Source organism: Hoplias malabaricus, chromosome 14 (assembly GCF_029633855.1).
Source record: "Hoplias malabaricus isolate fHopMal1 chromosome 14, fHopMal1.hap1, whole genome shotgun sequence".
Classification (NCBI taxonomy): domain Eukaryota; kingdom Metazoa; phylum Chordata; class Actinopteri; order Characiformes; family Erythrinidae; genus Hoplias; species Hoplias malabaricus.
The window spans coordinates 10,186,206-10,249,083 of NC_089813.1; the positions used below are offsets into that span (position 1 = coordinate 10,186,206).

Below are 62,878 nucleotides of genomic sequence, written 5' to 3' on the forward strand. Positions count from 1 at the left end.
AGCGAAAACGAAATTTGCATTTCATAAAATGAAACTGGAAAAAAAATCAAAGTGACAGTTTAAGAATCTGTTTTCAGCTCTGTAGGTGTTTTCACTCACTAGTCGAAAATGAAAACAAAAAATGGCACTTTTTTTTTGAGCTGGGTTCAAGTAAAGGTTTAAAAATTATGTCTTTGAAATTAATAATCATAAATAACAAAAAAGAAAAAAAAAACTTGGTTAAAACATGAATCACATGCCACTGTCACTGCAATTTTAGGAACTGAACAGAACATATTTTAAATGACTATTCAGGACTTTCCATACATTACATGACACGTAAAGTTTAAATAATTAAAAATAGACTGGGTACCACAAATGTGTTAGGCAGTTGCCCCCATGCATGGTGTGTACGAAAACTCTTACTGTCGTTTCTGAAATAATTTTCATTCAAGATTCTTAGAACCTTGATGCTAACATCCTGGATTTGCACCAGTATTGACTGGAAGAATGTCTCACTTCACAAAGCTGATGTCTGTTTTAGGACAGCACCAAAACTAGTGTGAATGAGCAGGGCTGCCATGCTACAGCGAAGCCGAGGCCGAATCCCAAATGTCTTCCTACACCCTCCATAGCACCAGTCAGTCATAAAATAATGGTTTGTACACTCACGTAGTGCGTTGTATGTAAAAAATAAAATATAGCTAGTGAACCATAAGGTTCATGTTCCCCGTTTAATTACTGTCTGTACTATTACTATTATTATTATTATTATTATTTTTAATTATTATTTGTGATTTGCATTGTGTAGTGAGTGGTGCTGCTTTGCGACACAACCTGAGATGAGCTCCTCTACTCATTGACAGACGAACAGAGCTGTGCTTAAAAAGTAACGTGGATAAATGAGTCATGGATACATTCCTATATTTCTTTTATTTTAACAGCAAAATGAGGATTCAATTGTTCACAGAAAATATAAAACAATTTAAATGTTTTTATTTGAGTTTAGGTCCCCAATATGTCGGCCAGTTGCAACCCATGAATATTTCCTCCCACATCATTAACACTAACAGTCTTGGTCTGTGTGCCCACAGTATTTAACCACACAACTCAGGTTGTTGCTGTGAGTGGATTATGGTCATCGTGTTCTGTTAGTACCTGCAGGTAATTTTGGTTTATGTCTTTTCTGGAAAGCTTTTTTGGTATGAGGGCCATTAGATAACGCCCTGACTCTAGGGGTAACTCATGAGTATGTTGCATAGTTGTCTTAAATTGAAATCATGAACAATGTAGAAAGAGGATATATTCATGTATATATTCAAATGTAGAGTGCTGTAATAATTTTGGGATGTTTCCTTGATTTCACTTGGCAATCACTGCCCATCCCTCTTAATTTTGTGTAGGTCAGAATCAAACCTTCAGCTCAGTCACACCATGTTTTTAAAGCTGTCATTACTCAGCTGTGAATTACTTTCATAAATGAAATGTTGTGGGATTTTTGTTTGTTTTTCGGCAATGTTATGTATGTCAAAATAAAACCAAGACCATTTCTGATTTTAATAAGGTTAGGTAGCATTTTCAAGTTAAATCTTCTCACTTTTTTTTTAAGAGTTTATACACTTGGAGACTAAATTATGTCTCAGTGAGAATTTCAGTTTAATGGGTTTAGTTTAAAATAAATTAGCAATGTCAGGAAGAATGATCAAATTATTGCTACATAAAAACTCCAAGATTTCACCTGCTAAGATATCCCCATCCTTCCGCTGTGTGGAGAAATTTTATTGGACTAGATGTAATAGGTCAGTATTGCCTAATAATCATGCCTCTGGAGGGTATTTTAAGTTCATATTTAGGGTGTTTTGGAGGTAACACTTTTTTAAGTTTCTTTTTTTAATTTTTTAAGTCTTTACAGTGGTGATAGCAACTCTGGGCTGGATCTCTTAGAACTCTGTAGAACTTGGCATGTAGTACATTTTAAACTCATCATCATGTGCATGAAGATCTTTAGTTTTAATTTCATAAATGTTTATCACTACAGAAAATTAAACCATTTGTTATGGTGATGTCCAGCACCTCAGATGTGGCAAGCTGAAATGTTTGAAATCCTCTACTTGTGCAGAGTAACTATTATACAGATGTAGACATTTAAACAATCCCCCCCACACACAAGTACACACATTTATGTTGAAATCTTATTCTCAGGTATAGATTCCACCAGTTGTTCTTCGGGCTGGCCGTCAAGTCAGGTCTCCAACACAAAAAGCTTTGCAGCCAGCTCCCTACCTGTGGTTAAAAATAAGTGAATTTCCCCAACTTAATTAGAGGCAAAGTTATAATCCTTGAACATTTACTGATTTCTTGCACATTTCATACTTTTGTTTTGTGTGTTTACATCTGTGAAGGAAAAACCAACTGCATGGTCCCAGCCACCAACAGTGTATTCTCTAACCCCTGTGTGAGCACCTATAAATATCTGACTATTGTCTGTTCCTGCAGTTGATCTTGCAATAAAAACATTCCTGGACCATTGTCTGTTCTGTGACATTGTTTGAAGTTTATTTGTATTTGAGTTAAATGTCAAAGTACTAATCTATAAAATATATATTTTTGCTGCTGAAATGAACAGACTTCATTTCATGCAGATATTTCACTTAACCTACTTTTGTAGCAAGAGTTATGATCGACAAATCCTGTTGAATTCAGCCATATCTAAAATCATATTGAATGTGAACTGCACATGAATGGTTAAACTGCAATCTAAAACAGGTCAAAAAGCTTTGAGTCCCAAAATGCTCGTAAATCTGTCTGCCATATCGGTAAATGAAACCTGTTAAAAAAGGAGGGGCACTGATAACTTCCAAAGGGGTTTTTATGTTCTGATAGCATGTTTTGTTCCACTCAACGATTGTAAATTTCCGCAGCTTAATTGCTGTAATGACCAGCGTGATATGAAAGATACAGTTGTGCTGGTGTGGTTTGTTCTAGACTGCTTTGTCAGGACCAAGACCAAAACAAATCATTTTACTCTAAATATAAATCTCAAGATGAAGATTTCTCTTGCTCAGACACTTGGAATTCAGCCATAAACCTCACCAGAATTAGCCATCATGGAGCTTACCGTTTGAAAGGAGTGCAGGAAGCACGTAATTGCACATTTAGGTGGAATACCTGCATTATTGTTGTAGTTAGAGAAGGGATTAAATTATACCTTTACAGTGTTAATGTAACACTGATATTGTGGTATCCCTCATGAAAAGTTAGTGGTACAGAGTTTGTAACTGAAAAGTATGAATTGGGCACAGATGTCACAGATTCCATGATGCACTGGTGACGAGTTAAGGTCTGAAGATTTTTTTTTTTTTTTTAGTTGTTCCTTGTAATTCCTTGTAGTATGTTATATCTGTTCTTTTGCTTGTGTTTGCACCTGTTTCCCCACTTCGGTGGTATATACCTTCATGTTCACCCTTCTCAGAATGCAGCTGGAGAGTTCACTCTGGATCAATATTTGTCAAGTGTTTTTCAGATTTGCAAGCGTCGGATAAACCTTTAAAGAACGAGTGCAATAGAATACATGCTGCCCCCCTAAGTGTCTTTGAAAATGCCAGAAGATATAATCATAAATTATGAAAACCAAAGTCTAAACAAAAGAAGTCACCAGGGTACAGTTAGGATAAAGGCTAAGAAAACTAAGCCTGCAAAGGACATACACACTGCATGAGGTGACCTTATTAATCAGCAAGAGGAGTCAGGGCCAGTTTTGAAATGGAATGAGGATTAAGAAAGGTTTACTCAAATCTTGGGCCAAAAGTCCATAGTCAAGCAGCTAGTTTATAAATTCATCAGATAACAAATTTGATAAGAAGCTCCAAACTTTGGGCACATGCCAGTTACTTGCAGCCCTCATTCTGGATGATGGCTTGGAAGTGGGCACGACAGCTTTTACAGCCACCAAACTAAAGTCACATGGACTTTAGGGAAATTACAGGTCAGTGGAGCATCACAATGATTTTGAAGCTGTCATTTTAAGTAAAATATTACATTGTGTTTCTTTAATACAGCAACCTCTAACACATTTGTATTTGAACTGAAATAATACCATGGACAAAATCTGCAAGGATATAAAAAAATCCCCATAGATTGACGCACTTCTTGTGCAAACATTGCAGAAGGTTTTTCTTGTGAGTGTTTCCGTGTTTCAGGTCACTTGCCAATGCTCTTTATGCATCATGTTCTTCCTGAAGATTTTTCTACTTAGCAGTGAGTTTCTTCCTTGCTTTTGAATATGAAATGCTTTATCTTTTAAGATACATTCCAAATGAAGTCATGTAAATTGAAAACATCTTGAGTGTAGTTGATATTTTATTTCAGATTTGTGATTGTTGTAAGAATATTATAAATATTCAATTATAAATATGCTATTCACTTGTTTTATATATCAGTGTAAATGTATGTAAAAATATCAGCTGAAAGCATGTAGTTAAGGGGTGGTGTGTTTTATCTTACAGTGCTGATAGCAGCTCTGGGCTGGGTCTCTGCTACAGGTAAATAATAATAATAAAAAAGTATGCTCAGACACTAGAAATAAAATATGTAAAACTGAGCATACAGTGTCCTAAGTCCAAACAACAGCATGTGGCTGAGTGGCTTGAGATATGAAAATAGTTATTTCTAAATCACTGTATATTATTTCAGAGAATGTTATCACTTGCTTCGGCAGAGTTCAGAGGCTCAGTTGTGGTAAGCTGAAATGTTTTACTGTCTCCAACAATATCAAATCTCTGCTACTTGTTCTGAGATATTACACTATAAAGAACTAGAAATCATTTAGTTTCTAAATAACAAATATTCTACTTGTTTTGAGGGTGTTATATGAATTATTAAACATGCCAATATTTAAAGCTGCACTGTGTAACGTTTTGGTTGAAATGTGTAATTACATATCTGATGACTGTATATGACTCTGATGATTATGAGGAAGATGGAGGGAGTTAACTATACATTTTTAGTGATTGGTGTAATATAGTCATCATATTTAATAAGTATAATGATGAATTTGCATTTGAGACAATGTCAAATTGTGTGACTGTGTGTTATATTCACATTCATGTATTTCAGACACTGGATTTATAAGTGTGCAGTCTGCTATTTACGGTCGTACAGACAGCACTGTGTGCAGTGCTGGTCGCCCACATTTAGAGACCCAGAACACCCAGTGCAGCAGCAGTGTTCCCCTCATCTCTCAGAGGTAGATATGAATCATATTTAACCCTAATTATCAGAGATTTTGTTTATTAATTATATGGACATTATAACAAGCTTTGCAAGTGCAGCGTTAATCTAGTGTCTGAAAAGACTTTATACATATAACCAAATACATAACATTTCACATTTACATTATTATTCTTATATACTTAAAAGTTTATCCTGTAGCCTTAGGGGTCTTGCCCAAGTAGCGACTTATACAAGTGTACGTAGCATGGATGCCTGATTGAGGAACTGAACATCCATCTACCACATGAAGAGAAGTGGTGTATTCCGCCTACTTTATAACAACATATCCAGCTAAATCTTCTGTTCTTTGTCCTGAGCAGGTGTAATGGCCAGAGTGCATGTGAGTTTAAGACTGATGATCTTGGGAGTTCTGACCCATGTGTGGGAACTTTCAAATACTACAACACCACATATAACTGCATTCAAGCTCGTAAGTAGACTATCAAGTGACTGGCATGTATTTTTGAAGGCCACAAAATAGCAGTCTTTGAAAACTAATATCTAAAATGTACGAATTTGAAGTGTTAACTGGCTATAAATCAATGTTATTTCAAAAAATAATTGAGTAATTAACTTTTTGTCAAAACACATCATGTCAACAGGCCTTGACTTTCTTTCCTCATTCAGTGGAAAAGTGTTATTAAAGTAATTGCCATTATAGAAGTGGCTTATGGTGGCATTAATAGTGATCTTTAGGTTGTTGAGAGCAGTATGTTTGGTTTTGAACAAAAAGTTCTCATTGTTCTTTCAGGATTTTTTGTGCATACTTTTATCACATTTGTAAACAGTTCATAAGGTCAAAAAATGCTCACTTATCTCCTTCCTGCAGGGCTCAGCATGACATGTGAGGGTGGTTACAGCACATTGGATTGCGGTGAGAAGTTCCTCATTCTTTATTTATGTTCACACTTATGGCCTTTTGCTTATCACATATTCCTTATTCGTGTAATAGAAGCAGGTCAGCGTAATCTTAGGAGTCACACCCAAAAGACTCTTATTAGATGGGATTATTTGGCTTGGGGTTCAAACCCAAGTTGGCCATGTGGAGAGCATTGGAGTTATCCACTACTCTTACCGGTCCACTACTCATACTAATCATCTTTTGTACCTTGAGTACCATTCGTTTTCATTCATTTCATTACGGGCAACTGTGGCCTAATGTTTAGAGAGGCTTGGGACTGGAGGGTTGCAAGTCCGACCCCAGCAACAGGCCGGAACATACACAGCTGAAGTGCAATTGAGCAAGGCAACCAACCACCAGTAAGAGGATGGCTGCCTGCTGTTTTGGGTGTGTGTGTGTTCACTTACCCTAATCACTAGTTTGGTGTTTTGCCCAAGGGCTCTTACTGCATGAAGGGCTTAAGTAGGTCAGGAATCAAAGTCCAGTCTGTTATGTGATGGAACAGTTGTGTTATATGTTGCCTAGCTTCACCAACCAATCTCCTGACTTCTCTTTGTGTCATTACATCTTATTTTGTTCAGTTGGACTCCAGTTGAATTTAGTTTATTTGTGTCTCTCTGTAGGAAACAATGTGATTCAGATCACCAGTGCTAACTATGGCCGCACTGATAGGACAATTTGCTCAGAAGGACTGCCCAGCAGATTAACAGAGGACACCTTCTGTTTTGCTCCTGACACACTTACTAGTGTGGTTTCAAGGTAATGTTGAATGGCTTTTAATGGTAGCTGATTTTCAAATGGCGTAGCTACTTTAATAAACGTTTTTATTTTACTTTTCTAAAGGTGCAATTACAAGAGAAGTTGTGTTTTGGAGGCTACAAATGCCATCTTCACTGATCCTTGTGTTGGCACTTACAAATACCTTGCAGTTTCTTATTTCTGCCGTCCTGCAGGTGAGAGCTCTCTTTTTCCTGCCACTCCTTTTTCCTTTATCTCTCTTCCTTCTTCCTGTTAAATGCTTTTGGAATTTAATCCAAGTACAATGGCCTTTCTCAAAGATCAGTGACCTCTAAATTAGATTGATTTTTTATTATAATACATCTAGAGCAAATGGCTGCAGACACACATGTTTAAAAGCTTTAACAAGAATTAGATGCTAAGTCATCATTAGCAAACAGAGTTCAAACCTCACACCTCAGGATAATTTAAGGGAAACAGAGTATTTACTCAACTTCTGAGACTTGTGCAGTTTTGGGAAATGGCTTCTTAAAAAGAATATATTACTGTGTAGAAGTCTTAGGCACGTAAGATAATTAAATATATTTTTAAACTAATGCCCTCTCAGTAAGTGTGGTGCTTGTGTAACGTTATATATAATCATAGTAAATATAAACAAATAATAATATAAAACAAATAAGAATTATAAAGTAGTAGGTGAGAGTGAGTTTGAAGAACAACGTTTTGTTCAGATTCTCTGTGATTGCATTCATTAGTTAAATCAACAACACACATTATTTAATGTCATTATTTATTAAACAGTAAAACAAGGTGATAATCTCAAATAATATGGACTCCATGAGGAGAGATTTGGAAAGATTTAAACCAACACATTCACACACAAAATATCACACTGGAATAACATTATTTGGTTTTAATCTTATGTTGAACGTTATTTGTTGTTTGTTTGTTTGTTTTAGCAAATAAATCTTACTGCTCAGATAAATAGCTTTTTAAATCTCAATCTCTGGTGCCTAAAACTTTTGCACAGTAGAGAGTGAGAGATCTTACTGGAACAGAAAAATATGTCATTATAAACTACATTTCCTAATGAATGATCTTATGAAATGTTATTAAGCAATGATTGTTTCCTGCAGTGACCAGTGTGACCTGTGAAGGAAAATCGGCGACACTCACATGTGGTTTGTGTTCACTTCTTTTTTACATGTGCCTTCGTTTAATTTTAATTTAATATTTCATCAAAAACTCTACCCCCAACAATCTAACAACTATAATTTTATGCAGATTGTGGTTGGGTCTGTTCATGTTTTGTTGATTTGCTATAGTGTATCCTCACAGAACAAATGTCTAATTTAATCAGCAATTACTATTTTAACCTTTAACATTTGGGAATAAATAAAACGTGTCCTATATGTGGTTTTATGAGGAGATATAATTTTGAAACAAGATTTAGTTATTTTCTTTCAGTCATTTCCATCAGTTAAAATAACGGTTAGATCTTTCATGATTACCAGGGATGCCGACTTTAATGAAGGACACTGTATAATATGCAAAGTATAAATTATAGCATAATTTTCTATATATTACCCTATAAATATTTACAGATTTACAAATGTCTTAAATTAGTTTTTTTTTTACGGTAGGGGGCATTTAGAAAAATAACTAAATATGTTGCTTTGGTAAATGACTAAATTGATGAAAGGCATTTGGTAAATGCATGTGAATGGAACAATACATTCTGATATTCATTTATTTAATGCCTTCACTGTGACAGACCATTAAAGCACCAGTGGCACCCCTCTGATGAGATGAGTCACAGTGCAAACACCGTTAGTTATAGCATTAAGGTTGGCTATTTCATCATGGCTGCCTACACTCCATTGTTCAGATGGCCCTGCCATTGATGTAATAAACAGAATGCCCCTTCTGAACAAAGGCCTCTGATCCTTTCATAGGACATCTCCCTTTTCTTGAATGCTCTCTTGCAGCCCCTGGAAAGCATAGGTTTACAGAACCTTACCTTTCCATTTAAAGGGCACTGCTGCTTGCTCTGGCCTCTGCAACACTGGGGAGGGAGTTACGCGCCTTCTCGGTGTATCCTGCTTGCTTGCACTTTTTTTTATAACATAAAGGCTTTTATACTATAACAAGACATTTGTTCCTCACACCACAAGTGTATGCATACAATATAGAAGCTTATTGAATTGTATTTTCTGTACAACTGTTTAATATTCTACCTTTCCTTGTTCTAAATTTACATTTTCAGAAAGTGGGATTCTACAAATCCTGAGTGCTAACTATGGCCGAACTGACTCCACAACGTGTTCTGCTGGACGTCCAGTCGGTCAGATCAAAAAAACAGATTGCTATGCAACCAACACACAAACTGAAATGACTAAAAGGTGAGTTATGAACATTTATTTCAAACTTTGTCATTATATTTCTGATTTCTTACACACATTTTTCTTTTTTTACAGATGTGAAGGCAAGACGAGCTGCGTGGTCCCAGCCACAAACAGTGTGTTCTCCGACCCCTGTGTGGGCACCTATAAATATCTGACTGCTGTTTACAGCTGTGTGCTTAATGAAGGGTTTGCCTTTAATCGCTTGGCCAGTGACAGTGCAGTAAAAAATAACAGGGAAAAGTAAGAACACTACGACCTCTTGTGTTTAATGTTGGAATTGAGTTGTGAGAAATAGTGTTTTTTAAGGCATTTGTGTGTATTACTTATTTACTTAAGAGCAAGACCTTAACTGGTCTTCAGCACCTGGGGCTCCCGACTCTTTTGTTGCCATGATGCACATGATTATTAATCCTGTTTAGACCAACCAACCAATCATCATTGCTCACTAAACCCACTATTTTCATGTGTATATATTATAGCAAAATGCAGATATTCAAAGCGAAACTAAACTGAATGTACATTTTTAACAGTTCGCATTAATAGCCATCTCATTAAGGAAGCTGGGGTTTGTAAAATGTTTGTTACATGAAAAAATGAGTCACACTGAGGAGGTTAACCCTTGCCTTAAAATTTAATTAAATGCTGAGTTTGCAGTGACATTTATGAAAAAAATATATTTCTGGATCCTTGTCAGGTTTCAATCATACATAAACACTGTGGGATATTTTTTAATTAAGGGTAGCTAAATGATACTCATTATTATTTCCTGCACAACTCTTTCATTGAACTTTCATTTCACACACTTTTCACCGAGTAATCATGTGCAATTATAAGTTGTAACAAAGGAGCTAATTATTCAAACATTTGAGTAGGAAATGATGTCCTCAGGATGGTTTCTTGTAGTATCCAGGTACATGTTTTGATTTTAAATGTGTAAGAACAATTTGGTGAGGACAAAGGAAAATTCTAGGGTGAAACTGCCTTCAGAAATGTGCATTCTTTTCAATGATTGGCCACATTTTCTCCAATAATTTTCGAGCAAGGTAATGATGGTGACATTAAGAAAGACATGATCAGTTAAAAATTGTGACCATCCTCAGCCAATTACAATTTAGTAGGTGTTTGACAGGTCTGTAGAGGCGCTCTATGAATTTTTTTTATAACAATAGGCCTCTGGGAAATCCACTGATTTTTAACCCATCTGTTGCTGCAATTCAGCTAGCAGAAACTAACTCTTCTTACTTATGTTTAGACAAACCACTCAGAAGCAGTGAGTAAATGTCAACCATGATCAAAAATACCATACAAAATAAGCATGAATTTAAGGAATACGTATAAAGACATTAAGCAAGACTCTCATTTTTTTCCCTTTTACATTTAGTGAGACAGACAGGTATTGAGAGAGACAGTTTTATCCATACAGGGGTTTATATCATTAGTAAGTACATTTTCACTTCCTAAAGAAATGGTTTGTGGCAGTATTTAATACAAATACAAAACATACTTATTTTGGAAATGTCTGATGTATGACTACACACATTAGATATACTATTTTATTAACCTTTACATATTATCTCCCAACACAAAGCTTGAAAGGTAGTGGTAGAGTGTTCTAAACTGTGATATTGATCAACTACTAATATAACTAATAAAACTAATATAACTTTATAATTATCCAGGTACCACTTCTGAGGAACTCTACTTACTTTATTACGGCAAAACTTACATTTCATCTGTTTGACCACGGGCTTGCTGGGGTCCAGCCAGTGCTGTGTAACAAAGGACAAAAGAGAACAGAGACGGAGTGAAATCCTGAGCATGTGTCATTTCATACACTACTGAAACTCAAACTTGTGTCTTTTTGTAGTGAGCTGTCAGATACAATACTACTGCTCCCATTCCCTCTAATGCATATGCGCATTAATATTACAACATAAATGGACGTAAATTATTCAGCACACCACTGAGAGATTTTCTGCTCGACTGAGAAAACACTGTCGTACAAACAGGGACCATCAGAGATTGACTGGATCATATTTGTTAGTGAACCAAGACTACAAGAACAAGGCCATTTATTTGATATCCCTTCATGCAGTAACTGTTGTATCTAAACTAATAAGTGTTGTCCTTTAGTTCCAGCTTCATTCTGCTGACGTAGAAGGCTGTTCCCACTTCAGGGCCCAGAGTTACTTTACTCAGTTGTGCATGAGCTGATGGTCAATGTGCCCCTCAGTACTGTGTTGTGGAGAGATGGAGAACCATCCATTACCATTAGGATGAGTAGGAGTGTTTATACCTGTCCTCACTAATGCTTTTGTGGATTCATCAAATTCTCACTACAGTGTTGTGAGTGTACAGCATCCCCAGAAGAATACACACTCTCAGTGCTGTTAGGGACAGACAAAGTTCCTAATATCTATGATTTTAGATGAATGATGAGCAGTTTCAATATATTTTAGTGACATAGACTAGATACAGATTAGCAAGCCAAAAAAAAGTGGTTTCCAGCTGTGTATGTACAGCAGCGTCATGTCAGTGTGATGAAATCCTGTTGAAGTTAAAGCGGCGGTATGGCTCTGCATGTCCAGCTCTGTGGACAGACTTCAGGAGCTGGTGTTCTTGTGTAGAGCTGTGTGGACTTTTCTCAAGTTCTGTCTCACTCTGATGAACTCCAGAAGCTGAATCTCTTCACAAACGTTCTCTTCCTGCTCTTTCTCCTTCTGCCGAATCAAATAACACATATAGAGTTTCTGGTGTTTACAAACTAGATCTCAGTGTATTTGACTAGTCAGTAACATGTTTATTTACAAATCCTGTTTTTGGACAGTTGGCTTTTTTGTAAAATGCAATTTAAACAAGAATGTGTAATAAGTTAATCCTCCTGACGTTTCATATAATTTACAAATGTACAAACATGTCCTGTGGTTTCACTGAAAAACTTGATTGTATACTATTAAACAAATTTATAATTTGATGTCTGCAACACACTCTGTTCTAATCTGGTGTTGACAGCTGCAGGTCCACCTGGAGGAACCAACTTTACTGGTTCAATGGGTGTTATGAGTTGGGGGTGGTCAGCGCCAATCAAAATAAGGGGTTTTTCTCTTTCAAAGATTTTATTTATTTATTTTCCACTTAACTCAAGCATTAAAAAATAATATGCCCATTACTCACAGGTAATTTTTAACCCTTAATGGTTTCAATATAAAATTCATAAACAGCACAGTGTAGCCACATCTCACTACTACACCACCTCACTGACCTGTAATAGAGAGAATAGACCCTCTGTCATTGCTACTCTGGGCTCAGTACTGCAGAAGCTACACTATGGAACTTTGGAGGAGGAAATTATTTGACTTAAATACTTGAATAAAAACAATGAAACTTCCTTTGATGAATACTGTTTGGTGGTAAGAAATGACATATTATTCCTAGGGTTAGGGTTCTTTGCATTTCCCATTTATTCTATGCCTTTTTCTAGCCTGCAAGCCCTTTGCATGTTTGGTTTTCCTAGCCCGTATTCTACCTTAATCCTAGTGACTTCTTTGGTTTAGACTTTAGATTTAATAATTATAATAATTGTCCCTTATTCTATTATAATTGTAATTTTTAAAATGGTGTTAATTTCATACACCTCATTTCATCTCCAGGACTTGTACTATGCTGTTTATTTTACACAATTCTTTAATTAAAGGTTACAAATATTCACCCCTCCTTTTGGAGAAGAGAATGTAATGTACCTTTAGGGAACACAACTGAATTTTAACACCACTGTTTGCCTTTAAATGTACATTTAGACTGTTTGTACCTTTAGTGAACAATTACCATACTATGCCCCCCCCCTCCTTCAAACACATTCCCCTAACTGCTTCCTGGTTACAGAGGTATGTGCCCACTGGTATATGTCAGCTGAATTCATATAGAAATAGAGTAAATTATGTGTTAATCAATACAATACTGTATATTTTATTGTATTTACAAGCTTAGCTGCTAACAACTTACTTTAAATATTTAACAATGTTGTTAACACTGTGGTGATATTTTGTAAGGGTCCCTTAACAAATGCAAAGGCTTATTTTGCTCAAAACTGATTTATTGATTTCAGAGAATGTAATCACATGTTATGGCTCAGACCAGCGCCTCAGTTGTGGTAAGTTCAGACTTAAAACTTTACCAAAATTATTTCATTAATCATGTCCTAATATAAATAATTAATTCCCCGTTTATGTCCATATTTCTATGGTTTTAGAGAGCGGACTGATACGAGTGAAGTCTGCAATTTATGGCCGTACAGACAGCACTGTGTGTAGTGTTGGTCGCCCTGCTTCAGAAACTCAGAACACACAGTGTTCAATGAATGTTTCACTCATCTCTGACATGTAATGATTCCTTTTTCAAAATAAAGATCTTTTACTGTTCTACACAATACAAAACACCTACAAATGTAAAAATGTATGGCCCCTTGTTCCTCCTGGGGCCCTAAGCTACTTCTAAGCTATTTAGGGTGAGACCTCAAAACTTGCTAAATGTCTAAAATTCATACAAATAATTTTGGTTAATTCAGGATATTTTCCCCTTACTATATGGGTATACAGCCAGAAAAGTTCTCTCATTGGTCAGGACTTCAGGTTGCCACTGCTCCCAGCACAAATGGCAAGAAATGTTTTAATTATTCTAATTGAAAAAGCAGGGCATTTTCATCCCGTGAAAAGAAAGTGAGCTGCAGAGACCTACTGTTATTCTAAATGCTTAGAACCAAACAACTAACACTGACTCTCCAGGTAAATATCTTCTGCTGCTTTTGTCTGAAACAGGTGCAATGGGCGAAGTGTGTGTGAGTTTAGGACTGATACTCTTGGCCTTCCTGACCCATGTTGTGGAACTTACAAGTACTTCAACACAACCTACGACTGCGTTACAGGCCGTAAGTAAACTATGGAGAGGTGTGTTCTATTAAACTACACTGTGATAAAACTAGTACTGAGTTCAAAAACCTGATGTATTTTGTTGAATTTTTTCTCTAGATTCCATTGTGTCATGTGAGGGTAGTTACATTTCACTGGACTGCGGTGAGAGCTTTATAATTGGTGTTCTATAATAACTTACCAACATGAAGGATAGTTTGCTGAATTAAAATGTCCTCTGAAGAGAATCAGCTTAAATTCTAGTTTATTTTATTTCAAATGTATTAAATTCAGCAAATGAACAGTAATTATAGATTAAACTGGGAAGAAGTAACACAGCTGGAGATCAAAATGTCTGGCAGACTATTGTTCATTTCTCAGCTTGGGGAGGAGTAGCTTGCTATAACAAGAATCCTAGGCAGTACTATTAATACATTGTCAGTGTCAGAAGATTAAATCTCTCTGGAAAAGAATGGCAAGTACTGTAAATGTCCTACTTTCTTACAATTCAAATTTAGGAGGGAGTGTTGTAAATGTCCTGCTTGCTAACTATGGCCGAAGGGATTCCACCACATGTTCTGCTGGACGTCCAGTCAGTGAGATCACCAAAACTGACTGCTATGTCACAAACAGTCTAGCTACAGTTAAAACGATGTGAGTGTTTTGTGTCAAAGAATAAGGCCCTGAAATAATTACACACAATATTTTTTTCCCATGTGGTCCATGAGTTAAATTTTATTCTGTGTAGATGTGAAGGGAAGAACTCCTGCACTCTCTCTGCAACAAATGATGTGTTCACTGATCCCTGTGTTGGCACCTATAAATACCTGTCCATGACCTATACATGTGTGGCTGAACGTAAGTTGGCTTGTAGTTAGCAGATACTCTGTTGTACTGTGACCTACAGCAGTTAGCAAGTGTAGTGAGTAACACCACTGTCTTTCACATTGCAAACAGTTTCACTCTCTATCAGTCAAATCCTTTATCCAGAAATTACATCTGTAAAATAATTGAAACACTGTAAGTTGCTCTATGTAACATCATCAGCCAAATGCCACAGATGCATATAGTACATTGAATTATACTGGATACAGTATGGAGTTCAACAAAATCCACAAAATGTGCATCAAACAGTCTGAGATCAGTCACATAAACTTCAAACAGTCAAAACAGGAGACGGATCTGAATGAGAAAATAAATAAATAAATAAACAAAAAAATACCAGATAGAAAATGAGAATTGTGTGAATAGTCAGTGTTGAGTGAATAGAAAGTTCATACATCACAGTCAATGAATATGTCTGAATTAAATTTAATTTAAAAACATGTAACCAATATCTCAGACAGAACTTGGGGAAAATTCTGAAAAATATCTCTGCAGATTTTATTTGGGGGGAAATATATAAACAAATGTAATAGAAAGAAAACTGTAATAAAAGCAGTATGGAATCACTAAATGCTGAATTTTCTACAGAGAATTTAACACATTTTTACTGGACTGTTCTTTTAACTAGAAATTACATATATGAAGGTAGGGCTGGCTCTGACCATTCTGAGTTTAACAGCTATGTATAAAGGACAAAACAATGTAATGAATTCACTGTGTATTAAATAATACGTAGTGATTGTTTCCTGCAGAGACGAGTGTCACCTGTGAAGGAAACACAGCTGTCCTCACCTGTGGTTTGTATAGACCTCTTTTTACCTTCATACGATATTTAATCAAAAACACTGCATCCAGCTGTTGTGTGTAAATGTTTGGGTACTTCTGGTCATGTTGATTTTCTGTTAACTGATAATATAATGTCTACACAGAACACACCTCTATACATTTTAATGTATGATAAGTATTAATATTTACATTTTTGCAAATAAATCCACAAAAACAAAGCGGGACCCTTGGGAGTAGGGTTTACTGTGTGAGGAAATATGGTAAAACTTGTTTCATTGCATACATTGTTGGGAGTGCATTTTACATAATTTGATGTCCAATACCTTCTGTAATAAGATAAATTAAAGTCTGTTTTATAATGTCGTTTTAATACAATATAAATGAATAGTTAGTAAACGTATGTGTAAAGAACCATATAAAGACCCTTATTGTCCCAAATAGTAGCTGATATTAAAATGTATTTTCTAAATGCGTTATCCATCTTGAACTGATCTGAATTGTTTCTTCAGCCTAATTTTCCTAGTGATGACATCTTACATTTTCAGATTCTGGGGTTCTAAATATCCTGAGTGCTAACTACGGCCAAACCGATTCCATCACTTGTTCTGCTGGGCGTCCGAACAATGAGGTCACCAACACTCATTGCTTTGCAACCAACACACTATCTGTGGTTAAAAATAGGTAAATCATATCAATTACATTAAGGTAAAAATATATCCTTCTACATTTACTGGTTTCCTGTATATTTAACACTTTATTTCTTTATTTTTTTTACAGTTGTGGAGGCAAAAGCAAATGTGCAGTCTCTGCCACCAATAACGTATTCACTGACCCCTGTTTTGGCACTTACAAATACCTAACTGTTGTCTATTCCTGTATTTACTGAGGTGTCCATGAATTCTCTGGTTAGTAACAGGGCTTTAAATTATTTCTGAAATAAGAACTATTCCCTGTTATCTGTTAGAATTGAGGTGGGAGAAATTACTAATTACTTTGGTTGCCTTAAAGGCATATGAGTCACATGACCTTCATATAATTAGTGAGCTTGCAATAAAATATATTAAGACATTTAAGGACTTTTTGCTGTGATCATTTAAATCAAGTCTATGTTTATGACTATTAAATTCTGGATTAAACAAACAAATTCTATCCAATATAAAAGCCTAGAGGTTTTACAGCTTGGGATATTTTACCCGCAGCCTGTTCACTTTTTTTTTTTTTTTTTTTTCTGTCCCTTTTGATGCTGTATCACTGAATTTCTCTGCTGTGGGATTAATAAAGGAATCTATCTACAAATGCTGCTGCATTTTCATTTCACACAGGAGTTCTTCAGTTCACCTGTTTGTTACCAAGTACTTGGATAATTTGCCTTTTCAGCCAGCCACCAGAATAAATATGAAAACAAACAGAAAATGTAACCAGCATCTGAGACAAAACTTGGACAAATATTGGAAAAATACTCCTGCAATTTATAATTACTCGGTTTTAACCGCTATATGTGCTGTACATAAACTGTGTAAGGGTCTTTTATTCTCAAATTAAAGTTGTAATAGTTTGATAATTCATTGTCTGTAACCACTTGTCTTGTTGAGGGTAGCATTGGTTGCAGAGCCTATCCAGAATCACTAGGTGTAAAGTGGAAAAAAATCCTGGAGGGGGTGCCAGTCCTTCACTGGGCAACAAGTTCATACACACCCATGGACACTTGAGTAGACAATCCACCTGTAAAGTGTGTTTTTGAACCATGAGAGGAAAAAGAGCACCCAGAAGAACCCCACACCGACACAGGGCGGACACACCCAGCTCCTCACAGACAATCCCCCAGAGTAGGAACTCAAACCCACAACCCAACGCCCTGGAGCTGTGACACCTCAATTCTAACATGTCACCATGTTGGATGAGGTTGATGATTAAGCAACCCATTACACCAGGAGGGAACACCAATTGAACCTCAGTAAGGTGTTGATTTTATGTTTCCAGAGCTGACGAGCTCCTAGAGCAGGACATTCTATTGAGTAAGGTGCCTTTAGAAAGAGTCCGCTAGAGTCTGGCTCTGAACCGGCTTCCTCCAAATGCGCCTCCTGAGTACGGTCATCATCCGAAGATTGACTGGGACCTGGACATGTGTCCTCAACTGATTTGACCTGCACCACCTCCACCACCACCTGCATCTCTGTCCATTGTTGACAGCACAGCCAGTGCTACTGACACAGCTGCAGCAGCCGACGCTGACCACACGCCTACAACAACAGTTGAAGCATGCAGAAGGGGCTGTCGGGGAGACAGTTAAGACCGGAGAGACAACAGTTTCTTCGACCATATTTCCAAAAATATTTCCACATTTTTCAACAGACTTCAACCCAAAAGGAAAGGTACCACATCATTGAGCATGAAGCTCCGTGATGAAGTTCTACATGAACAAGTCTACATGAACTTTGGGGAGTGCTGGCAGTTCGAATGGGAGACTTGCATGCTGATGTGGAAACAGATTGCTTATGTAGAGAACTTTGCTGCACAGGCAGAAAAGACTTTGTACAGCAAGAAAAAGGAAGAGTGTAAATGGGCAGAGGCTCAGCTGGCTCTGTGGAAACAAGTAGCTGGTAAAGTTCCATGGAAGGGTTTTCACCATGGTCATGGACATGAGCTAGGACAAGGAACAGCAGGACGAAACTCAGGCTGTTTCTCCTGTGGACTGCATGACCACTTCATAAGAGACTGAACCTGACAACAGTGGAGGCAGCAGACTGAGATGAGGGGAGTGGGACGGAGGAGTCAGAGGGGAATTGAGCATCTGGACAAGACCATGAGCAGATAAGTGAACAATTTTTGTTATTAACACAAACTGATTCTTATGTTGCTATGCCTAGAATAAAGATGACAGTAGCAAGGATAGAATTTAGCTTTTAGTAGATTCATGAGCAACCACTTTTGAGCTTCATGTTTTTCAATTAGACCTCAGCATAAGGGGTGTCTGGCCAAAGTTACAGATGTAGTAACAGAGTCTTTAGGATGTTCCGTGCAGACAGAGAGAGAAAAAAACATTTTTGATTTCTAAGTTTCGCCCAATTAATCTCCTTCTGACATCTACAGGGAAACACATTGCACATCATTGCACATCATAGTGTAATCATTATTAAAAGCAATCCTGTTGCCAAAACCTGTTGCTGTAATTACATGCCAGGCTCACACAAAAGACACTTCGGAAGTGGCACGAGGAAATGCTTTTGCAGATGAAGCAGCAAAAAAAGCAGCTGGAAATTTTTTCTTTTTTAGGAATTCTGTGTTCCGGAGCTCCACCCTCTTACACTCTCACACACAGAATTAACATCGCAGGCCTCAGAGACAGAGCGTTCTGCTTGACGGAATGTGGCAAGCTTCAGATGGCAGGCCTTGCCTACTCTCTGCTTATTTTCCCTATTTTGCAAAATTGTCTCATGGGAAAGATCATGCATCAAAGGGGATATGGTATCTGCAGTACAACAAATCTGGTACACAAATGGGTTCACTATTTTTGCACAAAGGTTTTGTGAAAAATGTCTCATATGTGCCCAGCACAAAGCAGCTCGAAGCATTAAAATAACACCAGGGGCACATCCTCCACCCAATGAGCCATTTGAACATTTGCAAATGGATTTCATTGAACTCAACCAATGCGAGGGGAATAGGTATTGTCTAGTGGATATGTTTTCTAAATGGGTTGAGTGCTTCCTTACCAGCAAACAAGATGCTCAGACAGTGGCCAAAGTTTTGATTCAACACATTATTCCTCAACGCATTGGGAGTGACAATGGACCAGCTTTCTTCAGCACAGCAATCACTCGGCTAGAAGAGAAATTGGGCATTGATGTGAAATTACACTGTGCATATAATCCACAGAGTGCAGGAGCAGTCGAGAGAGAGAATGCAACAATCAAAAGCAAGCTTCAGAAATGTTGTACGGAAAGAGGGTGCAGGTGTTACCACTGTGTTAATGTATATGCGCATGCTAACCAGAACCAAAACTGGTCTAACATCTTTTGGTGATGGCATTTGGATCCATCAGGCCACGTGGACGACATGGGACTCTTGGAAGACCACATGTTGTCCTATTGTAAGAAATTACTAACGATCATGTGTTCTGTTCACTCACAGGCAGCAGCAGCCTTGCCTAAACTGTTGGAGGGGAAGCTACACTCTCTGAAACCAGGAGACTGGGTGGTGATGAAGGATCACAAGCGTAAGCACTGGAAGAATCAACGGTTGTTGGGGCCCTTCCAGGTCCTGCTGACTACTGAAACTGCGGTGAAGGTCGAGGGACGTGCACCCTGGATCCATGTGGCACACTGCAAAATGCACCAACCTTACAGAGGGACGACAGCGACGCCGTGAAGAAAGAATGAATGTTTACCAACTGTTAATCATTTGGTTGGTGTTGTTGGCACCAGCATTGACTGGGTCATTTCAAGGTTCAGGCTATCCCAGCGACGCCATGCAATCAGGTATAAATCTTTGGCATCAAACGGCTAAATATGCTGTTACTACAGCCACAAATTCATCATGTTATGTGTATTATGGGTACTCTGGAAGTGGAAGTTGTGGGTTCGATTCCCGCTCCGGGTGACTGTCTGTGAGGAGTTGGTGTGTTCTCCCCGTGTCCGTGTGGGTTTCCTCCGGGTGCTCCGGTTTCCTCCCACAGTCCAAAAACACATGTTGGTAGGTGGATTGGTGACTCAAAAGTGTCCGTGAGTGAATGTGTGTGTATGTCTGTGTTGACCTATGAAGGACTGGCACCCCCTCGAGGGTGTATTCCTGCCTTGCCCCCAATGATTCCAGGTAGGCTCTGGACCCACCACGACCCTGAATTGGATAAGTGGTTACAGATAATGAATGAACGACATGTAATCGTATCACATGTAATCATTCAGTATGTTTTTTACTGCATGAGTTATGGTGCCTAGACTGAAAGCTTAGCTGGTCTATGGTTGATGTTATAATTTTGCATTACCTTTTAGCAATATTATGATTATAAGTTCACATGCATTGATGTTTTTAAATCATAAAAAGGGAGGAATGTGATGGAAAAATGCAGATTAACACTAATGAGTAATGGTTAATAATAACTAATGATTTATATTAAAGATTGATTCATCTTGGCTCTGTTCTAAATTATGTAGGCCTTAGTGCTTCAAGGGACTGATTGCATTGTGTGGTTATGCTGACCTGTGGGAGGAAGGCGCTAAACAGATTAGAAGGAAGGCAGTCAACAAAAGACATCTCTCACCATTTTTCTACAAAGTAATAGAATAGGAGATAATGAGGCACCAATAAGGGAATGTTTGGGTTGATGGAACAAGATGATGTAATAACGCCCAAGTGGCACACATGATGGTGTACGTGACTGATGTCCTATATATTGCTTGACTCTGTTCAATAAAGATTGAGAGATAAGAGAGTATTCTTGACTGCATGTCTTTATTCCTCTGGTCTCCCCAAAGAATTCTTTGAGCATCGATCTTCCTTCCTGGTGACACTTAGAGATTCATTTTAGTTTTGCCACAAAAACAACCATATCCATGTAGGATTTTTCCATGTGCTTTGCATGCGACAGAAAAAATTCTGAATCTACCAAATGCAGTAAATGCCAATCTACATCATGGACTCTACAGGACACAACTGGTTCTTCAAGTCTACAGAACGTACATAACACAGTTTGAAGTCAAGCACAAAAACACAAATCTGTCAAAGAGTGTATCTGAGACACATTCTAAATTTCAGTTTGCAAACACATTTGTAGCTTCAGGTTTGTGTGAAACAATAACTGACTTGCTCCCAGATCTCATTCATAAATTTGCTACAGATCAAAATATAACTATTAACCTAGTTATAATGTGTTAGAGTGTAAAATAATGGGACTGTGCCTTGCCCAGCCTTAGTCATCGACTCGAAAAAGGTGATGTTGTCTATAGCCCTACAACAAATCTTTCAAGCACAGCTGTGAAAACAATGCTTCATATTGGTCGTATTAAACACATCTTTTCAAATATCACATTCAACCTATGTTTCACAAGATAGTGACCTGAGCACAGAAGTGGCTTAACTGAATAACATCCATGCTACATAGTGTGCCATGTGCCTTCTTGTGAAGTTCAGCATCAGAGGCTAAAAACTTAAGCCAACCATGAAGGGGTTATCAGAAACAGCCAAAAGGTCTAGTCAGTGCTTGTGGAAGAGGAGAGCACATTGGGGAAATGCACTATAGAGATGCTATTGTGATTGCTGGTGATGTAGCCTGTTCACATGGAACTGGTGGCACTGAGCATGTATTAACGATGCCAGTGGGGCTAGGTACAGCCTTAGTCACCAGGGAGGCCAGTGTGGATTTACAGTTGTTGATGGTAAAGGATAAGATAGGACCATAAATCTGGCTCAGAGGGGGGTGCATTCTTGACGCCAGGCTTCACTGTTGAGCCTTCTAGAACACCAACAAGAGATGCCCCTTGTGACGAGCTAGTGATAGAACGGGTGGTCTGGGCATCCATGGACTAGGCTCAAAGAGTAACAATAGTTGGCTGCTGATTGGATCATAAACAGCAGCCCTAGTGTTGAGGTGTAGGAAAATTGTGTGGTGGGCTCTACAGGAGGAAGCTCTAGGGTAGTTTACATCTTATCCTGTGTATGATTGAGTCATGGTTAATGTTAAACTTCACGCCAGACTAATGCGTTCAGGGCAAATGTCAGAACTTGTTAGATGAACTAAAATGTTTCTCTAAACACCAAAGTCTATGGGACTGTGCCTTGCCCAGCCTTACTCATGGACTCGACAAAGGCAGCTTTGCCTACAGCCCTACAACAAATCTTGCAAGCACAGCTGTATTTCCTTGACAGAGGTTTCTTCACTGCAGAAAACAGCACCAAATATATTCATGTAGAACCACAAGATTGATAACATATCTGGATGTTTCAGAAATTCTCACAAGATAAGCACGTGTGTATAAACTTTGACTGCGTCATCTCAATTTTATAAAAGAACAAAACCAATGCTTGCAGGGTTCACAAGATTGTGACCTGAGCACAGAATTGGGTTAACTGAATTACAACCATGTTAAACAGAACATTGCACCCAACTTCTGTAGATTATAGCCTAACACTGTCATGTAACTCAGCTTCAACACTACACAGGACACAAGAACAAAGAAAAGGGTCCCAAATACTTTTTATTTCAAGCTCAGGACTTACAGACATACAAAACAGTCAGATATTTGTAGGTGCCCACACAGGGATCAGGGAACATGTCATTTGTGGCTGGGACCGTGCATTTCTTTTTACCTTCACACCTAGATGGGGAGGGAGCAGGAACCCAAGGTGAGAAACAGGCAGACAGTAAATGTACAAGAATATTTTGTCTCTAGTTTAGTTGGTGAAATTGACCTGTTCTTAACCACAGACAGGGAGCTGGATGCAAAGCAGTTTGTATTGGAGACCTGACTTGACGGCTTCCCAGCAGCACATGTGGTGGTGTCTGTTCGGCCATATTTAGCACCCAAGATCCTGAGGACTCCAGTACCTGAGAAAGATTTACACCATGAAAGACAATATTTGAAGGGCATTGGAAGTAGTGCCTGATTAAAATATGCATGTAAAGTAGTCTATACAAACCACAGGAGAGTCTAGCCGTTTTTCCTTCACAGGTCACACTGGTCACTGCAAGGAACAAACACTGCTTAGCCTTTGCACATTTCCATAAGATTCCTCATTAGAAAATGCAGTTTAATCCTGTCAGATATTCCTCATTCTGCAGTTTGTATTTAAAGAACAATTGAGACAACCAGTTGTGTCCCAACCATACATTTGAATTCTTGTGTAATCAGACTGAAACCCTTGCCCCATGGTGATTGAGCTTAGCAAAGCATCAAGACAAAGTTGGACCAAAATGCACCTGAAGCAGGAAAAGGAGACAGACAAGGCATGGCACAGGAGGATCGCTCACCAAGATGTAGGCAGTTGTAGGACACTACCAGGTATTTGTAAGTGCCAACACAAGGATCACCGAACACAGCATTTGTCGCCTCCAAATCACAACGCTTCTTGCCATTGCACCTGTACAAAAGTATTCAGTTCAACCATTCCAGCTAAAAGTTAGCATGCATTTAAATGGCCCTACAAAAGTACCTTTGAGCCACAATATTAGAAGTGCCTGAGGAACCACAGTTGGTGGTCTGGACAAGCTTTCTGGGCTGTCCCGCTGAGCAGGTGACCTTATCAGCACGTCCATAGTTAGCACCGACGACCTGAATCACATCATTTCCTAAAGAGAATAAAACAGAAAAATATTGGGAGGGGGTGGAAGTAATCCACAAGCCAAACTACAGACCCTAGAGATTGGTTGTCAAAATGAGTACATATCACAACTGCTCTCTAAAAACAAAATAAACTGGGGTTTATTCCCAACCCGAGCAACACTGACACACTATAGCACAATGTCCTTAGGTAAGACTACTAATCCTACATCTGATATTTAAGCATAATGCCATAAGCGCATGAAGTTAGTTTCTCACCACAGTCCAGTGTGCCTTGATGATTCTCACATATCACGATGTAAACTAGAGGGAAAATTCATGAGTGACAAACAAATATTAAGACGCCTAAAAATATTCATACACATGTGGAACTCCAGAACTGGTTTAGCTTTACAGCTAGTTTAAACACTCTAGACAAGCGTAGTGGTTTAGCATCGAGCTTACCTGCAGAAGAGATTCCACTCAGAGCTGCCATCAGCACTGCAAGAAAGAGATCCACTTCCTTAACCATCTCAACAACCCAAACAAGCTTAACACTGAGCTGGTTAAACCTAGTCAATGTGCTTCAATATTCCTGCAATCTAAATAGGATGATTTGGACTGGGAAAAACTAAATATTTAGAATTTTAACTGTTGAATTACATACATTAACCGTTTATTCAGTACCAGCCGTCTGTTGAACTTCCACAAGTCATCAGGTGATATTCTCAAACTTAGTTCTTTCATAAAAAGCACTAGATCCTCACATCAGCTAGATCTTGTGGACTTGGTAGTAAGGTTTAAGTGAAATTGACTGTTGACAAACCTGATGACTACCAGTTTTGTTGGGGGTGAAGTTATGCCCCTGTAATTAAATCATTTCACCAAGCAACACCTCCTACCTACCACAATCAGAAGTTAAGAGATGTGTTCAGATGGCATTTAAGAAACTCACAGCTGAGTAAAAACTGCTTCAAGAACATGGTGCAACTGGAGTAGAGGAACTCTTGATTCTGACCTATACACAAAAATAAGAACAGGCACTGGTTTAAGTAAAAAAACAACCTTCCACAGGAAGCCTTAAATCCTTAGGGTTTTAGGCCATCTCCTGAGTTACTGTCAACTTGGAGACTAAATTGATTATTGAAACATCCCAGCACTGTTACAGCCACTGGTTTATTACCACATTTGACACACTCAAAACAGGCGTGATCTAATACACAACTAAATACATTTAATAAAAAAAAAAAACCTTTAGTTATCAGCTCTGCACAACAGAATTAGAGCCTCTATTGGCCACTGTGCTTGCACAGTAAACAAGGAACATCCCTGGACGTCCAAAATCCATCTTAAAAGTTAGTTAAGTGGTGACCAATCGATAACGTCAGTGAACATCCAAAATACATCTAAAAGTCATCTTTTCAATGTCTGTGTTTGGACATTGTTTCAACTTTAATTTTCAACCTTAAGAGAACATTGATTAGACAGCTGTCACTACATTATTTCAACATTGAATTAACAGCTAAATGTTTACTGGGTGCACACATGAACTTCCATATTATAAACTTAAAATTCCATGTATTATAAGTTCACACACATTCATGAACAGTGAGCACACAATGCCTGGAGCAGTGCAGCTGGGCATTAGGTGCCTTGCTAAAGGGCCCTTCAGTCATGGCTCTGAAGTTTGAACCTGCAACCTTCCAGTTACAAGCCCAGTTAGCTATGAGAGAGTTGTACCATCACCCATTTCTATTTTATAGCTACACTGATTCCACTCAGCATGTATATTAGCATAGAGTATATTAAGTTGTAACTTACAGACAACCTACACCTAAAACAATATAAAATAATTTTTAAACCTGAAATGAAATCTACACACTCAGAGAGAAAGGATTGGACCACAAAGAAGAAGCAACAGTTCAGGAAGAAATTAGACAAAACTTTCAAACAAAATTACCTGAAGACTCTGACACAAAACTCTCCGACTATAAACCTCTCACCCACAGAACGGCGCGGTGTGGTTAAATAGGATGGAAGCACAGGTGGAGACTGTTGCTGCTGATGAGGTGGAAGGAGTCCTGTGGCTCCCTCTACTGGCCAACGGCGGCTTACCAAGTCTCATGCCCTTCCTCTGAGTCTTTTTCTTATCGCTTAGGAACATTTAATACGTTCTTACAGACAATGAATATAAAACGCTTGCAGAGTTTACGTGAAACACATTTGATATTTGTTAAACCAGAGTGATTAAAAATATCTTTGGTATTTACTGATACCTCATGATTTCATTACAGACTATCAGGAGGAATGTTTTCGAGAACGTGTGCAGGCTGCAAATACCGCTAGATGGGGTGAAGCGCAAGACTGGAAATTGCTGGTGGACGTAGGAAAAGGTCCCAGAGTGTAACTTTAACTACAGCACAGTGGCGCAGCAGGTAGCGTCGTAGTCACACAGCTAAGGGGACGTGGAGGTTGTGGGTTCTATTCCCACTACGGGTGACTGTGTAGTTCATTTCAGTATTGTGAAGAAGACGCTGAAAAAGACCTCTACGCTGACACCATTCTTTCATTGCAAAATATTCAGGTTTAATACAATGAAAAGAACAGCATCTTAACAAGCCCCAATGGACAGCTTGCTGAGAAGTTAGTCAATATCTTCTGACATGGTAACTGCAGGTGTAGGTTATATAGGTTGGTCAGTGTCAACATATGGTGAATACTATGTCTTTTGTTTACTTCATTTCCTGTCCTGGTAAAAAGAGATAACCTGTAAGGACATCCTGTCTTACTACCTCCAGGAAAGCTCCACCAACATCCCATTCACACAAAGACAAAACCCCTTTTTAGGCAAACATTGAAGAACAATGGGTCATCCTATGTACTGCACCCACTTAATAATAAGTTCTACTTCATTTTAATATACTTCAACTGTCTGTGAGGAGTTAGTGTATTCTCCCCGTGTCCGGGCAGCTTTCCTCCGGGTGCTCTGGTTTCCTACCACAGTCAAAAAACACATGTTGGTAGGTGGACTGGCGACTCAAAAGTGTCCGTAGGTGTGAGTGAGTGAGTGAATGTGTAAGTGTGTGTGTTGCCCTGTGAAGGACTGGCGCCCCCTCCAGGGTGTATTCCCACCTTACACCCATTGATTCCAGGTAGGCTTCGGACCCACCGTGACCCTGAACTGGATAAATGGTTATAGATAATGAATGAATGAATGAATGAATCCCTTACTCATCTCCCTCTATCAAAGCTTCTCAAAAGAGAGCACAAATTAAAATACAGTGGAACCTCTACCTACGAACTTGATCCATTCCGTGACCCGGTTCGTAAGTGGAAAAGTTAATTTCTCAAGTCAATTTTCCCCATTTAAAATAATGGAAAAGCAATTAATGCGTTCCAGCCCCCACCCCGAAAGTCACCCTTTTTGCACTGATATATGTTTACAACACTCTCAAATTAGTAAAAAAAAAAAATACATGTGGCATTACTAAAAATAAAAGTGAAATACAGTGGTAACAGTAATAAAAAAGAAGTAAAAAAGTTTTAAGTGGTTACACATCGCTACCTTGAAGACGTGACGACTGGCTGGAGGAGTAACACAGGCACTGGCTGTATGACGGGAGGTGGGGGTGGGTGGAATAACGGAGAATAGGTGGGTTAATGTGGAGAGACTTTCGATGTCTGCTATTTACACTATTGCTAAAACTACAATTTGCTACTCTTAAAAGCTCACTCAAGTCTGGGAGCGCTGGGAGACTCGCCTATTGGGGTCAGTGGCCATTTCCAGCCGCCGGCTCAGCGGAGGCTCGGGTTCGTTTCTAGAGTCATGGTTCGTTGGTGGAGGCAAAAAATATTCAAATGCCCTGTTCGTATCTTCCAAAGTTCATTAGTATAGGCGTTCGTAAGTAGAGGTTCCACTGTATATAAGAATATTTTTTTAATTCCATAATTATAATCAAATATTAGAAAGCGCATACGTTTCACAATGTAACTTAACATGCCTGCAGAAAGTGCACAAAAGACACCAAATATATTTTAGTGTCAGTTTAATATAATTATATTCAACAAAGAACATTTTAAAAATCAGTATCAGTAATCTCCCTTCATAATTTACATTCTACCGTAAATGTCACTCACCCCGCTCTTAATCACGAGTAAGAGAAAACAAACAAACAACGTTTAATTGCAAGAAACCTAATCAGTATATGACTTGATATTGGAAGTGATTGGATTAAGGTGTTTTCTGGTGACAATTTGAACTTATATTTTCAGCCCAAAAATTACTGAGCTGCACCAAAGCTCTTCTTAAAACTTTTATTCCCCAATAGAATGAGAAGTGAGAAATCAGCCCATACTTCCTACAGGAAAAGGCTAATGAAACCTTTGACAGCTTTCTCTAATAAGCTTGCTTATTTATTTACTTATTTATTTATTTTCCCCTTAACTCAACCATTAAAAAATAATATGACTGTTACTCACTGTTCTCAGCGGTTTACTCAGGTAATTTTTAACCCTTAATGGTTTCAATATAAGATTCATAAACAGCACAGTGTAGCCACATCTCACTGCCACACCACCTCACTGACCTGTAATAGAGAGAATAGACCCTCTGTCATTGCTACTCTAGGCTCAGTACTGCAGAAGCTACACTATGGAACTTTGGAGGAGGAAATTATTTGACTTAAATACTTGAATAAAAATAATAAAACTCCCTTTGATGAATACTGTTTAGTAAGAAATAGTAAGAAATGACATATTATTCCTAGGGTTAGGGTTCTTTGCATTTCCCGTGTATTCTATGCCTTTTCTGGCCTGCAAGCCCTTTGCATGTTTGCTTTTCCTAGCCCTTATTCTACCTTTATCCTAGTGACTTCTTTTGGTTTAGACTTTGGATTTAATAATTATAATAATTGTCCCTTATTCTATTATAATTGTAATTTTTAAAATGGTGTTAATTTCATACACCTCATTTCATCTCCAGGACTTGTACAATGCTGTTTATTTTACACAAATCTTTAATTGAAGGTTACAAATTTTCACCCTTCCTTTTGGAGAAGAGATTTAGACTGTTTGTACCTTTAGTGACCAATGATGTTCTTTTACCATACTATGCTTCCTCCTCCTTCAAGCACATTCCCCTAACTGCTTCCTGGTCACAAAGGTATGTGACTGCTGGTATATGTCAGCTGAATTCACTAATCACTAATCACTAGTGTGTGTGTGTGTTCACAGCCAGGCATAGGCTAAATGTGGTCAGATGAAATTTTACTAAAATCCCTACGTGCCACATTCAGCTGTGAGTACATAAAACAGAACAATGAGTTGTTCCACATGCAGTAAAATCCTGAATTTCTGGAAATTTTAATTGATTTGTACCCTATAAATACAGATAAGCTCCAGTGCTATCAATGCTTCAAACCTTAAGCTTCTTACATCTCCAGCAGCACCATGTTCTTCCTGAAGCTCTCTCTACTCACCCGTAAGTTTGCATGGAATAGCATAATTATTGGATTTGCACCTCATAAACAGGAAAAAAAAACATTAAACTATGCAAAACTTTCATGGAGACAATAGTAGGTGTCTTTAGGACAATGTTTATGAATCTTCATGCATGAGAGCAGAGTAAAACCTGAAACTAGAAATTCAGTCTAGAGATTAGGCACAATTTCCCTTAAAACTGACATTTTGATGCATTTCAAATGTAGTTAAAGAGATGTTTAATTTTGTCTCAGTTCTGATGGCAGTGTTGGGAATGCTCACCTATGCAGGTAATGAATATGATATCTACCTAAATCATACACCGCTTCTTTATGTAAGTTATATTGTTGTATTTAATATGTATTATTATTATTATTATTATTATTATTAATAGGTGTAGGCAGTAAATCGGTAGATTGTTTTTGTGGATGCAGCTGCAGCTACTGTATATTTAAAGTGAATCTTAAATTTGTGCCATTCCTTAATGTAATTTTGAGCTTATATAATTAGAGTAAATTGTGTTGTTCAATACAATACTGTATATTTTCTTGTATTTACTAGCTTAGCTGCTAACAACTTACTTTAAATATTTAACAATGTTAACACTGTGGTGATATTTTGTAAGGGTCCCTTAACAAATGCAAAGGCTTATTTTGCTCAAAACCTGATTTATGATTTCAGAGAATGTAATCACATGTTATGGCTCAGACCAGCGCCTCAGTTGTGGTAAGTTCAGACTTAAAACTTTACCAAAATCATGTCATTAATCAAGTCCTAATATAAACAATTAACTCCCCGTTCATGTCCATATTTCTATGGTTTTAGAGAGCGGACTGATACGAGTGAAGTCTGCAATTTATGGCCGTACAGACAGCACTGTGTGTAGTGTTGGTCGCCCTGCTTCAGAAACTCAGAACACACAGTGTTCAATGAATGTTTCACTCATCTCTGACATGTAATGATTCCTTTTTCAAAATAAAGATCTTTTACTGTTCTACACAATACAAAACAACTACAAATGTAAAAATGTATGGCCCCTTGTTCCTCCTGGGGCCCTAAGCTACTTCTAAGCTATTTAGGGTGAGACCTCAAAACTTGCTAAATGTCTACAATTCATGCAAATAATTTTGGTTAATTCAGGATATTTTCCCTTTACTATATGGGTATACAGCCAGAAACATTCTCTCATTGGTCAGGACTTCAGGTTGCCACTGTTCACAGCACAAATAGCAAGAAATGTTTTAATTATTCTAATTTAAATAGCAGGGCATTTTCATCCGTTGTTAACTTTTGCTGTGTTGTGAAGACAGGTGATGGAAAAGAATCTCCGCAGAGACAGTTAAAAGTGTAAATACATCTTTATTTACCAAAACAGTGTCTTACGGGTTTTTAAGAATCCCGTGAGAGTTAGTGTTCAATTGAACGCTCCGATTCTCTCTCCCATGTCTAAGATCTCTGTCTTCTGGCTCGGACCCTTTCGTCTATATAGTTCTCTCCTTTCCAAATAAGGCAAACATAGAGGATAGTTTACATTTGCATGTACTTAAGGGAGGGTGTAAAATTGATAGTTTCCTGCTCTCTGACAGCTTATCCTAAACATCCCTCTCTGTAGCGCACATACATAGAGCATATTGCTGAACATAAAAACACACTGAACATTTCTTAATACTGTCTTATGAGGCCGTCTGATAAATATACCTCATAATTTCCTCCCTTCGAGACTGTTAAAGTCTCGTAAAATTTTAAGCAGCCCATACATGTAAATGTCATAACAAATAAGTGATACCTTCCTACACACAATTTTAACATCACTTTCATTATGATGTAACAAAATTTCATGGAGTGTGAGGGCGAAAAAACCTGCCCGGCAGCCATCTTTCTTGAAAATCCTTCAAACATTTTAGACAGGAAAAATTCCCTCAACGATCCCTCTGCCTAGGCGATCACAAAATTGTACTTTAATCCAATTAAATTTATTCTATATGTGTAGGGAGTTGACTTAAGTAAATGTATATAAAAATCTCAGAAAATAAAATCAAACCAATGTCCAAATGCAGGCTGGTCGACCCATCGGACCTTCCAATGGACCTGTCCCTACCTGACACACCCCTTGGCCCTAACATCGATAAAACAAAAAAAAAACTCTGAGATTTCAATACACTTACACAGATTACATTTCATCAGTCTATAAATCTTCATAATAAACAGTTGTTACAATTTTTAATATCACTCATATAATGGTTTATCAATATCAAAGATTACTAATAATAAACAATTCAATAGGAACATATGACATAATATTGTCTTTTCAGCAATTTCGTCTTCTGATGTGATGTTGATGACATATTGAGCTTCAGCAAGTCTTCACCATTCTGTTTCAAAGTCCTTCTGTTTTATTGTCCTCTTTTGATTTTTTGGATCCCTGTAGCATTTCAGGAATCTCGAACAACCATCCTCCCTTACAGTGATCTTCCCCCCTTTTTCTTTCTGAAAGAAAGAGACAACAGCCAGTATCTCTTGCAAAAATGACAGATACAAATAAACATCAAATAAAACTTTAATAATAGTAATACTAATGGATTAATACGTTTTATAAGCTACAGTGTATACTTCATCCTACAATCATTATAATTGATTACTAAATAATAAACCTAACAAAATAAAAGATAATGTCATAAGTGAATAGAAAAATATATAATAGTGGATATTCAAAATGGATATCTTTCTACCTGGTTGTTTTCCAACATTTCCTCCTCATGTTTGTCTGAGTCGGTTCTACTTAATAATGGCATCTGTACTTGATCTCCAGGCATTACAACTCCAACCCATTTCAAAATCATAGCTTTTGCACAAGTTAACAACAGTGTACAAAAACAAAATATTATACACACTGCTAAAAGAACTGCTCCAAAAACTTGAGCCAACATTGCTCCTAGTGGTCCTAATTTCTCCAATAACCAAGCATTCACAGACCATCCAGCTCCTTTTGACGGACCAAACGCCTCCCTTATATGCTTCAATGCTTCTATAACACTAGTCATATTATCCGTATTATCCGGAATCAAAGTATAACAGGCATCCCCTGTCAGATTCAAAGCTACACATAAACCCCCTTGCTTAGCTAAAATGTAATCCAGAGCCATGTCATGTTTCAACAAAGTTAATCTGTGACTTTATTGAGTATTTGACAAATACTGAAACCCTCTTATTGTTTCATTAGCAAACCCTTGTAAAGTGTACGTAATATTATCTATATGATCTGCTAAAAATGTCACACCATACCATGGGAATAATCCTATACCCCATTTTTCTCCTATACTGATTCTCCAATGGTAGGCTTCCAAGTTATGAAACTGAGCCATTTCCCTTTTCTTTCTTCTCACAGAATTACCTTCAGAATTCCCTTCATCAGTTGCTTCAACTTTTTGGAGAGTATAAACCTCATAAGGAAGCTTTAATGTTGCCATATAACAAAAGCCTGTCCACCCATATGGTACAAATATGTATGCTTTATCTCCACAAACCCACCAAATATCCTTAAAATTTCCTATAGTCACATTTACAGGCAAAATGTCATACTGCACCATTAATGTTCTACTCTGTTTGCTCTCTGGTGTATGAAAATTCACTTTAAACAAAACATCCTTAGGTTTAGGCTCTTTAAAATTCATCTTATAACGAGCACAATCAGATATTCCCATAAACATCCCCTGTCCATTGAGAGTATCATTGGAACAAAAACAGTCTTTAGTCTCCACAGATTTTACTTCCATCGCATCAGGCCGTGCTGTCAGTATATTTTCATGCTGATTAAGGAAATTCACATATGGTAACTTCATCAACCAAGTACAAATGCAATGATAAAGCCATTATTATATCTTCTTCAGAGTTTTGCTGATATATTAACCACGATAAAGCATAAGATTGACACATAGCATGCAGTGGTTCTGGTACTGTCTCTGAAATTGATGGCCATGTGCTTAGTGATGGAACTTTCACCACACATGGACCAGTCAACATCGTACTCATTCTTATGGAATGGGTTATTTGCTATTTAAATTTCTAGATGCCCATGGGTCTGTGATTTGTAACACTGAAGAATCAAATCCATATGCTTTCCATTTTGCTTCTCTTTTCTGTAATGCATGGTAATGGTCAGTCATTTCTTTAGATGTCCAGTCAAAATCAAAAAACTCTCTCTGCCCTTCTAAAGTGATTTTCTCAGTGGATACTAAACCCTTTGAATCCATGTCTTTCATTGGGTTTCTAGCTTCAAAAGTCACTTGACTGATATTCACTTCATGCTCCATATTTAACTCTGGACCCTGTGTTATGTTTACTTCCTTCTGCAATGGAAAGGACATTACTTCTGGAGTCTGGGTTACTTTTACAACATTATGTGATCTTGTTATTTTTCCATTTATAACCGTTGTGATAGTTTCAGATGTACCCGAAGCAGAAGTCATCATTGGCAGTGTAGTACTATTCATCTCCTTTAATGGCATATCTAAAGTAGTAATTCGATTAGTTACATTATTTCCTTTACTTATTTCTGGAGCTAAAGTAATTGGCTTAATTTGTTCTTTAGTAACCTTTAAAGTCATTGCCATAGTGGTTTGGTCCTGAACTCTTTTAATAGATGTAAAAACTTCAATAGGACTCTGGTCCTTTATCATCACTATAACTGTACGAGTTATGTACCCTTCTCTCCACACATTTTGAAATGGCACAAACTTAAGCTCTGGTTCCAAATAAGTACAAGTGTATTCCCCTTGATCTTCCCATGTAACATTACGTAAAAGAATTGAACAATCATCTCTAACTCTGAACCATCTAAAGGCATTAAACAAAAGATACTTTCTCTGGTCATGAGGCAAATGATCAACTTCAGGTCCTGTTAACACCACTTTTTCACCACGACTATTTTTCCACTCAGGAGGACTATTACTCCCTGTATTAAATCTTCCACATTTACAGGGAAGATGAACTGCTTTACCTAATTTAGCTTTAACCACTGTCTTGAAAGGTGATGACGTTGTTGAAATTATCAAAGGCACTAGTGTAGTTAGATGTGATCCATTTACCCCCTCACTAACTTTTGACACTGGAAAAGTAAAATTCTTTAAAGTTTCATTCTCTTTAGTTCTCATACCATTTAGGTCTAACCTTTTTCCGAACTGGTCTTGGACTCTTTTCTTGATCCAAGTCTCTGAACTGTTTTGAAATGGAATTACTGCTTTCTGGAATGGGACCTGCTGTTTCTGGGACATATTGAAATTCAATTTCTCCAAACTTTTTGTCTCGTTTACAATCTGCTGTGTCATGTCTGGCATCGTCAGAAATATACACAGAGTCATCAGCATCATCCAAACCAGGGACAATCTCCTCTTCAGGAGATCTACTCTGATTTGTTTCTTGCATGTTATTTTCAACCTCGTCTCCCTCATGTCCTTTTGGTTCTCCTGAACCTGCAACCTCTCCTCTCTTTGAGAAAGGCTCCTCTTCACTTGGTGCTTTAACACAGTGAGATAAATGATACCACGTTGGAGACCCCTTGATTTGAACTGCCGTTCCAGTACTGCGAACAACTTCAAAAGGTCCTTCTCTGCGTTTGTTATACCATTTTCTTCTAAATACCTTTACAAACACCTTGTCTCCAGGCTGCACTGTATTCTTCCTTTGCTCATCCAGCCTCTCCTGCTCCTCCTCTTTTCTTTGCTTTTCTGAAACGTATGTGGATATTCTTTTATGTAATTTAGCTAAGTTGAGCTCACTTGAGCGACACACCATTAATGCTAATGGAAGTGCTGCTATCCAATTTAACCCAATTTAAAATCTGTGTGCTGACAGATTTTAACAATCCGATTTTTCAAGACACCATTCATTTTTTCACAAATCCCTTGACTTTGCGGATGGTACACAGCTCCCAGACGCTGTTTAATTCCCAATTTTTGCTAAATTAATTTCACCGTTTTATCCACAAACTCTTTCCCATTATCTGAGGATATTCGATCTGGAAGTCCCCACCTGCTTATGACTTCTCTACACAAAAACTTGACAACAGTTTGTGCATCTTTACACTTAGTTTATAACCTATTTCCTCATCTGGTGCACTAAGAATATCATCCATGTATTGAATGACAGTACTTTTTAACTTCTGATCTACCCCAACTAAATCATCTTTCAATACTTTATTGAAAATGTGAGGACTATGTTTATATCCCTGTGGTAATCTCTTATACTCATAGAATTGTCCCTTGTAAGTAAACCCAAATAAACCCTGACTTTTTACACTTAGTCGAACACTAAAAAATGCACCACATAAATCTAATACTGTGAAATACTTTGCATTCGGAGGAATTTGGGCTAACAAAACATGTGGATCTGGCACTTCTGCTGGAAAGTCTGCGACTACTTCATTTACTGCTCTCAAATCATGTACTAAACGATAAGAGTTATCTGGCTTCTTCACAGGCAACAAAGGTGTATTACTCTGCGGATTCTGTGTTATCTTCAGAACATCTGCCTTCACAAGACCTTCAATTTGTGGTTCGATCCCTTTGATTGCTTCTTCATTCAAAGGATACTGAGGCTTCCACGGAGGTTTTGTTCCTGGTCGGAGTTCAACTTTCACTGGTTGAGCTGACTTCACAAATCCAATGTCAGTGCTATGTTGTGACCATAAACATTTTGGAACACATCGCAGCATTTCCTCTTTCAAAGAGTTTGAATCCATCTTCTCATTGTAAAGTGATTCATGTGTCATCCTGATGACTTGTGGCTGTCCTTGTCCTTGAGCAGTAATCATAATCTTAATAAATTGCTGATCTTCACTCCTCCAGATGGAAAGATTCTCTTTAAGCGGTTAAAAGACAACTTCTTCTGCTTCTGCCATCATTTCACCTATTTGTTTCTGCTCACAATCTTCAGACACCAGCAAAGTCACATGTGGTACATTTTTCCCATCTCAAACTCTTTATGCAAGTAATCATTTTTGTCTAACTTCATAGCAGCTCCTTGTGGTCCCAAAATTATGCAACATGAACGTAATTCAACTTGCTTTGGTTGATGACTCAGCCATTGTTCTCCATCTGATTGTTCAGCATCCTTAAAGTATTTCAGTGTACAATGAAATGGATACTCTGGAGTCTTTGCATCAGGCATGTTTGCTACAATAAACTTCTCCCACATCTTGGCTGGTTCCAAGAATTCTTCATTATTTCCAATCCAAAATACCGAAGAAGCTTCAGTCTCTGTTTTCATCATCAGTTGATCAATCATTTCACTCGGCACTTCCACCAGGCAGCCGTCTGGTGTGCATTTTATTGTACAGTTCAGTTTGCACAAAGCATCTCTTTCCAAAAGTGCAATAGGTGTATGTTCTGATACCAGTATGGGTATTGTAGTCTTCAGATGTTTATAGCAGAGCTCAATTGGTTCTGTGAGAGGAATCAGCTGTTTTACTCCCTCAAACCCGATTGTCCGAATCATCTGACCAGACCTGGGGACGGTAACTTACTCTTCCATCCATCATTGCTGTCTTCATTCTCTGTTTCATCAGAACTTCCATCTCTTGAGTCATCTTTCCTTCTACCCACATCTCCTCTTTTTTCTGCTTTAGCTAGCATTCGTCTGATGGCTGGGTCATATCCACCCATGGCCTCCTCCTGGTCACTCAAATCCTCATCTTCAATAGTCCTCCTTCTCATTCTCAGTTCACCTCTAGTCTGCAGATGTCGAGTTTTCTTCTTGCTTTTGGAACTCGGATACAGCTTTATCGTTGTCTCTGCTTGTCCTGTTTCAATGATGCATTCATCTTCGTCTTCAATGTGATAATTTCCTCCTTGACTAATCACTGGAAGCTGAGGATAGGCTTTTTCACTTTTCACTTCCTTCTCATAAGGTGGTGGTGTCTTAACTGAGTCCACATGTGAAAAAGACACATTAACTTCGGCCATCTGTCTTTCGGTTTTCTTTGTAAGTTGGTTAATCGCTTCTACACTTTTCTCCCTCTTGTCCTTCGCCGCCTTCATCAGTTTCTGACTCTCTTGTTCAAATAACTGGAGAATGCCAAGCTCTATTTCTCTTTTTACCTTTCGCTTTTTTCCTTGATGCCCTTTCTTCTGTCCTGCTTTATATGTTGATACAAGTACCTCTATTGTTTTAATTACATCTGGGTTAAGTGTCCCCTCTACCGGCCATGGTTGGTCTATGTCAGGCCATCGCTTATAAATTTTTTCTGATATTCTTGCAATGCCTTTTATTAAAGGATTATTTTTTCTTAACTATATCAACAGGAGTAACACCTTTTGAAACATTAGTGCCCATCTTTGGCATAATAATGACTAAATATGTTCCCAACTTACACTTATTAATTATTTCTCTCCCTTTTTTTCCTCTGTTTATATGCCACTATATTACTACAATCAATAAAAATTAATCCCCAATTGAATTTCAGAGAAATCAAACCTTAATATGCAATACAATTCACACCACTAAATCCCCTTTACTAAGTGATATAACTACTAAGTGCACCATAAACCTAGATTTATTAAACATTCAATAACTATCTTGTAATTAAAGAATATACAAACTTATATAAGACTCAACAAGCACTTCTAAATATGATTATCACTAAATATTTGAAACCCCATTACACTTATAGCAAAGCTTAAATCAAAAACCCCTTTTCAAATAATAATTTTTCTTCATAAATCTCGTTGTTAATTCTTTATAATCAAATTATTACCTTAAAATGAACAACCTGTTGCCAAGCCTTCTTTGAAGAAGTCTATGTCATGTACTATAGCACCAATAATGGACTAAATGCAAATAGATAAACAAATCAATGAATTTCCAATTATTACTTTTTAATAATGAGACCTATTAGTGATTTAATCTAAATGTATCAATGCAGGTGTTTGTGAAAGAAGTTTGTGGATAAAATGACTAGCCTTTGTGCAGTCTGCTCTGCTCTGGGCAACTTTGACCCCCCTTTTTTCCTCCTGGTCCTCGTCTCACCGTCTCCTCACAGATGAGAGAACTCACACACATACACACACACACCTCACAGGATAAAAAGACAAATAGAAATTTAATACATTCAGCTGACTTCTTAGTAATTAAACATTCAATATGCTTATTTGTATTTTATTTACCAACATTTAGTTCATTCATAACATTTTTACCCTTCATTCAATATTGTAAACACCTCCAACAAATCTCTTCATTGGCTTGAAGCCTAAATGACCTTAATCTCAACCCCCCTAAAAAGGGTCTAAAGTGATTGATGGCAATAAGTTCATCCTCAATGCAGCTTCCTTTAACATCTGGTCCGGCTTAACCAGTTTAACATAAACATTTCACATACTATTCTATGACCACATGATAGTAAATTTCCAACCCTGCATCTTGGTTCCTAAGATGTATATATTAAGATAAGATTAATGTACTATGTTGTAATCTTCACATATAAACATCGCAGTGGTATGTTTAAACCCCAGGAAGCACCAATGTCAAACACTCAGAGTTTTCCAATATTCACACAATTGGCAGTACTTTCACTTATCAGTTGGCAGCTAAAAATTTCTTCACACAAAGCAACAGCACCTCACAGAGATCCAAACCCCATGTATGTATCTCAATTTCATCAAACTATTGCATTCAAAGAGAACACAAACAAATTACTGCTCCACCAATTCACTCTCACCCACTATGTTAAATTAATCCTCTATTCCCTTTTAATTTAGATCATAAGCACAACACAAGCACCACACCCATTATCAGGAGCTTCAGACCCCTGCACAGCACTATACATCCATATTTTCTAATTTACCCAATAACTATTAGTTTCTATTTAAATCAAATTAACGTGGCTTTTATCAGTACATCACAAATCAAAGTCCTGCCATTTCTCTCTTTTTCAAGAGTGAATTTTAGGCCTTACACACTTGCAGAAAGAGACCCCCTTTGCAAAGCATAAGATTTCAAAAATTCAATAAAATGAGAGGAACTAGACCCATGATCCATTTTTTCTCCCAATAAAATCCATCATATGGAGATTTCAACAATTTTTCTCCTTTCCCCAATAACAATTTTCCCTTTAATTCCCATGATTAAACCTTACAGTTTCCCTAATGTACCCTATTAATTACTCAGCTTTACACCTTGCTCTCCTTTCTCCTATTCTCAGCATCTAAAAACGTCTTTCTGGAGCTCATTGTCTATATTTTCTTAATGTATAGTCTCCAAGAAAGCTCATAAAATCGTCTCTCTGGAGCTCATTTTCTACTGTTTTCTTTAATTTACTGTCTCCCAGAAAGCTCATTTATTTTTACTTTAAAAACGTTTTCCGTTCAGGCTCATTGTCATAAATAAACAAACCCCTCATTTTATTGAGGTTCATATTCTTTAAATAACTGTCCTTGAACGAAGCTCATAATTTTTACCATTACAAATTTCTTTCCCTATTAATTTCTAAATCTCTCATTCTTTATCACATTTACCCTTTTTCTTTAAACACTCTCTCTCTCTGACACTCTCTGGGCAGAGGTGTCCTTTCCCCCTTTCTCTAAACACACCCACAGAAAATTCATGGCTCTTTTCCAGCACATGGAGTGACTAGTTCTCCCCCACACACACACTCAAAGGCAACCACAGAAGGGAGGGGGTTGACCACTCCCCCACTTTCTCTTTTTCTCCCAAAAAATTCTTTCAGCTGACACACACACACATAGTTACAGACTAAGGGACAAAGTTATAAGATGGGAAAAGGGAGGGGGTGAGGCACACACACTCAGCTGACACACACATATACACAGCAAGACACTCCTTTTTTCTTAACTCACTAAGCACACACACATACACATCATACAACATCCTCCAAACAGCGCTTATACACACTCATCATTTTCAACACAATTTCTCATAGTCGACCCATTCACACATTAACAGCATGCTTTTTTATTGCCGCCCTTTCCTTATTTCCTTATTCCTTTATTCCTTATTTTAATTTATGCTACCTTATGAGGTGTAATAATTAAAAAAGAGGCAGCATCAATACAGTGTTCGTCAACAGTGTTTCGAGTGGGCACCCCTAATTAAATCTCTGCATCACACCTCCAGTTTCTCATCAAACTGACCCAAAAAATCACCTAGTGAATTTTTCAGGATTTGCGGCCGGGCTAACCCGCCTCCATGAGGGCTTATTCGAATCAGCGGCTTCCTTTCTTTATTTAACTCTCTTATTGTCTCTTTTCCTCTATTTTCCATATATTCCTCTTTTATACCTTTTCGTTATCCTTAAAACCTTAAATTCCTTTTAACCTTAAATAAATTTTAACCAAATGCCACTGGGCCCAGGGCTTCTCACTATTTCAATATAATAAAATTCCACAATAACTCAAAGCTTACTTTCACGCAATGACTGTGATTCATATCTTACAGTTTCAAGCAAAAATAGGGCCCTGTTTACCCAAACGTGCATGTCATCATCAGCTCACCTTATCGTTACTAATTAAGCTATTCTACACTTATACTTCCTTTCTTTTTCTTTTTCCTCTTTACTCTTTACTGTTTCTTCTTTTATTTCCTTCATTTCTCTATTACTATGACTATAGTTAAAATTTAGAACGGAGAATCTTTATCCAACACCATCATCAACACAACACTGCATACACTAATGAGTCTATCTATGAGTGCAACTCTTTCTGCATCAGACAGCCCAAACACCCAACCAGTGCTCAAATTTGTGAAAATCTCACCTTCTATTTGCCGGCTTTTAAGCGGGAGTTCGAATGCAGGGGCCGTCCGAAGCAGGCAGGTCACAGCTAAAATCCCATCCTCGTCGCCATCTTTGTTGTTGTTAACTTTTGCTGTGTTGTGAAGACAGGTGATGGAAAAGAATCTCCGCAGACACAGTTAAAAGTGTAAATACATCTTTATTTACCAAACAGTGTCTTACGGGTTCTTAAGGATCCCGTGAGAGATAGTGTTCAATTGAGCGCTCCGATTCTCTCTCCCATGTCTAAGATCTCTGTCTTCTGGCTCGGACCCTTTCGTCTATATAGTTCTCTCCTTTCCAAATAAGGCAAACATAGAGGATAGTTTACATTTGCATGTACTTAAGGGAGGGTGTAAAATTGATAGTTTCCTGCTCTCTGACAGCTCATCCTAAACATCCCTCTGTGTAGCGCACATACATAGAGCATATGGCTGAACATAAAAACACACTGAACATTTCTTAATACTGTCTTATGAGGCCGTCTGATAAATATACCTCACATCCCATGAAAAGAAATTGAGCTCCAGAGATCTACTGTTATTCTAAATGCTTAGAACCAAACACCTAACACTGACTCTCCAGGTAAATATCTTCTGCTGTATTTGTCTGAAACAGGTGCAATGGGCAAAGTGTATGTGAGTTTAGGACTGATACTCTTGGCCTTCCTGACCCGTGTTATGGAACTTACAAGTACTTCAACACAACCTACGACTGCGTTACAGGCCGTAAGTAAACTATGGAGAGGTGTGTTCTATTAAACTACACTGTGATAAAACTAGTACTGAGTTCACAAACCTGATGTATTTTCTTGAATTTTTTCTCTAGATTCCATTTTGTTATGTGAGGGTAGTTACATTTCACTGGACTGCGGTGAGAGCTTTATAATTGGTGTTCTATAATAACTAACCAACATCGAGGATAGTTTGGTGAATTAAAATGTCCTCTTAAGAGAATCAGCTTAAATTCTAGTTTATTTTATTTCAAATGTATTAAATTCAGCAAATTAAAAACAGTAATTACAGATTAAACTGGGAAGAAGTAACACAGCTGGAGATCAAAATGTCTGGCAGACTATTGTTCATTTCCCAGCTTGGGGAAGAGTAGCTTGCTATATCAAGAATCCTAGGCAGTACAATTAATACATTGTCAGTGTCAGAAGATTAAATCTCTCTGGAAAAGAATGGCAAGAACTGTAAATGTCTTGCTTTCTTACAATTCAAATTTAGGAGAGAGTGTTGTAAATGTCCTGCTTGCTAACTATGGCCGAAGGAACTCCACCACATGTTCTGCTGGACGTCCAGTCAGTGAGATCACCAAAACTGACTGCTATGTCACAAACAGTCTAGCTACAGTTAAAACAATGTGAGTGTTTTGTGTCAAAGAATAAGGCCCTGAAATAATTACACAAAATTTTTACCCATGTGGTCCATGAGTTAAATTTTATTCTGTGCAGATGTGAAGGGAAGAACTCCTGCACTCTCTCTGCAACAAATGATGTGTTCTATGATCCCTGTGTTGGCACCTATAAATACCTGTCCATGACCTATACATGTGTGGCTAAACGTAAGTTGGCTTGTAGTTAGCAGATACTCTGTTGTACTGTGACCTACAGCAGTTAGTGAGTGTAGTGAGTAACACAACTGTCTTTCACATTGCAAACAGTTTCACTCTCCGCCAGTCAAATCCTTTATCCAGAAATTACATCTGTAAAATAATTAAAACATTGTAAGTTGCTCTATGTAACATCAGCCAAATGCCACAGATGCATATAGTACATTGAATTATGTTGGATACAGTATGGAGTTCAACAAAATCCACAAAATGTGCATCAAACACTGAGATCAGTCACATAAACTTCAAACAGTCAAAACAGGAAACAGATCTGAATGAGAAAATTAATAAATGAACAAACAAACAGCAGATAAAAAATGAGATTTGTGTGAACAGTTAGTGTTGAGTGAATAAAAAGTTCATACAAAACGATCAATGGATATGTCTGAATTAAATTTAATTTAAAAACATGTAACCAATATCTCAGACAGAACTTGGGCAAAATTCTGAAAAATATCTCTGCAGATTTTATTTGGGGGAAAATATATAAACAAATGTAATAGAAAGAAAACTGTAATAAAAGCAGTATGGAATCACTAAATGCTGAATTTTCTACAGAGAAATTAACACAGTTTTACTGGACTGTTCTTTTAATTAGAAATTACATATATGAAGGTAGGGCTGGCTCTGACCATTCTGAGTTTAACAGCTATGTATAAAGGACAAAACAATGTAATGAATTCACTGTGTATTAAATAATAAGTAGTGATTGTTTCCTGCAGAGACGAGTGTCACCTGTGAAGGAAACACAGCTGTCCTCACCTGTGGTTTGTATAGACCTCTTTTTACCTTCATACAATATTTAATCAAAAACACTGCATCCAGCTGTTGTGTGTAAACGTTTGGGTACTTCTGCTCATGTTGTTTTCTGTTGACTGATAATATAATGTCTACACAGAACACACCTCTATACTTTTTAATGTATGATAAGTATTAACATTTACATTTGTGCAAATAAATCCACAAAAACAAAGCGTGACCCTTGGGAGTAGGGTTTACTGTGTGAGGAAATATGGTATAACTTGTTTCATTGCATACATTGTTGGGAGTGCATTTTACATAATTTGATGTCCAATACCTTCTGTAATGAGATAAATTAAAGTCTGTTTTATAATGTCGTTTTAATAAAATATAAATAAATAGTTAGTAAACTTGTGTAAGGAACCATATAAAGACCCTTATTGTCCCAAATAGTAGCTGATATTAAAATGTATTTTCTAAATGCGTTATCCATCTTGAACTGATCTGAATTGTTTCTTCAGCCTAATTTTCCTAGTGATGACACCTTACATTTTCAGATTCTGGGGTTCTAAATATCCTGAGTGCTAACTATGGCCGAACCGACTCCACCACTTGTTCTGCTGGGCGTCCGAACAATGAGGTCACCAACACTCATTGCTTTGCAACCAACACACTATCTGTGGTTAAAAATAGGTAAATCATATCAATTACATTAAGGTAAAAATATATCCTTCTACATTTACTGATTTCCTGTATATTTAACACTTTATTTCTTTATTTTTTTTTTTACAGTTGTGGAGGCAATAGCAAATGTGCAGTCTCTGCCACCAATAACATATTCACTGACCCCTGTGTTGGCACTTACAAATACCTAACTGTTGTCTATTCCTGTATTTACTGAGGTGTCCATGAATTCTCTGGTTAGTGACAGGGCTTTAAATTATTTCTGAAATAAGAAAATGATTCCCTGTTTTGTGTTAGAATTGAGGTGGGAGAAATTACTAATTACTTTGGTTGCCTTAAAGGCATATATGAGTCAAATGACCTTCATATAATTAGTTAGCTTGCAACAAAATATATTAAGACATTTAAGGACTCTTTGCTCTTTGTAATTTAAATCAAGTCTATGATTAAGACTATGGAACTCTGGATTAAACGAACAAATTTTACCCTATATAAAACAGCTTGGGATATTTTACTCGCAGCCTGTTCGCTTTTTTTTTTTTTTTTTGCTGTCCCTTTGATGCTGTATCACTGAATTTCTCTGCTGTGGGATTAATATAGGAATCTATCTAGAAATGCTGCTGCATTTTCATTTCACACAGGAGTTCTTCAGTTCACCTGTTTGTTAACAAGTACTTGGATAATTTGCCTTTTCAGGCAGCCACCAGAATAAATATGAAAACAAACAGAAAATGTAAGCAGCTTCTGAGACTAAACTTGAACAAATTTTGAAAAAATATATAATTACTCAGTTTTAACCAATATATGTACAAATTCTTTTTTTTTTTTTTGAGGTTGTAATAGTTTGATAATTCATTGTCTGTAACCACTTGTCTTGTTGAGGGTAGCATTGGTTGCAGAGCCTATCCAGAATCACTAGGTGTAAAGTGGAAACTCTGTGGAAACAAGTAGCTGGTAAAATTCCACGGAGGGGTTTTCACCATGGTCATGGACATGAGCTAGGACAAGGAACAGCAGGACGAAACTCAGGCTGTTTCTCCTGTGGACTGCATGACCACTTCATAAGAGACTGAACCTGACAACAGTGGAGGCAGCAGACTGAGATGAGGGGAGTGGGACGGAGGAGTCAGAGGGGAATGGAGCATCTGGACAAGACCATGAGCAGATAAGTGAACAATTTTTGTTATTAACACAAACTGATTCTTATGTTGCTATGCCTAGAATAAAGACGACAGTAGCAAGGATAGAATTTAGCTTTTAGTAGATTCATAAGCAACCACTTTTGAGCTTCATGTTTTTCAATTAGACCTCAGCATAAGGGGTGTCTGGCCAAAGTTACAGATGTAGTAACAGAGTCTTTAGGATGTTCCGTGCAGACAGAGAGAAAAAAAATGCATTTTTGATTTCTAAGTTTCGCCCAATTAATCTCCTGGGGAGGGATTTAGGGATTTAATGTGTAAATTGAGTATTTAATATATACTGAGTTTATGTGGGCATCGAGGTCTGTGTGTGGAGGATACAGTGGTATCCCATGACACTTGTGGAAAGAACCAAGTTGGCTGTTGTGTCTCTGCATGAATGTTTGTGTTCAGGAAGGTTGCCAGGGTCATTCTCAGCTCAAGCAGCTGAATCGGTGGCTCTCACAGAAGCATGAAAACTGGCTGAGGGCAAGACTGTGAATATTTAGACTGACTCCAAATATGCATATTCCTGTGTGTTTGATTTTGGAATGATATGGTCCTACCGGGTTTTTCTGACATCTACAGGGAAACACATTGCACATCATTGCACATCATAGTGTAATCATTATTAAAAGCAATCCTGTTGCCAAAACCTGTTGCTGTAATTACATGCCAGGCTCACACAAAAGACACTTCGGAAGTGGCATGAGGAAATGCTTTTGCAGATGAAACAGCAAAAAAAAAGCAGCTGGAAATGTTTTCTTTTTTAGGAATCCTGTGTTCTGGAGCTCCACCCTCTCACACTCTCACACACAGAATTAACATCTCAGGCCTCAGAAACACAGCATTCTGCTTGACGGAATGTGGCAAGCTTCAGATGGCAGGCCTTGCCTACTCTCTGCTTATTTTTCCTATTTTGCAAAATTGTCTCATGGGAAAGATCATGCATCAAAGGGGCTATGGTATCTGCAGTACAACAAATCTGGTACACAAATGGGTTTACTATTTCTGCACAAAGGTTTTGTGAAAAATGTCTCATATGTGCCCAGCACAAAGCAGCTCGAAGCATTAAAACACCACCAGGGGCACATCCTCCACCCAATGAGCCATTTGAAAATTTGCAAATGGATTTCATTGAACTCAACCAATGCAAGGGGAAAAGGTATTGTCTAGTGGATATGTTTTCTAAATGGGTTGAGTGCTTCCCTACCAGCAAACAAGACGCTCAGACAGTGGCCAAAGTTTTGATTCAACACATTATTCCTCGTTGGGGTGTTCCTCAACGCATTGGGAGTGACAATGGACCAGCTTTCTTCAGCACAGCAATCACTCGGCTAGAAGAGAAATTGGGCATTGATGTGAAATTACACTGTGCATATCATCCACAGAGTGCAGGAGCAGTCGAGAGAGAGAATGCAACAATCAAAAGCAAGCTTCAGAAATGTTGTACGGAAAGAGGGTGCAGGTTGTTACCACTGGTGTTAATGTATATGCGCATACGAACCAGAACCAAAACTGGTCTAACATCTTTTGGTGATGGGGTTTGGATCCATCAGGTCACGTGGACGACATGGGACTCTTGGAAGACCACATGTTGTCCTATTGTAAGAAATTACTAACGATCATGTGTTCTGTTCACTCACAGGCAGCAGCAGCCTTGCCTAAACTGTTGGAGGATACAGATAATGAATGAACGACATGTAATCGTATCAGATGTAATCATTCAGTATATTTTTTACTGCATGAGTTATGATGCCTAGACTGAAAGCTTAGCTGGTCTATGGTTGATGTTATAATTTTGCATTACCTTTTAGCAATATTATGATTATAAGTTCACATGCATTGATGTTTTTAAATCATAAAAGGGAGGAATGTGATGGAAAAATGCAGATTAACACTAATGAGTAATGGTTAATAATAACTAATGATTTATATTAAAGATTGATTCATCTTGGCTCTGTTGTAAATTATGTAGGCCTTAGTGCTTCAAGGGACTGATTGCATTGTGTGGTTATGCTGACCTGTGGGAGGAAGGCCCTAAACAGATTAGAAGGAAGGCAGTCAACAAAAGACATCTCTCACCATTTTTCTACAAAGTAATTGAATAGGAGATAATGAGGCACCAATAAGGGAATGTTTGGGTTGATGGAACAAGATGATGTAATAACGCCCAAGTGGCACACATGATGGTGTACGTGACTGAGGTCCTATATATTGCTTGACTCTGTTCAATAAAGATTGAGAGATAAGAGAGTATTCTTGACAGCATGTCTTTATTCCTCTGGTCTCCCAAAAGAATTCTTTGAGCATCGATCTTCCTTCCTGGTGATACTTAGAGATTCATTTTAGTTTTGCCACAAAAACAACCATATCCATGTAGGATTTTTCCATGTGCTATGCATGCGACAGAAAAAAATTGTGAATCTACCAAATGCAGTAAATGCCAATCTACATCATGGATTCTACAGGACACAACTGGTTCTTCCAAGTCTACAAAACATACATAACACAGTTTGAAGTCAAGCACAAAAACACAAATCTGTCAAAGAGTGTATCTGAGACACATTCTAAATTTCAGTTTGCAAACACACTTGTAGCTTCAGGTTTGTGTGAAACAATTACTTACTTGCTCCCAGATCTCATTCATAAATTTGCTACAGATCAAAATATAACTATTAACCTAGTTATAATGTGTTAGAGTGTAAAATAATGGAACTGTGCCTTGCCCAGCCTTAGTCATAGACTCGAAAAAGGTGATGCTGTCTATAGCCCTACAAGAAATCTTTCAAGCACAGCTGTGAAATCAATGCTTCATATTGGTCATATTAAACACATCTTTTCAAATATCACATTCAACCTATGTTTCACAAGATAGTGACCTGAGCACAGAAGTGGCTTAACTGAATAAAATCCATGCTAAATAGTGTGCCATGTGCCTTCTTGTGAAGTTCAGCATCAGAGGCTAAAAACTTAAGCCAACCATGAAGGGGTTATCAGAAACAGCCAAAAGGTCTAGTCAGTGCTTGTGGAAGAGGAGAGCACATTGGGGAAATGCACTATAGAGATGCTATTGTGATTGCTGGTGATGTAGCCTGTAAAGTTCACATGGAACTGGTGGCACTGAGCATGTATTAACGATGCCAGTGGGGCTAGGTACAGCCTTAGTCACCAGGGAGGCCAGTGTGGATTTACGGTTGTTGATGGTAAAGGGTAAGATAGGACCGTAAATCTGGCTCAGAGGGGGGTGCGTTCTTGACGCCAGGCTTCACTGTTGAGCCTTCTAGAACACCAACGAAAGGAGATGCCCCTTGTGACAAGCTAGTGATAGAACGGGTGGTCTGGGCATTCATGGACTAGGCTCAATGAGTAACAATAGTCGGCTGCTGATTGGATCATAAACAGCCACAGTAGCCCTAGTGTTGAGGTGTAGGAAAATTGTGTGGTGGGCTCTACATGAGGAAGCTCTTGTAGTGGATGTTACATATACCGTAATATATGAATATATATTTTATATATATTTATATATTGTGTTTATAGCGTTGACCTTATTCAAGCTCTTATGCTTACTGATCTTTGACTAATGATAGTAATTAAAATTTATAATTGACTTAAGCAATTAAAACGTTAATAATTAATTTGAGAAATAAATAATGGTCAAGCTAAGTGAGATCTTCAGGATCTTCAGACTTTTAATGAACAGACTCCGCACACTGTGATTTCAAATAATGAAAGTATTTATTAACAAAAGGAAGAAGGATATTTACTTAACATAGCATAATCTTGAAATCTCACGGCATCAACGCAGGGGAAGCCGATTCGAATTTAAAGACAAGCTAGGCACTAGGACTTATGACTAATGTATAGCTAACTGAGGTTTTGCTTAGTGTATACATTTATCAAGGGACTTAATTAGGCACCAGCTTCTGGAGAGTGAATGAATTTTAGCTTGCTTACTCTTTTGCCGTCGAGTCCCGCTGTTTAACCTCCGTGCTCTAGGGGTTGTTTCTCGTCCTTCCCGAGTCGTGGAAGTTAGGCCCACTTGTGAAGGAGATTCCCTCCAGGTTGAGTAAGGCACTCTCGGCCTTAGGCGGGCAACGTCGATCGGGAGTTCCCTTTTTTGGAGAATTGCAGGCTTGGCTGGTCTTTCCCCTGAGTGGGGTGGCTTCTTCAGAGTGTTTAGCTCGTCAGGTGAATCTCCAGAGACTGTGCCCTCAGAAGTTGGTTTATAACGCTAATATATCCGCTTTCAACTAATCTAAAGAGGTGATACCTTATTCTGGCCACGAATAAGTTTCACCTGCTTTGATCACTCGTGAGATTAAACTTAGATTGAGCGATAAAACGTAAACACAATTAAAAAGGAAAGAAGGTATTTAAATCACTCGACGTGTTTGTAAATTTCTTTCACACTAGCTAACTCAAGACGTCTCCTGGGAGCTTAGTGAGTCTTTGTTCGTTGGCGTGGAGAAGAGCAAACGTCTGGCCTCGAGAGGTTGAAAATTAAAAGAGAGAGTAAAGCAAAGAGAACGCGTAAGAGCGTTCAGAAGTAAGAGCGGAAGTTAAGAGCTTCAGATAAGCAAGTTAAGAGAGAGCGTAACTGAGTCGGCACCCTCTTTTCAAAGGTAGCGCGGTCACGCCCTATTGGGAGGTGTCCTTCCTTTGATTGGATCCGGGGTCCGAGGCTCACGTGACTTGCTTCATGAGAGAGGAAAGGGGGAAGAAAGATACACGTATACACGAAATTGAATATCATAGAAATTACTTATACATACTTGTGGTATAGCATAATATGTGTCCTAGATTATTAATATCAAACATCTACGTATAATTTTATTTTGGGTACGTCGCGCTTACGTCCCACTACAATATCATGTTAGAAGATATTAATTCGTTTTCTTAGTTAGAGACAGAACTTTCTTTCATGATTGAAAACAGTAATACACATCACTTCATTGGTTGATAGATGTTCATCTGGAGACACAAAGAGTGACAATCATACATATCGCATACACATATTTATCAGAGTTTGATTAATTTTCGTTATTGTTTAGGCGACCTCGGGTGAGGCGTAGTTTCGCCAATGTCCACTTAGGGTTGCTGTTGGTCCATGCTGTTCGTCCTGTGCGGATGGTTACCGGGAGGTCAACCCGAGTTCAGTCAGTTTGACCATCTGGGCTGTCTGTTTAGCTTCCACACGAGATAAGTTTCGCCTTTTAGGCGCCACTCGTCATAACAAACGGGATTGTAACTCATAGTTATCCCACTTTGTTTGTTCTTCTTTTTCTTAAAAGCATCATAAACTGGGCTTGTTATCTGGGCTGTAACCAGGCGTCCTTTGATGCAGGCTTTAAGTGGGTGTTTGTGTGTGTGTGTGTGTGTGGGAAACAGGGTCTGTGCGCACACACACAATCCTGTGGAATGTGGGATTTTGTTGCAAATAAAAAATCCTTGTTAAAGTAGAGAGTCTTTATTAAGAATCTTCATCTCTCTATTCGGTCCATACTCCACTACATTCCCCCCTTTTTTCAGTTTTATGGTCCGGCAGGGAGCATGGAGCTGAAAAGAACTTTTGCTGTGGAGGATGGTGAGATCAGCAAGCATATTCAAACACATTTCCAGAGCTGATGTCTCCCTATCAGTGTATGGGTGTATATGGAGTGTTGATGTTTGCATGCTGAAGAGATTCTAATTATTTAGGGGTAGGTCTTGTTCAAACGCAACCTCGAGAGCTGGTTCTTCGACATGGCCTTCGGCTTCATATCTAAAACTTGGGGGTTCACCTCTCTGGGCTCTCTTATGTCTAACGAATTTGACCATTTTATTAGACCAAGTTTCTAACCTGTTCTGGAGGGCTCGAGTGCGTTTGAAATAGAACCAAGCTATACCAAAGGTCAAAAGATATCCTAATCCTACCAGAGTAACTAGTAAGGTGTCCAGAGTGGACCATGCATAGGTGACAGGCTGAACTGGCCATAGGGGTTGAGACGACAGCTCTCTAAGAGTGTTATCTATGGGGGTTAGATCAATAACTTGGGTTCCCTCATATTCTAGGCGAGTTAGTGTTTTAGTATCTAGCTCGATGGTGTGTTTGGAGAAGAACTCTGAGATTTCTATGTCGCTCTCATATTGGTCAGGGTTTAGGTGATACAGGGCCAGATCTCCTACATGTAGGATTGCGTTTACGGGGACGTTTACCCAGAAAGTTTGGCTAGGAAGGAGTACCCTTTCTGAGGTGTCATGTTGATCATAGGTTAGTAGGGCCTCTCTGAAGGGTGTGTTAACCAACCAATGGTTTCCAACAATCTCAGCTTGAGTACTAGTTACCAAACGTCGGGGTGTGATGACTACCGGACATTGAGTATTACTCATCATAGGCTTAAGGCCACAGATCCCATTTGCGCTGTCACGAATAAAAGGTTTGCTAGGGCACAAGTAGTGAATGTCTTTAGTGAGTGTGCACATAAGCAAATTGGGTACCAGATATAGGTCTGGGTTATCGTCTTGGTATGCTACAAGAGATGTTGTCTTTACACGAACATAGGCAGAATCTTGCCAGAAGCCAACGTTGACAACATCTTTCAAACGGTAGATGTTTTCAGGCGCCATTATGGGAAGGTTAATGATGAATGCTAATTCTCGGTCTTGAGGATTAACATAAATTGGGATGGCGTTACCTAAGGTATAGGCTAGGTGGGCCTGGAGATCTGTAACTACTTCTCGAGTTGCTGTAGACAAAATCTCCTGTACTAAGGATAGAGGCACCAGGTAGGGAGGAATACTCCCCATGGCTAGGCTATCCAGAGAGGAGCTGACTTCTTGTAGCATATCAGACAATAGCATATTCACAAGCTGGATGTGGGCAAGGTCAAGGTGCACTACTGAAAGCATAGAGTTAACCGTCTGGAGCGTTTTATTCAAAGCGACACTGTGAGCATTGAGCACTACAACGGTGCCACGTAGGGTTTGCCCAATTGTTTGCAGGTGTTGCTGCTGTTTGTCTAATTGGGTTTTAATGTTTGGAATTTCAGCTTGCAATTCTCCTACTTGACGTTTAACAGTGGCTACATTGACGGCGTTGACGGCGGACGTTCCGAGACTCAGTAGTGATCCCACAGTTGCAGCTGCCATTAGTAATCCGCCTATGAAGCATTTAGGTCGTTTGTTAAAACCATTTAGTTCTGATTGCGTTACGGTAAACTTTTGTAGCTGGCGGAGCATATGAGTTACGTCGGCTTCAGCATGGCTGATAGCTTCCTCAGTCCATCTAACTCCATTCCAGCCAGTCTGCAGAGTGGTTATCGGTAGGTTTTTGCTACACGCTTCGGCGGGATTCAACCGTACGAATACTCTCTGGGTATGGAGGCGGCAATTAGTGATTAGCAGTCCCGGCTGGTCTTTCAGTATTATTCCTGAGTCAGGACCCGGTTCAATCACTTCAGGGAGCACGGCGGTTCCTAGGGAGCCGACGATCAGGAGAATGAACAGCGAGGCCATTCTACCGGGAGAGATGCTCATGGTTAGATTTAGGGTATTTACGGAGAGTCGTTTTAGACAAGTTATAAAAATTTTTCACTATACCCCCCTTTTGATAAAAGTTTTCTAGGGTAAACACTCTACAATAATTGACGATGAGGGACTAGGGTCTTGCACCCTGAGTGTCCTCAGTCTGGTTAGAAGCTTGTTGCCTGCTAAAGAGTGAGAGGAAAGGGAAAAAGGGATAGAAGAACTAAGGTGTGAGTAGAAGGTTGTAGTTGTCTGTTAACCAACACCCTTCCTGCCTTTGGTTCTGTTGTTTATGACCTAACACAAGCGTTAGTATCCCCTACAAGTCCCATGGGGGTTGTTTGTGGTCTGATTTGGTTGCGGTGGACCCACCTGAGTTCAGTACTGCCCCGAGCTTTGTTTATTTTGATCCTGTAAACAACGGGGGACAGTTTGTCTGTGATCTCATAGGGACCGGACCATCGGGGTAGGAATTTGCGGGCCAGATTCCCCCCTGTTTTTCGCGGCCTTCCAACAGGTTGGACAAAGATGTAGTACCATACCTTGTCCCCTATTTGGAGTACGTCGTGGGATGCTTTGTGATAATAGTACGTTTTGCGACCTTCTGCACTTTTTTCCAGTTTCTGCTGGGCAAAGGCGAAAGTGGCTTTGAGGTGTTTCTGCAGATCCTCCATATACTGATGAGTGGTGTAGGCTACTGCTATGCTAGCTTCACCTGGCTGATATAACAGAGATAGAGGCAGAGTCATCTGTCTCCCTGTCATCAACTCAAAGGGTGAGACCCCGACCGCATCGTGTGGGGTCGCCCATAAGGCCATCAGTACAAGGGGTAGCTTGACATCCCAGTCTCGTTGGTTTGCTGCTACGTACTTTTTCAGTATGCTAACAACAGTGCAGTTGGCTCGCTCTACCTGACCTGAGCTTTGAGGATGGTAACTAATGTGAAGGCTGGCTTTTACTCCTAAGAGTTGCCAGAGCTGCTGCATGACCTCAGCTGTGAAATGTGTCCCTCTGTAGGAGTCGACACGGCTGGGTAGGCCAAACCGTGAGAAGACATGGTTCATCAGTAAGTATGCAGTGGTTAGCGCTGTGTCATTCGGTGCGGGGAGGCATTCTACCCATTTAGTGAATGCACACGTGACTCTTACTGTTCGAGTGAGTGGTCCAACCCAGTCTATCTGGAGGTTTGACCAAGGGAAGGATAATCCTTTCTTTTGCAAGGGGGCTCTATGAAGAGGATTTGAGGGTTGAAATTGGCAACATACCAGACAGCCTTTAATGTAGTCAGCCATATCTTTTACCATGTGGGGCCAATATGCCACCTGCCGGAGCGCATGGTGTGTTGCGTTGAGCCCTTTGTGTCCCGCAGATGGGGAGTCATGGGCATGCATCAGCATCACCCCCCTGTGGCACTGAGGAATCAAGAACGCAGGTGAAGTGTGCGAGTCAGTGGCATGAACAAGCAAGCCTTTGACGACTTGGAGGGACGCTCTGGCACCGTATAGGTCTTTAAGGCCTGGTATGGTGTCAAGATCTTGGGCTGAGATGGGACATGTAGATGGGTCAGAGACTTGGCTAAGCATTTTAGAAATGGATGGGTCTCGAGCTTGGAGAGTAACTAAGTCAGCGTCAGAAAAAGCAGGGTTAATAGAGACAATGGTAGTTTTAGCATTGTCAGGCGATGCCTTCGTTACAGTTCGAGACCGTGTAATAGCTAGGACTTCGATGTCGGGCGGGTTTGGATAAAGGGAGGGATCAAATGTCCACGACGTGCCTTCGCGGGCCCCTTGTTTGGCTAAGCTATCTGCTTGGTCATTGAATTCTTTGTCATCTCCCGGGACTCAGGAGTGACCCTTCACTTTCTTCCAGTAGATCTGCAGGTCATGTGTGTCTACCAAGTGTTCACATGCCACAAAAAGCTCTTTGTGTTTGACTGGCTTTTTGTTTGACGTGGTGTAGTTGTTGGTTTTCCACAGTTTCAAGTGGCATGTGAAGCTTAGGCGCGCGTAGTTGGAGTCTGTGCAGATCACCAACGTTTTTACGCTTTTCTGGACCGCAGACTGAATTGTGATTAGAATTCCTGCTATTTCAGCATATTGGGAGGACTGAGCACCCAATTTGAAACTTAGGGGTTCGTGAGGCCATCCGTTTATTCTGATAATACCCACCCCTGCCATCAGGGTGTGTTCTCGGCGGAACGAACAACCATCTACATACGCAGTGACAAGATCTTTGCATGTGTTAGGATCGAAATAGTGGTGGTTAGCCACGGTAGGTAAGAGGGTTTCTGGAGCTTGTGGCACTTGGGAAGTAATGTCTCCTTCACATCGCCTGCAGGAAGCAAGACCTGTGCCTAGGGGGCTCTTGTAGTTTTGTGCGTAACGTACCTCCAAGTCAAAGCTTTGGAGAGCCATTAGCCAAGAGGCTACTCGAGCGTTAGTTACTACACCCTCTCGAATTTGTTGGCTGTTTAGGAAAGTGACTGGCTGATGATGAGTTTCAACAATCACCTTCTGACCACCTAGGTAGTTGGAGAAATGTTTGACTGCCCACACTGTTGCTAGTAGTGCTTTTTCGCAGTCACTGTATTTGTTTTCAGCAGCCAGCATTAGTTTTACTAGCGTAGGCTATGACACGTTTGTCTCTGTCATGTAATTGATACAGACCGGAGCTGAGACAGTGGTCCGAGAACCCTACTTCTAGGTAGAATTCTTTTCTACTGTCAGGGTAGGCAAGGCATGGGGCCGTGCACAGTTTCGATTTTAGTGCCTGCATGGCTTGTTCCTGGGCTTCGCCCCAGGTGAATGGAGTATCCTTTTTTAGGAGGTCATAAAGAGGACGAGCTAGGTCCGCATAGTTTTCTATGAACTGGCGTGAGTAGTTGCATACTCCTAAGAAACTGCGGAGTTCCTTAAGATTGGTGGGTGCTGCGAGGTTTGTTACCCCTTGCACTCGACTCACTTGTGGTTCAACACCATCAGTGCTTACGAGCAGACCGACGTAATTCACCTTTGTTCTGCACCACTGACATTTGGAGAATGATATTTTCGCACCTGTTGTTGTAAGCTGGTCAAGAACATGATCAATCTCATCAATATGTGCCTGTAGAGAGTGGTTACGCATGAGTATGTCGTCCACATATATGCTTGCTCGCGGGCATCAGGGCATGCTTTGTTTAAGAAAATGTTGAACTCCGCGGACGAGTTGGCATATCCAAAGGGGCACCGAGTGAATGTGTACTGTCGGTTTGCAAAGGTGAAAGCGAGCTTGTGTTGGTCTTCTGCTTGCACCGGGATGGTCCAGAAGCCAGAGGCTACATCGATGGTGGAAAAGTATTTAGCGTTTCGGACCGAGGGGAGTTCTTGCTCCAATTGTGTCATCGGCCACCGAGACAAGGGAATCTGTTGATTTAGTTTCCGATAGTCGATGGTCAGGCGCCATTTACCATTGGGTTTTATGACGGGCCATAATGGTGCCGAGTACATGCTGTTGCAGGGTCGAATTATGCCCTTTTCCAGCAAGTCATAAATGATTTCTTGTACCGGTTCATAGGATGCCAATGGAATTTTGTATTGGCGGACAAACGTGGGTGGTGCTCCTGGACGAGTGTGAATGCGCACTGAATGAATGTCAGTGAGACCACAGTCCGTTGAATCTTTGGCAAAAGATTTTTGATATTTAAGAAGCACTTCACAGAGTTTCTCATGTTCTTCTTTGCTTTGGAGGGCGTCGGCCTCCTTTAGAACTTGTTCGACTTGGATACGAAATTCGGAGTCAGATCTTTCGAATTGCGTGAATTTGAAGTGTCTTCTCCCCCTTCGGGAAGAAGAGATGGTTCCCAGGAGGATTCTGGGGATGAATCTAAAGAAAGAACCATGACCGTCATTTGATCATCGTCACGTGAGGCCTGCATGTGAATACGGCTGAATTTTAAGAGAACAGTTTTGGAGCTGTATCTCGCGATTTTCGCGCTACGCAATGGCTCGAACCTGGTGGAACAAGGCGGAAGACATGAGGGTGACATTTGATGCAGTGTCCAGTAGGGCCTCATGTACTAGCCTTCTCTCCACAATGGTGGACAAATAGAATTTGCGTGCAACCCCTTTCTCAGTTAAGTATCCCATGAATTGTTGGACGGGCGTGTCGCCTTCAATGACTGAAGGGTCATTTGGCGTTAAACCTTCCTTACCGTCTAACTGCACAACCAAAACAGCACTGGAGGGTTTTTGCGAGTCACCCCCCTGTATCTTTGGGTCTTCAGTGTTTGTTTGGGTCACGAGGAGATTGCACGGTGCGCTAGAAGACGGAGCTTCGCTTGTCACTTCTCCTACATAACTCTCTAACATTTCTGGGGTGTTAGAGGATGGCTCTGGGTTAGACCGCACAGAGGTGATAGAAAGAACGTCAGGTTTTTTCTTTTTCTCTTTACAAATCATTGCAAGCATTCGGCGGATGTCCTCTAACTCCTTAGGGCTGAATTACTTGCCTTTAAGCTTTGGCGTGATTTTCTTTATTTTGATACCAGTATTTCTCTTTCTTTTCTCTATTAGAATCAGAAAGCTGGTTCTGAGCTGTTCACTCGTATCCCTTATGGGGATGTGTTGGTTTTCCGCGGCCCGCACCGCGGTTTTCTGCAGGGTAATAGTCACGACCATACCCAGCCCTGTCCCGAGGGTTCCAGAAATCTTTGTCGCGATTTCTGTCTGGCCTGCGAGGAGGGTAGCGCTTGTATTGGTGTGAGGGCGGAGGAAGTTTCGGGCCCTCACTGGCCCACGGAGTGGGGGAAGGGTCCAGGGCGGATCTTGGAGGATCGGCCTGGGTGGCACCCTCCAACTCTAAATGTGGGGATTTGGAGTCGACATTAAAGACTTGGGGTGTTTCGGACCGTCTGTTGGGAGTTTGTTGGGATTTTAGGAAACCTCTGAGTGCTAAATCACGCAGCTGTCTGCTAGACAGGGCACGAGGGCAAGCCGAGACTCCCAGCTGATGACTGGTGTGGGGATGGAGGTTTTGGATAAATAGTGATTTGAAATTTAACTCTTCCTCCATTCCGGAGTCATTTCTAGGTCCGAAATATGCCTGTCTGAGTTGGTTATAATATTGTTGAGGGGATTCCTGGCGTTGCTGTTTTATGTTCAAAGCAGTGGCCAGTCCGGTCTGTGACAGGTGATTGGAGATTCTTCCTCAAATGCTTGGCACAGCACATCATATCACGCTTTTACATAGTCTGGTTGACGTTCAATGAAGTCACTGACGTCTCGGTTGGAGGTCAGTTTAATCACATATAGTCTGTCATCTATGGTGATCCCGGGGAACCTTTGGAGGTAGAAGTCAATATCTTTTAGGTAGGAAAAGATATCGTTAGAACCGTCAGGTTTGGGATCAAAGCGGGTTATATTACGTGCGATTTTATCTAGGTTGTATGAGGGACCATGAGAGGGTAAAGGTTGAGGGGGCCAGGCACTGGGTTGCAGTGCTCTGGGTCTAGCAGGGCGTTGTAAGGGAGGGCTGACAGGAGACACAGGGGAATGTGAAATACCTGTTGATACCAGAGGAGGTGCTGCAGCAGCTCTAAAGGTTATGGTCCCTGAGTCTGTTTCCTGATCCTCACTATCTTCCTGCTGGTCTTGTCTTTCTGTAGCGGCACTAGGTGGCACGTCAGGAGTGACCTGGGGCAGTGTGTTCCCTTCAGCTATTTCGCTTTGAAGTTGACTTAACTCTGCCTCCACCTTTGCCTGCTGTCGCCGTGATACGTCAAGCTCACGTTCACTGGCCCTGAGCTGTACTAAAGCGAGGAGGGCTATTTGACCGAATGCCTCAGTTAGGGACTTGCCCTTGACCATGTGAGTTAAGTTGTTCTCTATCCACTTGGTCACCATGTGGTCACGACCGACCAGGGAGGCTTTCTGCACAGTTTCTGCGAATCCAGGCATCACATCGCTGGTGAGGCTGGTCAGAACAGAAAATGCCTCATCCCACAAGCCTTCTACATATACTTCCGAGGGAGAAGTCCCTTCTGCCATGTTAGCTGTGTTTAACTGCGAGGTGTAACTTACTTGTATTTAGTTAGGATTAATTCCATTAATCCCTTTCTAACTAAACCGAACTAAATTCACCTGTACCGAGTGCTCTAAGAGTAACTGCTAGTCTGTATGGTGTTGGAGTTCACTTGTGAATCTCTAAGGGAAGTCTGTTAGTAGTAGAGGGTGGAGTGAAAGTTGCTATATGCAAGTGAGCAAGAGAAAAAAAAATTTTTTCAATAATTAAAATGATAAAAAAAATAAAATAATTTTTGAATTAAAGAATTGTCAAAAATTTTGGATTAAAGAAATAAAAAGAACAACATTTTTAAGTAAGATTTATTACTAAATATAATTTCCAATTAAGGAATTATGAAGTAAAATAATTTTCAAATTGAAGAGTTATTAAGAATGGCGAAATTAAAAGGCTTTCTCTTTTAATTGCGTTTGTGATCTGGTATCAGGTTAAAGTGTCAATCTCTAATTACTGCACTCTGTCTGCTATAGCTGTATCAGCTTACTATGCTTCCAAGCCTTTAATCGTAATTATTCAGATGTGCAGAGTTTAGAGACAGCCATCAGAGCCACTAGAGGGTACTGAAGGTAAGTCTGAATGGCAACAGCAAGCTTCAGTATTAAAGTTGAAATTAAGTTGTAATACCAGACTGGGGCACCAGAGGGCGACAAGCAAGTTATAATGCAATAGCAGCAATAAACACCAGTCGGCGCTGGTGGAAATTCTAATACACATGGCACGAGCAGACACAATGTAACACAAATGGGAATTTCCACTGTAGCGGGAAGTTTTAACACTAGAGGGCGTTATCAAATTAAAATCTAAAATAGGATAAAGATTTTAAACACTCAGATACTTTATCAAAATTAAAATTAAAAGGGGAACAGAGATTTTACACTAAGGTACTTTAAAAGAATTTAATCTGTAATGACAGCTTTTAAGCACCAGAGGGCTGCTAAACACTTAAGGTTGCCTCGGCGGACAACCTCCCAACCACTAGAGGGTATACGGGAATCAAACGTCAAGGGTAGCACCACACTTGACCAAAAGGAGGAGCATGGGAGGACACGCTTCAATAGACGCTAGTTATGAAGTAGTTTCCCTGCAATTACACACTTAAACCACAAGAGGGAATTAGTCTTCCTCTGTTTTGGGGGCGTTTTGAATTTCCCTCCTTAGTTTCAGCTCCGCCCCTTCAAAGGGGTCGTTCCTTTTCTGAATTCGCGTTCAGTCTAACAGGAAGAGCTGATGAGAGCAGACCGCTCTTAACACAAGACGTATTTTCGGCTGTTTCTTTTAATAACCTCACAATCGCCCAGCGCGCGACCTCGTTATTAACGCTGGTAGCGACCCAGTTTTAAAACGAACGGAGGAATTCGGTTCGGTGGTCTCTCACCGGAATTTCGCGACTGAGAGGTCGAACCGTGTCAACGTTCTAGAGCGGAATCCGCGCAATAGACGTTCCAAGGCCTCAATTTAATGCATGCAAAATGGCGCAGAGCCGCGCACTTCAAAAACAACCAAGCTTATTTTTCTCAACGGTATATACCACAGAACAGATTTTCAACAGTAACATAAACAACATGAAATTGCCCACATCAAGCTTTGAATCTCAATTGTTATTCAGCAACATAAACAGCGGAAAGCATTTCATAAACCCAAGCTGAGATTATTTATCAGTGTTTACAGTTTGTTCATTAAAAGAATTTTTCCTGGCCTCGCGTGGACGTCAAAAATAATATGCTTGGTATATGTAGTGGATGTTACATATACCGTAATATATGAATATATATTTTATATATATTCATATATTGTGTTTATAGCGTTGACCTTATTCAAGCTCTTATGCTTACTGATCTTTGACTAATGATAGTAATTAAAATTTATAATTGACTTAAGCAATTAAAACGTTAATAATTAATTTGAGAAAAAAATAATGGTCAAGCTAAGTGAGATCTTCAGGATCTTCAGACTTTTAATGAACAGACTCCGCACACTGTGATTTCAAATAATGAAAGTATTTATTAACAAAAGGAAGAAGGTTATTTACTTAACATAGCATAATCTTGAAATCTCACGGCATCAACGCAGGGGAAGCCGATTCGAATTTAAAGACAAGCTAGGCACTAGGACTTATGACTAATGTATTTCTAACTGAGGTTTTACTTAGTGTATACATTTATCAAGGGACTTAATTAGGCACCAGCTTCTGGAGAGTGAATGAATTTTAGCTTGCTTACTCTTTTGCCGTTTTTCACCGAGCCGTCGAGTCCCGCTGTTTAACCTCCGTGCTCTAGGGGTTGTTTCTCGTCCTTCCCGAGTCGCGGAAGTTAGGCTCGCTTGTGAAGGAGATTCCCTCCAGGTTGAGTAAGGCACTCTCTTTTTCGGAGAATTGCAGGCTTGGTTGGTCTTTCCCCTGAGTGGGGTGGCTTCTTCAGAGTGTTTAGCTCGTCAGGCGAATCTCCAGAGACTGTGCCCTCAGAAGTCGGTTTATAACGCTAATATAGATATATAATAATATATCTTTCAACTAATCTAAAGAGGTGATATCTTATTCTGGCCACAAATAAGTTTCACCTGCTTTGATCACTCATGAGATTAAACTTAGATTGAGCGATAAAACATAAACACAATTAAAAAGGAAAGAAGGTATTCAAATCACTCGACGTGTTCGTAAATTTCTTTCACACTAGCTAACTCAAGACGTCTCTTGGGAGCTTAGTGAGGTCCTTTAAAAGTCTTTGTTTGTCGGCGTGGAGAAGAGCAAACGTCTCGCCTCGAGAGGTTGAAAATTAAAAGAGATCGTAAAGCAAAGAGAACGCGTAAGAGCGTTCAGAAGTAAGAGTGGAAGTTAAGAGAGAGCGTAACTGAGTCGGCACCCTCTTTTCAAAGGTAGCGCGGTCACGCCCTATTGGGAGGTGTCCTTCCTTTGATTGGATCCGGGGTCCGAGGCTCACGTGACTGGCTTCATGAGAGAGGAAAGGGGGAAGAAAGATACACGTATACACGAAATTGAATATCATAGAAATTACTTATACATACTTGTGGTATAGCATAATGTGTCCTAGATTATTATCAAACATCTACGTATAATTTTATTTTGGGTACGTCGTGCTTACGTCCCACTACAATATCATGTTAGAAGATATTAATTCGTTTTCTTAGTTAGAGACAGAACTTTCTTTCATGATTGAAAACAGTAATACACATCACTTCATTGGTTGATAGATGTTCATCTGGAGACACAAAGAGTGACATTCATACATATCGCATACACATTTATCAGAGTTTGATTAATTTTTATTGTGTAAGCGACCTCGGGCGAGGCGTAGTATCACCAATGTCCACTTGGGGTCGCTGTTGGTCCATGCTGTTCGTCCTGTGCGGATGGTTACCGGGAGGTCAACCCGAGTTCAGTCAGTTTGACCATCTGGGCTGTCTGTTTAGTTTCCACACGAGATAAGTTTCGCCTTTTAGGCGCCACTCGTCATAACAAACGGGATTGTAACTCAGTTATCCCACTTTGTTCTTCTTTTTCTTAAAAGCATCATAAACTGGGATTATCTGGGCCGTAACCAGGCATCCTTTGATGCAGGCTTTAAGTGGGTGTGTGTGTGGGGGAAACAGGGTCTGTGCGCACACACACAATCCTTTGGAATGTGGGATTTTGTTGCAAACGAAAAATCCTTGTTAAAGTAGAGAGTCTTTAAGAATCTTCAGCTCTCTATTCGGTCCATA

At 39.2% G+C, this 62,878-nt stretch overlaps 4 protein-coding genes across 4 annotated transcripts; 3 read left to right on the plus strand and 1 right to left on the minus strand.

The window, feature by feature from the left end:
• The first annotated feature begins 4,106 nt into the window (after positions 1–4,106).
• Positions 4,107–12,216, plus strand: LOC136665983 (rhamnose-binding lectin-like). The gene is made up of 12 exons (XM_066643903.1): positions 4,107–4,236; positions 4,485–4,520; positions 4,672–4,716; positions 5,095–5,224; positions 5,571–5,680; positions 6,080–6,124; positions 6,775–6,910; positions 6,995–7,104; positions 8,026–8,070; positions 9,156–9,291; positions 9,367–9,534; positions 10,974–12,216. Exons 1-12 carry the CDS (start codon positions 4,206–4,208, stop codon positions 10,984–10,986), a joined length of 1,005 nt encoding a protein of 334 aa, XP_066500000.1. The 5' UTR covers positions 4,107–4,205; the 3' UTR covers positions 10,987–12,216.
• Positions 12,217–13,877: 1,661 nt separating this feature from the next.
• Positions 13,878–17,091, plus strand: LOC136666244 (rhamnose-binding lectin-like). Its single transcript, XM_066644331.1, has 8 exons — positions 13,878–13,909; positions 14,109–14,218; positions 14,319–14,363; positions 14,717–14,852; positions 14,947–15,056; positions 15,836–15,880; positions 16,415–16,550; positions 16,647–17,091. The coding sequence occupies exons 1-8, from the start codon at positions 13,878–13,880 to the stop codon at positions 16,753–16,755; spliced, it is 723 nt and encodes a 240-aa protein (XP_066500428.1). The 3' UTR covers positions 16,756–17,091.
• Positions 17,092–23,045: 5,954 nt separating this feature from the next.
• Positions 23,046–26,148, minus strand: LOC136665991 (rhamnose-binding lectin-like). Its single transcript, XM_066643916.1, has 9 exons — positions 26,085–26,148; positions 25,080–25,142; positions 24,590–24,625; positions 24,404–24,448; positions 24,018–24,153; positions 23,836–23,945; positions 23,505–23,549; positions 23,277–23,412; positions 23,046–23,182 (listed from the first exon to the last, which is right to left on the minus strand). Exons 2-9 carry the CDS (start codon positions 25,105–25,107, stop codon positions 23,074–23,076), a joined length of 645 nt encoding a protein of 214 aa, XP_066500013.1. The 5' UTR covers positions 25,108–25,142; positions 26,085–26,148; the 3' UTR covers positions 23,046–23,073.
• A 3,288-nt stretch (positions 26,149–29,436) lies between these two features.
• Positions 29,437–44,836, plus strand: LOC136665988 (rhamnose-binding lectin-like). Its single transcript, XM_066643911.1, has 11 exons — positions 29,437–29,603; positions 29,857–29,892; positions 30,284–30,328; positions 30,428–30,557; positions 42,000–42,109; positions 42,210–42,254; positions 42,611–42,746; positions 42,838–42,947; positions 43,718–43,762; positions 44,294–44,429; positions 44,529–44,836. The coding sequence occupies exons 1-11, from the start codon at positions 29,573–29,575 to the stop codon at positions 44,635–44,637; spliced, it is 933 nt and encodes a 310-aa protein (XP_066500008.1). The 5' UTR covers positions 29,437–29,572; the 3' UTR covers positions 44,638–44,836.
• The last annotated feature ends 18,042 nt before the right edge of the window (positions 44,837–62,878 follow it).

Coding starts and splice junctions, on each gene's coding strand:
- LOC136665983 (XM_066643903.1), top strand. CDS start 4,206: ATGTTCTTCCTGAAGATTTTTCTACTTAGCA. Junction 5,681..6,079: donor ATATAACTGCATTCAAGCTC/GTAAGTAGACTA, acceptor TCCTTCCTGCAG/GGCTCAGCATGACATGTGAG. Junction 7,105..8,025: donor TTATTTCTGCCGTCCTGCAG/GTGAGAGCTCTC, acceptor TGTTTCCTGCAG/TGACCAGTGTGACCTGTGAA.
- LOC136665991 (XM_066643916.1), bottom strand. CDS start 25,107: ATGTTCTTGAAGCAGTTTTTACTCAGCT. Junction 24,449..24,589: donor GAGTGGAATCTCTTCTGCAG/GTAAGCTCGATG, acceptor TTTTCCCTCTAG/TTTACATCGTGATATGTGAG. Junction 23,183..23,276: donor CTGTCTGTGGTTAAGAACAG/GTCAATTTCACC, acceptor CTCCCCATCTAG/GTGTGAAGGTAAAAAGAAAT.
- LOC136666244 (XM_066644331.1), top strand. CDS start 13,878: ATGGGTATACAGCCAGAAAAGTTCTCTCATTG. Junction 14,364..14,716: donor TTACATTTCACTGGACTGCG/GTGAGAGCTTTA, acceptor ATTCAAATTTAG/GAGGGAGTGTTGTAAATGTC. Junction 15,057..15,835: donor CTATACATGTGTGGCTGAAC/GTAAGTTGGCTT, acceptor TGTTTCCTGCAG/AGACGAGTGTCACCTGTGAA.
- LOC136665988 (XM_066643911.1), top strand. CDS start 29,573: ATGTTCTTCCTGAAGCTCTCTCTACTCACCC. Junction 42,110..42,209: donor CTACGACTGCGTTACAGGCC/GTAAGTAAACTA, acceptor TTTTTTCTCTAG/ATTCCATTTTGTTATGTGAG. Junction 42,747..42,837: donor CTAGCTACAGTTAAAACAAT/GTGAGTGTTTTG, acceptor TATTCTGTGCAG/ATGTGAAGGGAAGAACTCCT.